The 68,182-nt window shown below is 50.6% G+C and overlaps 5 protein-coding genes across 17 annotated transcripts in view; 2 read left to right on the top strand and 3 right to left on the bottom strand.

The window, feature by feature from the left end:
* Positions 1-13,447: 13,447 nt before the first annotated feature.
* Mxra7 (matrix remodeling associated 7) lies at positions 13,448-39,699 on the bottom strand. The gene is made up of 4 exons (XM_050140089.1): positions 39,383-39,699; positions 28,607-28,670; positions 24,412-24,505; positions 13,448-15,182 (listed from the first exon to the last, which is right to left on the bottom strand). Exons 1-4 carry the CDS (start codon positions 39,650-39,652, stop codon positions 15,068-15,070), a joined length of 543 nt encoding a protein of 180 aa, XP_049996046.1. The 5' UTR covers positions 39,653-39,699; the 3' UTR covers positions 13,448-15,067.
* An 8,081-nt stretch (positions 39,700-47,780) lies between these two features.
* Positions 47,781-54,670, bottom strand: Jmjd6 (jumonji domain containing 6, arginine demethylase and lysine hydroxylase). Of its 3 annotated transcripts, none has more exons than XR_007591308.1 (7): positions 54,403-54,670; positions 53,639-54,027; positions 51,772-52,058; positions 51,059-51,194; positions 50,531-50,624; positions 49,669-49,807; positions 47,781-48,153 (listed from the first exon to the last, which is right to left on the bottom strand). XR_007591308.1 is itself a non-coding variant. In XM_050140082.1 (7 exons), exons 1-7 carry the CDS (start codon positions 54,529-54,531, stop codon positions 48,022-48,024), a joined length of 1,263 nt encoding a protein of 420 aa, XP_049996039.1. In that variant the 5' UTR covers positions 54,532-54,670; the 3' UTR covers positions 47,781-48,021. The 3 variants fall into 3 exon arrangements, 2 of the variants coding, with proteins under 2 accessions (XP_049996039.1, XP_049996038.1); XM_050140082.1 differs by having other exon boundaries at positions 50,531-50,619; positions 51,097-51,194; XM_050140081.1 differs by lacking the exon at positions 50,531-50,624.
* Positions 54,634-62,003, top strand: Mettl23 (methyltransferase 23, arginine). Of its 2 annotated transcripts, XM_050140083.1 has the most exons (6): positions 54,634-55,162; positions 55,525-55,621; positions 59,649-59,753; positions 60,438-60,675; positions 60,754-60,838; positions 60,935-62,003. In XM_050140083.1, exons 2-6 carry the CDS (start codon positions 55,592-55,594, stop codon positions 61,098-61,100), a joined length of 624 nt encoding a protein of 207 aa, XP_049996040.1. In that variant the 5' UTR covers positions 54,634-55,162; positions 55,525-55,591; the 3' UTR covers positions 61,101-62,003. The 2 variants fall into 2 exon arrangements, with proteins under 2 accessions (XP_049996040.1, XP_049996041.1); XM_050140084.1 differs by lacking the exon at positions 55,525-55,621 and having other exon boundaries at positions 54,850-55,162.
* On the bottom strand, positions 61,480-64,570 carry Srsf2 (serine and arginine rich splicing factor 2). 8 transcript variants are annotated; one of them, XR_007591311.1, is made up of 4 exons: positions 64,064-64,570; positions 63,494-63,804; positions 63,124-63,227; positions 61,480-62,499 (listed from the first exon to the last, which is right to left on the bottom strand). XR_007591311.1 is itself a non-coding variant. In XM_050140088.1 (3 exons), exons 1-2 carry the CDS (start codon positions 64,423-64,425, stop codon positions 63,501-63,503), a joined length of 666 nt encoding a protein of 221 aa, XP_049996045.1. In that variant the 5' UTR covers positions 64,426-64,570; the 3' UTR covers positions 61,480-63,227; positions 63,494-63,500. The 8 variants fall into 8 exon arrangements, 3 of the variants coding, with proteins under 3 accessions (XP_049996045.1, XP_049996043.1, XP_049996042.1); XR_007591313.1 differs by having other exon boundaries at positions 61,480-61,898; positions 62,395-62,499; positions 63,124-63,804; XR_007591312.1 differs by lacking the exon at positions 63,124-63,227 and having other exon boundaries at positions 61,480-61,898; positions 62,395-62,499; positions 64,064-64,569.
* A 525-nt stretch (positions 64,571-65,095) lies between these two features.
* The window catches only part of Mfsd11 (major facilitator superfamily domain containing 11), a 20,968-nt gene continuing 17,881 nt past the window's right edge, over positions 65,096-68,182 (top strand). Inside the window, exons 1-3 of one of the 3 annotated variants that reach the window (XM_050140074.1) lie at positions 65,096-65,233; positions 65,476-65,653; positions 66,074-66,129. In XM_050140074.1, the coding sequence (XP_049996031.1) occupies positions 65,558-65,653; positions 66,074-66,129 (152 nt within the window). In that variant the 5' untranslated portion in view covers positions 65,096-65,233; positions 65,476-65,557. The other 2 variants (XM_050140073.1, XM_050140072.1) reach the window with 2 other exon arrangements.

Genomic DNA, 68,182 nt, shown 5'->3' on the forward strand with positions numbered 1-68,182 from the left:
AGTATACAATGCTATAATTGGTGGGTAAATACACAACAGGAAATGTACAGGTTCTCTCGAGGGGTGTCTAATAAGCTCCGCCCAAGTACAGAACGATATTCCAGCCCCGTGTTCCCATCATGGCAACAAGGCCTGTGCCATAACATGGAACGTCCACAGCAGGCAGAGGATGAGGGTCAGTCAGGACTCAGTCCTGGCTACATCTGGCCCAGATCTCCGCCATCCCGGAGGGTGGTGGAAGAGAAGAGACAATGTTCAGTAATGACTACTGCTTCGCCGGAGGCACCTTCGTGCTGAGAGCTGGCTAGAGAGAAAATTAATTCCCCATCAGCAGGTCCCAAGGGTGCTGCCAGCACCCTATTTGGTCCTTCCTGATCAAGATTACTTCCTGGCTGGAAAAGTGAATCAGCCATACAGTGTAGCAGAAAAGTAGCAAAGCCCTTCTTGAATCTGGCGTCAACTCCAAAGCCCTAGGACTAATTTTAGGCTCACAGAAACCCGGAGGAAACCTGCATCTGATCAGCGATTGTTTTCTGGAATCCACAGAGCTCTCCTTCTAAAGGAGCTGGACGACCTTTGCATGACGTAGGTCACAAGACCATCCTGGCACAGCTGGAGCGTCTTGCATTATTGAGTACGGCAAACAGTGCCCGAGAAGCACCGATGTTGCAGAGGTGTGAAGTTTGCACTTCACAAAACACACAGGCGAGATCAGGGACCTTGCTTGGAGGAACTCGTTTTGCTTTAAAAACAACTTTTGTGGCCAGGCAGTGGTGGCACACATCTTTAATCCCAGCACACTTGGGTGGGGAGTAGAGGCAGGCGGATCTCTGTGAGTTCTGGGCCAGCCTGGTCTACAGAGAGAGTTCCAGGACAGCCAAAGCAATACAGAGAAACCCTGTCTCAAAAAAAAAAAAAAAAAAATCAACAACAATGACAAAAAATAACAAAAACTTTTGTATAACAATCAATAAATATGATTTTTCGCAGCTATCTGTGGTTCAGTCCATCGGAGACTGTTCCATCCCGCTGCTGAGCAACAGCAATACATCCTACAACGTCTCTCTTTCTGCAGTTGTCCCACGTGACTCAGAACACCAACAATAAAGACAGTGCTTTGTGCTTAGAAGCAAATGCAGAGCCAGGTGAGAGCTGCGGTTGAGAACGAGGCCAGGTCGAGGAGGAAGCGACATTAGGTGGAAGCAAGATGAAGTATAATATAAGGAAGGAGTCAGGAATGCCAGGTCCTGAGTCAAGAGCATGCTTCCTGTTTCGGAGATTAACACGAAGTCAGTGTGTCTGTGTCTGAAGCAGACAAGGATGGTGGTGGGTGGCTGGAGCACTGGTGACTCCAGATCTCCTCCTGACCGGGAAAATCTCCCCACAGAGGAGGAGGAGAATGAGCGGTTTGCTTGGTGAACAAGCGTATGCCCTCTGAGAGATGGCAAAGGCGGAAGGAAACCTTGCCCTTCCAGACAGCCAGGAAGGTCCAGCCCATCTCTGGCATGCTCTCGCTGTGGGCAGCCGGTCCCTTTCCTCAGCAGCATGGTCTCTGGAGCAGATAAGATGGGGTCTGGTGTGTTGGCCTTTGCCTGTAATCCCAGGACTCAGGAGACAGAGTGACGGACCAGCCTGGTTTAAGACCAGTCTCAAGATGAAAAGCTGTCTTGTTGACCTGGATTGAGGTGGGTGGTCCTCGGACTTCCCACAGGTCAGGGAACCCTGATTGCTCTTTGGGCTGATGAGGAGGGGGAGTAGAAAGGGGGGGGGGGGAGGGAAATGGAGGCAGTGGCGGGGAGGAGGCAGAAATCTTTAATAAATAAATAAATAAATTTAATAAATAAAAAAAAGAAAAGCTGTCTTATTACAAGGTCAAAATAAATTCATTCCTGTTTCCTGTAAAACTTGCATTTGACCTCACCTTGACCCATTTTCTGGAATCTGATACGTTCCACACTCTATACCCTAACTTCTACCCTGATAAGATGTTCAGTCAAATCATTTTGAAATATTCTGCCAAGTTCCTACATAACAAAAACCTCTTGGAAATCCCCTAGCCTTGGCATTTGGGAGGGACTATATAAGCCCCATTTTTTCCTATGTTCAACACCATTTTCTCAGACCCCACTCTAGGGAGCTAGCCTTGTCTAATGTAAGATAAAGCTTACTTAATTTGACCAAAGAATTTTGGGTATTAGTCTTTACTCTAGTTAAATCTAGGTAGATTTAAAAAGAGACAAGAGATAGTCAAAAGAGCAGGGGTCTAGAGGGTTAGCTGAGCAGGGGTCTATAGAGGGTTAGCTGAGCAGGGGTCTAGAGGGTTAGCTGAGCTGGCGAGAGCACTTGCCGCTCTCAGGAAGGACCTGAGCTCACAGCCATTGGCAACTCCAGTGTCAGGGGCTCCTACAACCTCTTCTAAATTCTGTGGCACCAGCAAGCACAGGACACAAACATGCAGACAGGAAAAAATAACTCATACACAAAATTGTCTAAATTTTTATTTTTTATTTCAAAGGCAGACTGGTCTACACAGCAAGTAGACTCCGTCAGCCAGGGCTGCATAGCAAGACTGTCTCCAAAAAATAGTCATGATTGGGAAGGATTCTGAGAACGACAGAGTTGTAAAGCCAAGGAGTATGGAGGTCTTCTGGGCTCTTGCCATGCATGGGCCAAGGCAAGCAGAGGGCAGAAGGGTCCGAGGAAACGCTGAAGGAGACCCCAGACTCAAACAGTATGTAAGAGCCAAGAGTGTCTACTATCCCAGCATATGCATATTTTTAAACACACTGTAACCCTTTTAGAGGCTTCTTTCCTCTGGATCTGTCTTTACTGAGCATCTGTATTGTCCTTCAGTTGCACGAGACAAATCTTTGTGGGGTTGATTTTGGTTTTCTGAGACAAGGTTTCTCTATATAACAGTCCTGGGTATCCCGGAACTTACTTTGTAGACCAGGCTAGCCTCCGATTCACAGAGTGCCTGTCTCTGCCTCCCAAGTGCTGGGATTAAAAGTGTGTGCTGCCACCACCGCCCGGCATGAGATGAATCTTAAATTGCTGTGTTAGCCTCCAGCATTGGTGGCTGGCTCCTCTCTCCTTGGTTCCCTGAGAGCCTAGCTTCAAGGCAGAGGTATCAGCAGGAGCCATGTTTTCCACTTCAGCTCTGGGAAGTTAATGGGCCCACACTGCCACCCATTGTTCATAAACCGCATTTAAGTGTTGGGTAGCAGGGCCTCTTAAAAGAGCCACACTCGTGTTAGCCACTAGCACCAAGCCAGGAAGCCACCTCTTAAAGGAGCTGAGTCTCTGTTCACTGCTAGCATCGAGAAAAAATAGTTATCAAGAAGATGCATTTGACACTGTTTTTATGTGTTTGGAACCTCTTTTTTTTTTTTCAAAGCTTTCTTGGGTCTTATGTGAATCTAAGACCCAAGATGTTGCCTGATGGCGGGTACCATATGTAGGCAGACTTTTCTGTCCCACCAGACAGTTCCCAAATAACCACACAGAGACTTATTAATTATAAATGCTTGGTCGACAGCTTAGTTTGTCACTAACTAGCTCATAATTAACCCATATCTCTTATCTACGCTCTGCCACGTCTCGGTACCTTTTCCCAGTACAACAAGTTCATCTCCTCTCCGTGTCTCCTCACGATTCTGAGCTCCTCCTTCTCTCCTTCTTCCTTTTTTCTCTCTTTTTGTCTGCCTGTCCCGCCTAACCTCTACCTGTCCAGCTATTGGCCAGTCAGCTTCTTTATTAACCCAATCACAGTGGCATATACTCACACAGTGTAAAGGAATATTCCACAGAGCAGAGGGGAAACAAATGCATGCTTTCTTGTGATAAGTCCACAGCCCTCTGCCTAGAGAATGGTGCTGCCCGCAGTGGCCTAGGCAATGGTGCTGCCCACAGTGGCCTAGGAAATGGTGCTGCCCGCACTGGCCTAGGGAATGGTGCTGCCCGCAGTGGCCTAGGAAATGGTGCTGCCCGCAGTGGCCTAGGCAATGGTGCTGCCCACAGTGGGTGGGTATCCCCCATTTTAATCAAGGCAATCCAGACAACCCACCACAGAAACACCCTTGGGCTAACTGTTGCAGACAATCCCTCACTGAGTCTCTCATCCCAGGCTGTCTGGGTTGTGTCAAGTTGTCAGTTAGCATACTCTTTCTTTTCTGCCACTGTAGAAGGCTCCATTCTGGTAAACAGGTCTAGAAAAGAAGAATAAAGTGAGCACACAGTTCCTTTTAGACTTATTATCTGGAACTATAAATGGTTGTGGCACGGACAGCAGTTGTTACAGATGGAGCTGCCGAGGAAAATGGGCTCAAAAATTGTGGGAATCCGGCAAGGAGTGGCCGCTGCTCTCGCCAGTCTTCCATGGACCTGGGGCGGGGAAGGGGTGAGTCTGAAAATCTTCTGGGATCGCATAGGAAGAAGTAAAGGAAGAGCAGGACCCCCGCCCCCATAGCCAGATGACTCTGGACCCTAGTGGCAGGGTCTTTCCTCTGGAGATTGGAAGGGGACTGTTAATGGGATTGGGGAGGACAAGGTTGTCCTGTCTGAGGAGATTTCACAACAAGCGGACGCCATCTACCTTGGGCAGTGGCTGTCCTACAGCCAGGAAACTTAAAAGATTGACTGGGCCCTTCCTCAAGTTCCAGAAGGAGGGAGCAATGGCTGGGAAGATGAGAGTGTGGTATAGATGTCATACTCATGCTCGCTCACGTGAGTTACCCTTCACCCGCACCCCTGGACTAACCACTCACCCACACCCCTGGAGTAACAACTCCCCCAAACTCCTTTACGTAACCCCCGTCCATTCACTGATCTGCCAAACTCCCTGAGGAGTGATTACTTCTTAGGTCTGTCACTAGTGAACGTGTTTGCTCTCATCTCTCCCGGCAAAGCTGCGTAACTGAGACCAACAGCAACAGCTAGAGCTTAACCCAGAGCTTAACCTTAGAGCTTAACCCAGTCCTATCCGCGCCCTCCACCGGGGACCTGTCCCTTCTCACCATATCTACCGTTTCCATTCCCCAGTGCCCAGCTCAGCGAGGAGGTGGCCGTGCCAAGAGCGAAGCTCCTTAGCCCTAGACCATGCCAGCCCAGCCCTCCCCTTTACTCGGCAGCCAGGGTGAGTGCCAGTTTGAGCAGCGGCAGGAGTAAAGATGGCTCAGATACGGTAGTGGGTCTGAAACCGGGTGGATCTGACATTTCCCAGCCTAGAGTTAGGAGTTTGCCTAAGACATTGTCAAGGGGCTGAGGGAATTGCTGTTGAGTGATGTCAGTCCCAGACTAGGGAATAGAAGCTGGCTTTGCATTAATCTCCCACTTGAGAGAGGGGGCGGGGCTAGGAGTCGACACCATGCACACCCAGACACCGGGTTGTAGAGGAGAAGTTAATAGAATCATGGTGTCTAGGGAAAACATTAGAAGGAAGAAGCTGGTTTTCACCGTTATTTAAGGAGAACTTCAGAGTGACAATTGTTTTCTAGAAGAAACCACTGAGAAACAGCGGTAGCTGTGTTATCCGTAGAGCTGTTCTGAAGCGGCTGCATGGCCTTTGCACGGCTTTGGTCGCAGGACCATCCAGGCACAGCTGGAGGTCTTGGATTACTGGGCACTGCAAACAGTGCACAGTAAGGACTAACGTGGCAGGGGCTTGATGCTCCCCTTCAGAAGGATTAGCTCAGGGCCTTTGGCATCGGGAATTGTTTTACCCAAAAAACACCTTTTGTGTAGCCATCAATAAACGCACCTTTGCATGCTGTTTGGGGTTCAGTTCAGCAGTTCAGAGAAACTGTTCCTCCCTGCTTCCAGGGAGCCTAAAATTCATCTGGGAGTGACCTTGTGTCTTCGATCCACTCCTGAAACACAGAACATCCCATACCAAGTTCTCAGCACAAAGGAGGTTTATTACAAGCATTGGGGGCCTCCAGATCGGACAAAGACAGACGGCGGGTCTTTTTTGCAGGAGTGGGCTTTTAAGGAGAGAAAAGGGGAAGGCTGTGTTAGGATGAGCCAAGAAGTCCTGAGTGGACCTGGGAGCCAGCACAGTCAATGTATGAATTTTGATTGCTGGACCTTGGTGTATTGATAGTAATTTTAGTAAGGTATAACGAAGTGGGCAAATAAGGGGATAGACTTTAGGAGCTAGCTTTGGGAATGTAATCGAATGGTTTAGCAAGGGGAAGGGGAGGGGAAAGGGTAAAACCTGCTGGTGCCATGTTAGCCATGCTGTGCCTGTTAGAGAACCCTTGCTCAGTGAGCTGAGCCAGCTCAGCACAAAACACTGGAGGGCTGGGGAGATTGTCTCATTGGGTAAAGACACCTGCCAGGCTTGAAGACTTGAATCTGATTCCCAGGACCTTCATGGTAGGAGGAAGAGAACCAACTCCTACAAGTTTTTATACACACACCACAAATAAATAAATAATAAAATTAACAAAAACAACAGCAGCAGCAGCACCAAAAGAACTCACAATCAATAACACAAAATCATCAGAAAAAAAAAATCAAAGCACGTAGCTTCTTTTTCGACTCAATTCCATTGCTTTCCGTCATTACCCCCAGTCATCTTCCTCTCTGACACTGGCTTTACTCTGTCACCTCGGCCTCAGGCAGCCCTGCAGTGAACCTCACTGTCTGGGAAACTTAGGTGCTGGGCCGAGGATGCAGCTCAGGCAGCAGAGTGCTTGCCTAGCATGCTTTTGTGGTCTGTTCCCTTGCACCATGCAACTCTAGCATGGTGGCACGTGCCTGCATTCTAGCACTTGGGAGGTAGAACAGGAGGATCAGAAGTTCAAAATCGTCATCAGCTACATAGTGAGTTCAAGGTTATCCTGGCCCTGATGAAACCCTGTCTTTTTCCAGACTCAAAAACAGCTGGGGGGAGGTGGTGCAGACCTTTGATCCCAACACTCGGGGAGCAGAGGCAGGTGGATCTCTGTGTTTTCAAGGCCAGCCTGGTGTACAGAGCGAGTTTCAGGATAGCCAGAGCTACACAGAGAAACCCTGGCTTGAAAAAACAAATTTATCTCAGTACTTGGGAGGCAGAAGCAGGTGGATTTCTGTGAGTTTAAGGATAACGTGGTCTATGCGTTCCAAGCCAGCCAGGTTACACAGTCAAACTGTTTCAAAACAAAACAAACAAAAAGAATTCTGGCCAAAAGCACATTTGGGTAAATCCAGTCTTTTTTAATAAGTGTGCAGAAAATACAGAGCAAAGAAGAGAAAGAAAGAAAGAAAAGATGTCACCAGCCAGAACTAGTTTCTTGACTCAGCAGTTAAATGCGCTGGCAGTTCTTACTGAGGCCCCGGGCTGATTCCCAGTAACCCCTAGAATAACTCACAACTGCCTGAAACTTCAGCTTCAGGACATCCCACAGCCTCTTCTGCCCTCTGAGGACACTAACCTGGGCTCTGAGTTTAGCACAGATTCCAAACTTTCGGACCCTTGATTCAGCTTGCCCAAAAGGTCCAAACCCAGTCTCGTGGTTCTGCGCTCCACCACCTCGCACAGTGTGTAAGCAGACCGTTTCAATTAGCGTCTGAAAGTGCGATTTGCACTCCTGAGTATTCAAAGTTGATCCCACACCCACCCCCCACCCCCGCCCAGCCCGCTTCGGTTTCTCTCCTCGCCTCTTTTCTTCCTAGAACAATTTCCTTAATTTTGCCCCCTTGCCAGCTGCTTCCTCTCTCGGGGCGGAGCTGAGAGAGAGCCAGGCGCCGCCTTGCAGGTGAATACCATCAATTGCTAAAGGGGCTAGACGTCTGACTGCTTGTCTCCACGCGGTACGGTTTTGGAGCGCTCGACACAAAGGGATGAAAGAACTTAAAAGGGGCGAGAAAAAGACTTTTCAAAACTCCTTGATTGCAGACGCGTTTCAGCATAATTCAGTGAACCTGGCCTGAAGGATATGGTTTGGAAAGTACCCAAGCTGCCACCTGATTCCAGATTCCGGTCTGCTCTGGGAGAGTGGCACCGGCCCCCAGGGCTCCCAGGGCTGCTGGTGAGTACAGGGATGGAAACTGGCCCTGGAGGCTCAATGGGTGATTTGATTTGACACTTAGTGCTGCTTTGATAAAGCAGGGCTGAAGAAACCAGGGCATAGCGCCGAAGGGCGGGCGCAGGGGCGGATGAAATGTGCCGCATTCATCTGACCCAGCACCCCGTGAGGACGTGGCTGTGCGCAGGACGAGCTGGATTTCACAGACTGGGGGTTGGATTAGGCTGAGGTCTGTGCCCCAAACTCTAGTCTGCTTAGGGGAGAATGCAGATGAGAGGCTGGGCAGAGAAAGGCCCCAATACTACTGGCGTTGGGATGCTTTGAGGCAGTAAAGTTCGATGAGTTTAGGAACTAGCCTTGCAGCCACTCTTTGCGGGGCGCAGGACCTGGCCCCATTCACCCCAGAGCCACTGGGAGTCCCCGCAACAACCTTCAGTGCTACGGCCTCCTGTGGAAGGATGGGTCAGGCCTTGCCCCTCTTTGGGGATATGATCAATCACTGCAGACACTAGACCTTGAGTGTGGTGCATCGGGGACTCCACTCTCCCTGCCAGAAGGGGATGGAGAGAGATGGAGGGGTAGAAGGTTGGATGCCATGCTTTTTGGTGGTGGTGGGATACTATGTTGCTCTGGCTAGCCTGGAACTAGCTATCTATGTAGACCAGGCTGGCCTAGAACTCACAGAGACCCACCATCTTCTGCCTCTTGGTGCTAGGATCACAGGTATGTGTTAAAATAATATTTTAAAAAATACTTGTTTTGTTTGTTTTTTGATTTTTTTTTTTCTACACAGGGTTTCTCTGTAGCTTTGGAGCCAGTCCTGGAACTCACTCTGTAGATCAGACTGGCTCAAACTCACCAGAGATCCAACTGCCTCTGCCTCCGGAGGGCAGCAATTAAAGGCGTGTGCCACCACTACCCGGCTAAAAAATACTTTTAACCTTCATTAATTTAGTATGTGAAGGTCAGAGGTCAACTTGCAGGCAGTCAGTTCTCTGCCTTCACTAAGTGGGTGGTGGGGATCGAACTCCATCCAGCAGGCGTGGTAGCAAACACCTTTACCCGTTGAGCCTTGTCAGGGGCCTGGGGTGAGATAATCTTAAACGTGTGCCCTTTGATAAACTAAAGCTACTTCGAGTACGTGGTTAACAGAAAGCAGGAGGGGAGCTGAGTACAGGGCACCACCTGTTACAGTGTTCGCATTGGGGCGGGGGCGGAGGCGGGTGGTTAAAAATACAGTTTACAAAGAGAGAGAAAGGACTCAGAATGGGCCAGCTAGCGAGCCTAGGGGAAAGTGTGCTAGGAGCAGTATGCTGGGGCTAGAGAGAGAAGGCTCAGCCGCTCACAGCTTGGGCTGTTCTTCCAGAGGACCCGAGTTTGGTTCCCAGCACCCACAGTGCAGCTCATGACTATCTGTAACTGTAACTCCAGTTCCAGGGCTCTGATGCCCCCGTCTGGCCTCTGTGGGTACACATGGCACACACGCGTACATGCAGGCAAAGCACATATACACAGGAAAATTCAAGCAAAAACTTTTTTTTTCTTTTCAAAAGATCACACTGAGGTGCTCGAGAGGTGTCTTTGCAGTTAGGATCTCTGCCTGCTCTTTCAGAGGACCCAAGTGTCCTCAACATCACACTGGCTGTCACACGGTTGCCTGTGACTTCAACTCCGGGGCATCTGAAGCCTTCTGGAGCCTTCTGGCCTCCATGGCCATCGGCACTCACATGCACACACATAATTAAAATTAATAAATCATATTTATGATCACATGTGGGAATAAAAACCAAAGTAATCCATCCTTTAAAAAAAATTATGAGGCCATCGCTGGGCAGTGGTGGCGCACGCCTTCAATCCCAGCACTCAGGAGGCAGAGGCAGGTGGATCTCTGTGAGTTTGAGGCCAGTCTGGTCTATATAGTGAGCTCCAGAACAGCCAAAGCTACACAGAGAAACCCTGTCTCAAAAGCAAAACAAAACAAAACATTATGAGGCCACGTGTGGTGCATACATTTAGTCTGAGCACTCTGGAGGCAGAGGCAGGTGGATCTCTGTGAGCTGGAGACCAGCCTGTAAGTTCCAGGACAGCCAGCACCACCTAATAGAGAGACCTTGTTTCTTCAGTACGGCCCCCTGAAAACAGCAATTACTTTCAGTGCAGGAAGCCTGGCACCAGCTAGTTCTGTACAGAGACGAAGGTACAATGACGACTTTACGGAAAAAAGATCCTGAAACTGATCTAGCAAACAAGGGCTTGCTAACTAGATACGAACGTCTCAGACGTGAGTTTGAACCTGTACGAGTGTGTCATGAGCCGAGACTGTCTGTGTAGTAAAGGCTGCCTGGTGGGGGCAGCAGAGCAGTGTGCTGGACCACTGCAGTGGGAGACGCTGAAGGCCTGGAGGCTGGTTCCCGGTGGACAGAAGCTCAGAATCCCGGCAGTATCTTTCTTCAATTGTGTAGCTCTGGACCCAGGAGCTAGAATTCTGATAAATGTTCTATTGTGGCCTGCCACATGTGTGTTCTCTCTGCTCTTCCATCCTGTCCTGAGTTTCTTTTTCTTCTTACCTTTTAAAATATTTATTTATTTTGTAAGGGCCCGAGGAAACGCTGAAGGAGACCCCAGACTCAAACAGTATGGGCCATTTACCTGTACAAAATAGCCACATTGGGGCAGGGCCATTTACCTGTACAAAATGGCCACGGCCCCAAGAGGAGCGTGCAGGTTCCTATTAGGCACAGCTAAGGGGAGTTTTAGGGACAGTTAGATCATCTCAAAATGACTGGTTCAAGCAGCAGTTACGCTAGTATACTTTGATTGACGGAGGTTTAGCCTTATAATGATATAAGGTTTAGCCTTATAATGATATAACTGGACACACTTGCACAAGCTTGGGCAAGCTTGGACTCAGAAGGGGTTGCTGGATTTGTTCTGAGCCATCCCGAGGCTGGCTCAGGCCTCCACCCTGTATGCAAGGGCATTGTGGATAAATGGCCCTTTGTGGGAGAGACACCTGCTTTGTCCTTCTCAGAGAACTGAAACCTAAACTCAGCTGAGAGACTGGGAGAGTTTAACCCCTTCGGTTTGTGTGAGCCGGTGCTGGAGGGGACGACAGAAGGCGTCAGACCCCACGGACATGGAGTTACAGGCAGCTTGAGCCATCCAGCATGGGTACTGGCAAGCCAGTGTGGGTCCTCTGCACAAGCAGTACATGCTCTTAACTGTTAAGTCACCCTTCCTGTGCCATTTTTTAAAAATTGCCTTTACATTTCTTTTTAATGGTGTGTGTGTGTGTGTGTGTGTGTGTGTGTGCACGTGCGGAGGGCACACTCAGCCGTCATGGGGGAGGGATCCGAGGACCTAATGGGAATCGGTTCTTTTCCATCCAGTGGACCACACGTACTGAACTCAGCTCATTGGGCTTGATGGCAGCATCTTTACTGCTGGGCCACCTCTCCTCTCCCCTTTTCTTATTTCTTCTTCTTCTTATTACACAGGGTCTTTGTAGTCCTGGAACTCACTATGTAAACCACTCTGGCCTCAGACTCAGAGATCTTCCACTATTGCCTCCTACTTGCTGAGACTAAAGATGTATGCCACCGTGAACAATCCCTCCCTCCCTCTCTCTCTCTCCCTCTCTCTCTCTCTCTCTCTCTCTCTCTCTCTCTCTCTCTCTCTCTCTCTCTCGATTATTTTAACTGGATGATGGTGGCGCACACCTTAAATCCAGCACTCAGGAGGCAGAGGCAGGTGGATCTCTGTGAGTTCAGGGCCACCCTGGTAAAGAGTGAGTTTCAGAACAGTCAGGGCTACACAGTGAAACCCTGTCTCAAACAAAAACCCAAAATATTATTTTCTGTGTTTTTCTCTGTGTGTGCACATTCAAGTGCATGCATGAGCGTGTCTACTCATGCCTACATGTGCACACAGAGTGTCCACTACCATTTTCCCTTACTCCTTTCAAAAAATATTTTTTATTGGTTTTTCGAGACAGGGTTTCTCCCGTACTCCTCCGAGGCAGGGTCTCTTTCTGAACCAAGAGCTTGCACCTTCTCAGCTAAGGGGGAAGACAGCAAGCCCCAGCAATGCTCCTGTCTCCACCCCCCTCAGCACTGGGTGACAGGTGTTTGTGGGGGCACCCAGCTTTGTGATAAACTTCCATCCTCGTGATTGTGGAGCAAGTTGCTCGGTCTCCCTCTCAACACCCTGCGTCTCACCGCTGTGACCGGGCAGATTAAGAGAGGAAGGGTTTACTCTGCCCGGTTTGGGGATACAGTCGACTACAGTGAGGGAGTCACGGCAGTAGGAGTGGGGTGCAGCTGGCCACCCTGTGTCCACTAAGGAAGCAGGGCAGGATGAACGCCTGTGTTCAGCCCACTTTCCCTTCGTTATTTAGGAGCCCAGAACACAGAACCCTGCCGCCCACAGTCAGCTTCCCCCAGTTAAACCTCTCCGAAAACACCCTCCCAGACATGACTAGGTGTATCTCCTATGTTTTACCAATCGACAACCAGTGTTAAATGCTGTAGTTTAGCTGCAGGTAAGAATGGATCACAATATCCAACAACCCACGTGAGAGTTTATTGATGGGGGAGGAGGGCTAAAAGAAAAAGTCGTGTCTGCTGACCAGGAAAGGAAAGAGGCAGAGGAGAAGGCACGGGTGGTGCTCGCTTTTAAAGGGGCCTTGGCGCATGTGTACAGAACCCTACAGCACCCATGCAGACCTAGGCCTCTGCCTGAATGCTGACAGGTGCGTCTTGCCAGGTGACGGGGGCGGGCCAGCACGTGCCTGAATGCTAACATTCCCACCTTTTGCTTATTATAAAAAGGTGGGGAAATTAAACGGGATACCAGGTGGGACAGGGATAATGGCGCCAAGTTCTCAAGACTGCTTCTGGCTGACTTAGAGGGCGTCGACCATCTTTGGGGGACCTAAGAAAGCTGGGGTGCTGGCGACGTCCTGGGGTAGTTGGTCATTTCACACCAGCCTTATGCTTCTCAGCGGCTCTAACGGTATTGCTTTTTCTTGTCTTGACGTTTGTGAGGTAATAGGATTTTCCTCTTGGTTTCAGGTAACAGGGGGAATGAACGTTTTGTGTTGTCTTAGCAATGGCACCAGGAATGTTTAAAAACGGCTCCTGAGTCTGCGGACACTTTTACTTTAGTGTGTGTGTGTATGTGTGTACATGCCCCATATGAGTGCAGTGCTCATGGAGACAAGAAGATGAGGTTCGTACCCTTGTAGCTGGAGTTACAGGAGGTTGAGAGCAGCCGGCTGGACATGGGCTGTTGGAACTGAAGTCCTCTGGAAGAGCAGCAATTACTCTCCAGGAGTCTGTACTCACACTCACAACACACACACACACACACATGAGCATGTAAATGCACTCACACACATGTACACGTGCACACACACACACACAAAAATAAAATCTTGGTTGGGTGTGGTAGCGCACACCTTTAATCCCAGCACTCAGGAAGCCAACAGAAGTGGGTGGATCTCTGTGAGTTCCAGGACAGCGAGGGTTACATAGAGAGGCCATGGCAAAACAAAACAAAACCCATTAAACTTGCCAGGTAGTGAACTTGGAAGGCTAGGGCAGGTGGATTTCTACAAAATGAGTTTCATGACAGCTGGAGCTGTTTCACAAAGAAATCCTGTCTTGAAAAACAAAAACAAAAACAAAACAAAGCCAGGCAGTGGTGGCATATGCCTTTAATCCTAGCACCCAAAAAGGAGAAGCAGGCAGATCTCTGAGTTTGAGGCCAGCCTGGTCCACAAGAACTAGTTCTAGGACAGGCTTCAAAGCCACAGAGAAACCCTGTCTCAAAAAAGAAAACAAACAAAAAAACCAATAACAAAATAAGATCTTTTCTGTATTGTTTTGTTTTTTTGAGACAGGGTTTCTCTGTGTAGCCCTGGCTGTCCCGGAATTTGCTCTGTAGACCAGGCTGGCCTTGAACTCAGAGGTTTGCCTGCTTCTGCCTCCCGAGACTGGGATGAAAAGTGTTGTACCACCATAACTGGCTAAAATAAAATAAATCTTTAAAATATTAATTCTGTTCCCCATAGTTTGAGCTATATCTTTATATTGATTTAGCTTTATTTTAGCAAATAAAAGTCGGTCTTAAGATCTTTCCCACTTTCTGTCCTCAGCATACCCTTGATTCGGTTTGCTCAGGCTATGAACTTTCCGGCTAAGTGGGGTGACAAGAAGTAGGACTGGTGGGCATGATGGGGCTACTGTGGCTCACTCATTCCCATCATCACGGAGCAGTCTACTCTGCGATGCAGGCATTATTCTGGGGACGCTGGAGCATTTCCCTGGATGCTGTCTGGTTCTTTCTCATTTTCTAAAGGGCTTGTAGTCTCACCAAAGGTACGGATCACACTGTCATCCTGGGGTGGTAGGTGGGGGGAGGAGGGGGTGGAACTCAGGGGCCTTGAACTTGCTAACCACGTGTTCTACCCCAGGTCCTGTTGTGTGTTTTATTTTTTGTGCCTACAGTGTCCAGCTTGTGCCAAACTCGCTCAAGGCATGGCTGTCCTGGAGGTGAGCGTCGGCAGTGGCAGCTACTGCTGACCCCACTGTTCCGTCCCAGGGGAACAGCTGAGCCTTTCAATCAGACTATCTGCTGCCACCCCAGATACCTCCAGAAATACCCCTAGGGCAGAATGAAGAGTATAGGGTTACTAGGTACACCCATCACCCCCATAGCACCCCATATTCTGTCTACACAGTGTGCTCAGGGTCCAAGCACCAAGCCCTCGTCAGCTTCCCGGGACCACCTGCCCTAGGTCTGTAGAAGATGACACAGCTGGAGCCTCACCAGCGACTGAAGCCAGAGGAGTCAGGGGTTTCCTTCTCTGAAGAAAACAATGCCGATTCCTCAAACAGGACATCAAAATTTCAGGGGCCGGGCGAATCCTTATACAACACACCACGCTATCTGTGTTTTCGAGACAGTCCTTTGAAAGTCTGGGGATCACAACCTCCTGGACCAAGTCCCTCAGGGTTGTCAGGATGTCCTGGGTCACGTCTTGCTGGGCCACAGGCCTACATGTCATAGAGCCGGAGCTGCTCCTGCATGTCACCATCAGACATCTCGCCAAACGTCTCCTTGTTGTCTTTCATGAGCTTGAAGATGGCAGCCAGCTGTTCTTTCTGCACTCTGTTGAGAAGAGAGGATGAGAGGAAAGACACTCCTGATGGAGGACGGGGGTGGGGTGGGGTGTGAGGGTGGCGTGGGACCTGTGCCAGGTGGAGACTCTCCTTTTGCTTTTCAGTGGAAGACCCACTTAAAATGCAGGAGGCGGTTTGCGTTAACACTCAGCCCTGAAATCCTGGGTCTCAGGTTCACTGTGCCTCAGTTTCCTCATGGGGCCTACAGTTGATTTGCATCTCACAGTGAGGCAAGGATGAACAGACCCCTGTTTTATTAAATGGCTTGAGGTGCTGAGGAAAACGGGTTAGGAGCAGGCTCAGTTTAGACAGATGAGCGAGAAGCGAGGGAAATGGGGGCATACAGATGTGGCCATACAGATGTGTAGGCAAGCATTCTGGGCCATGGAGAGGGTAGGTTAAAATTAACCCTCTGGGGTTCTGCTGCCTAGAGAAAGAGGCACTTTTCCTATGTACACAAAGTGGGTGTGGATGCAGATGGACCTCAGTGTTGACCACGTGGTTCTGTGGCCACCTTGTGGTTTATGACATTCACCACCCCACCTGACGAGCGCAGAATGACTCCCATGGCAAATATCAAAGATGGGCTGAGCAGCTGAAGACAGGAAGTGTGTGGTCCAGTTTGTTCCACTGCATGGCCCGCCCTGGGCTCACCAGCGTGACTGGCCACTGCATCCCGGCTCCATTTTGCTATCCTGATTTCTTGAGTCCTGGACACTTGATTGCTTTGGGGCCTGAAGAAAACTTGAGCCACACTTGCAAGCTAAGATCTCAGCCTTTCCCAGGGCCATGTGTGCTGTAGCTATGCTGTGGATCAATCATAACCGAGCAGGCTTCAACAAAGCTCTCAGCCACTGGACTGCCCGGAGAGGCACTCCTGATGTGTTAGGACTTAGGGTTTTCCTCTTTTCTTTTGTCTTTGATACAGTCCCCACTTTGTAATTCTGGCTGGTCTGGAACTCACTCTGTAGACCAGGCTGGCCTCAAACTCAGAGATCCCTCCTGCCTCTGCCTCCAGAGTACTGGGATTGAAGATGTGTGCCAGTTTGACAGGCTAGGCCTTGTGCTTTTAATGGAATTCCTTCTACTGTAAGTTCTAACTCTCCCACCCTATCAAGTTCCTCCACTCAACAATCTATTTTCTGTCTCCCCCGGCATCTAGAAGTTGGAGTCCTGATGTCCCAATTCCTACCCTCCCTTGTCTGCACAAGCTAGGTCTATAGTCACTTCCACTGTAAGAGGAAGAGGGGACATGTAGGGTGGATTTTGTACCCCACTGTGTGAAGGTATGGTAAGCAGAGGGAGTTACTGAGAACCGTGGATAAAATCACTGTCAGATTCAGAGAGTACTGTGATGTGGGATTCCCCTCTGTATGCTGTGAATACCATTGGTTAATAAAGAAACTGTCTTAGGCCTGCACAGGGAATAGAGGTAGGTGGGAGGAACTAAACTGAATGCTGGGAGGAAGAAGGAAGAGTTAGAGAGAAGCCACCACTGGAGACAGTGTGCTGAAACTTTGCTGGTAGGCTGCAACCTTGTAGTGATGCAGAGATTAGTGGAGATGGGTTAAATTAAGATGTAAGAGTTAGCAAATAAGAAGCTAGAGCGAATGGGCCAAGCAGTGATTTAAATAGTACAGTTTCTGTGTGATTATTTCGGGGCTGAGCAGCCAGGAACAAACAAGCGGCCTTCCTTCACACAACAAATTGGCAGAGATGTGGTTGACTAAAATCCACTTAAAACCTGAGAGGGCTTGTAAGGGAATTCTAGTCACAAAAATACAGAGTTTAACACACAGCCTCTTTCTATTTGCTGGCGGTGTGCCACAGCTCCTTTAAGAGAGGTTTTCCTGATTCAGTGGTAGCAGAAAAAAAAAGCCACGGTTTTGAAATGCAGGCTTTCTGGGCCATGCTGCCAGCATGACCTCTGATTTTTTCAGGAGATCGAGCATTTGAATGGGGTTTGTGAGCAACATGCTACAGCTTGCTTGGTGGCAACATGGACTGGCTTTGTGCCTAGAGAAGGGGCATTGTGCATGGCTCTCCAGGCAGCAAGCAGCTCCACCATGCTGGTCTGGGCGGGGCAAGCAGGCAGTGGGCAAGCAGGCAATGGCATCACTTAAGTTCATAAGAAGGGCTTAGCCTTTTAAGAAGCGCTCCTGAACAGTAAAGAATTACAGATATACAATAAAGACAAGTTCGGGTGGGAAAAAACCTATAAATGGTTCACAGTGTTGGATTAATGTATATAGGCTTAGAAGAGAGAAGAAAAGAGTGTAAGCAGTTATAAAATGAAGTAAATGGTTTTTAAAAAAAAGATAAAGCCTTTAAAGAGACAGAGTACAAAGTTATAGATTAAAAGGAATAAAGAAAAATAAGCCATATAAAAATAGAAAATTCACAGAGAGTCTGGATTATGTATATTATTGTCTTTTCTTTGAATTTTTGACTGCAGAGAGACATCTGATTCTGGGGATTGCTAAGCTAAACCAACATATATACTTTAAAGGTGTCTTGATTTCAAAATATGGATCTAAGGATATGGTGCTTTGGAAAAGACGTTCTTGTGTTTCCACAGAGAATGAGAACCTATGGATTCATTCCAGGCTAATGTGGTTTGACGCACCAGGACCCCCTGAAAGGTTGCTGTGAACACCCCCCAAAAATTATTTTGCCCAACTGCTGACTGAGATGAACCTAGCACACAGGATACACCATGAAAGACCTGATTAACAGTGTCCCCAATCAGCAGGAAGTAGTCTATAGAACTATGCCCAAGTTCCCAAATATTGTTTATAAATATTTATATTTAAAGGGGGATATGCCATAGAGATTTGCATTGGTATGGATCTTGGTTTATTAATACAAATTTAAGGCCAATTTTGTTATACTGTGTATATGTATTTCTGCTCTTGCTTAAGGTATTGCGTTTGTCCAGCTCATTAAAAAATATAATGTATAATTAAGAAATACAAGTTAATAGATAGTCATCTTTAATAGTCAAGCTTCTAGTCATGTTAGGTTTTCTAGATATATAGAAGTATATTTCAGTTAGACAGGTATTCTTCAAACCTTTCAAAGACCTTTAGAATATGGCATTTAAAATGTTTTAAGAACTTAGGGGGCTGGAGAGATGGCTCAGTGGGTAAGAGCACTGGCTGCTCTTCCAAAGGTCCTGAGTTCAATTCCCAGCAACCACATGGTGGCTCCCAACCATCTGTAATGAGATTTGGCTCCCTCCTCTGGCTTGTGGGCATACATGGAGGCAGAATGTTGTATACATAATAAATAATGAATAAAATCTTTAAAAAATAAATAAATAAATAAATAAGAACTTAGGACTTTTCATGACAGTGAGACACATCTGCTCCTGGCAGCACCAATCTACTTCAAGAGGATGATGGGCATCCAAGAGGCTCCTATGGAGTCTATTAGCCATTTGGGCAAGAAACTGCTCTTGCCTGGACTGCTTTATGAACTGGACATGCAGGACACACAGAGAAATGACTGCTGAACTTGCCTAAAGATGAGACCATCCTTCAGGGTTCCTGCTTCATGAAACATTCTGCCAGACCTTGTGGTGATGCACAGATTAGTGGAGATGGGTTAAGATGTAAGAGTTAGTAAGTAAGCTAGAGCTAATGGGCCAAGCAGTGATTTAAATAATACAGTTTCTGTGTGATTATTTCGGGGCTGAGCAGCTGGGAACAAACAAGCGGCCTTCCTTATTACAGTACTGTCTCTTAATGAACTGTCCATAATGTTTTGGTGGTCATGATAATTGTGTATTTATCATAATTATCATTATAATTATTAATACTGTTATTATTTTTGGATTCTGGGGAGGGGTGTTGAGATGGTCTCACTGTGTAGTCTTTGCTAGCCTGGAATTCACTATGTAAACTGCACCTCCAGGTACTGGGATCACTGTTGTACACCACCACCACCCCTTACCCACAGGGCTGTGGTATTTACTTATTTGTCTTTGTTTTCATTTGTTCAGGAGTTTCATCTACATGTATGTATGTATGTATGTATGTGTGTGTACAACATGTTTGCCTGATGCCCTCAGAGGTCAGAGAGGGAACTGGATTCCCTGGAACTAGAGTTACGTACGGATGGTTGTGAACCATCATCAGGGTACTGGGAAGAAAATCATACCCTCTGCAAGAGCCAATGTTCTTAGCCCAACACCCATGTCTCCAGCCTGGGCTGTGTATGTGGAATCAGGCATGCGTACAGCCTTGTGCGCTGCTGGAGCATCAAAGGCATCAAAAGAGAGGTTTAAAGTTTGTTTCTAAAGAGGTCTTTCTTCCTTTTTAAACAAAGCAAACTGAAGAAACACACGGTAACCAAGGTCCTCTGCTTAACGTTTTATTGCCAGAACACGGGTTGTACACAGCGAGCCCAGCCGCCAGGAGTTGGGGGTGGGGAGAGGCTGTGGCCCACAAGCTGTGTTCAGGTTTCCACGCGAGCCTAACTAACAGTATCCAGAGGTCACTCCTCTGTGCGGAGGAGATCCCGCCTAGACAGGGACTTCACTATTGCTATTTAGGAACGAGTGTCACCTTTGGTCACGTGGCTCTGTGTCAAAGGCATGGAGCTGTGTCTGCTGCTTTGTTGCCTGCTCAACCCTAAGCTCCGAACCCAAGTGATCAGACACGGGAGAAGGCTGCCAGGAACACACGGCTTAGGAGTCGATGCTGGACATGTTTCCAGTTTTCTCTTAAATAAATGGAAAGTCTTCTAAAAACTCAGTGCTTTAGAAAAAGAAATGTTTTCGTCAACAAGTCTAAGACTTCAGAGTTGTCTGATATATAGTATAAATACTGTCAAATATAAAATTCTGAAAAACTAATCTGGGACCGCTGGTTGATTATCTGGTGAGGTTCAAAGTCATCCAGGAATAACCTAGAAAACGCGCAACCCAGAAGTCTACTCGAAGCTAAGCCGGCTATTGCAAGCAAAGTGGAGACTAAGCTGAGCTGGTAAGAACACTAGTGAAAAGGCCTTAGTACCAGAGGGTTAGACCCGAGACTCCCGGGAGGAGAGTGGGGGCAAAAAGGGAGGCCACCTTAAAGCCAGTACCTGGCGTGAAGCATTCCTGCCAGAGAGAAAGAGGAAAGCCCCCGCCCCGCCCCAGGGGTGTGTAACCATCTCTAACAGCAAATGAGCACCTGTGGGGCTTCTCCTCCCTTGCCTGTCACTTCTCAACTCTGGGGGTTTGGTTTCGGTGAGAACAGAAGCACAGGTTTGTGAGCGGGGTGTGGGGAGCAAACGTGGCTGGTAAGAAAAGCCCAAGACCCGGGCCCATTCTTGGCAAGTTGTCCCCCCCACTCCATAAACACCTCTGAGCAGGGCAGAGACACAAGGGCTCCCAAAGATCTTGCTAGCCCAAGGGAGCCCAAGAGGGGTGGGGGTATCAGCATGTCAGCAGATTTGCAGACAAACTCTCCCCCACCCCAAGCCTGCACGGACTCCTCCCTGGGGTTCTTTTTTTTTTTTTTTTTTTTTTTTTTAATCAAGCTTTTAAGATGTTAAAAAAAAAAAAGGCAAGAAAGCCTTCAGGAGGAGGCTAAGGACACCTTCGTTATTCTTCAGTTCTGTAAAGAGAAATAGGGAGAAAAAGATCATGTATCTTGCTCGGTTTACTTCAGGAGCACAGGACAGGAAGAGTGGGCACAGGGGCTGGAGGGGGATGGTTGGAATCGCAGAGGCCATGTCAGTCCAGCAGTTTGCTCCACACACTTTGCAGTGACAGGGGCTCCATCTGTCCCTCTCCCCACCCCTCACCGCCCCCGCCCCCCAAGCCAGGCAGCCACCAGCCACTTCAGCTTCTGGGTATAGAGTAGCTGGGCAGTGAGCTTGCTGATCCTTTGCTATGTGGCTGGTTACACTAAAGACATTCCTACTGCCCTGGGTAATTTTTGCTTCCTGCTGCCTGGGTCTTTGTCTCCCGTGAGGTTGCCCAGGAGGATCAAAAGCCTGGATACCTTGCTGAAGGCAAGTGATCTTAATTTTGTGCCTTTGGCGCCCTCTCCTGGAAGCTAAAGTCAACGCATACTTTCAGCCATTAGTTTGATTCAGGAAGAGCCAGAGTGAGTTCCCACCTGCCCAATATGCAGTTCTAAACCCTCCTCTGAGGTCCTGTCAATACGGCGTGACAGTCCTTCAGACTGCCAGCCTCAGCAGTGTGCGACCTGGCCTGGCCTGCCAACACAGCCTAGCGTACAAGCTGGGTTCCACTTTCCCTCTGGAACTGCCAGGTGGGATATCCTGCCAAGCTGTGGAGTGAGAAGGCCTCATCCCTAGGGGAAGCTGTCTAAAGCCTGAGAGCCAACGGTCCCAGTCACACAGAGGGAGGTGGCGCCCCCAAGAGAAGCTTAGGGGGAAGGCAGGGATAGAGCCAATGTGGGGAGCAGGGAAAGGGTGTGCATGTCCGTTGCGAGGGAACTGGACAAAGGTTAGCGTGCACAGCAGCCAGGACTACAGCACTTGCTGCCTGACCACTTCCGGGCGCTGGACAGGAGTTTTGTCTGGAGCAGATCCGAGGGCAGGAATTCTCAGCTGAGATCAGAGAACACTCTGGGACCTCTAGCTTCCTAACTGCCACTCCCCAAGGACCCGTGAGCAAGCCTGGGGAGAACAGAGCCGCGAGTCGCTGCGGAGCTGGGTTCTAAGTGCAGCTAGGGTGGTGATCTGGCTGATCGTTCAAGGCGAGGAGGCAGTGCAGCGTTCACCTGTTAACCAGGCGCTCCCTGCTGCAGCCTCAGAGCAAACAGAGGCTGTCTGGTAGGGACAGAGTTGGCGGGCACCCTGCCAGCTTGAGGATGGCTTCATTCGTTTGATGGTAACATGAATGGGTTATTATTATTATTACATCTTTACTTGTTTTGCGTGGATGTGTGAGTGTGTATGCTGTGGAGGCCAGGGACAAGTCACGGGAGTCACTTCTCTCCTTTCTTCATGTTAGTCCCAGGGATTGAACTCAGGATGTCAGGCTTGGCAGCAGACACCTTTACTCCCTGAGCCACCTCGCCAGTTCTACAGTTGTGCTATTTCAGGGGTCCCTCGTAGGGCTGTTCCCCAAACTCAGCTGGGTCCAGGTCTGTGTTGTAACTACCATCTCTCCAGAACGCAGAGACAGAAAGTCGAAGCCAAACTGAACAGCCTCTGCAACCCCAAGCATCAGGAGGCAGAGGTGTGGTCGGGGGTGTTCCCCCGCCCCCCCCCGACCCTGGGCAGCTTCAGCTGGGGCCACATGCAGGGGTCAGCGGGAAGCAAGCAAATGTCAGATGGGGCAGGCGGGTGAGAGCCACAGGAAGCGAAGCATGCTGGGTAGGGAGTGGAATGAACGTGAGCTCGGGCCCTGCCGGGACCTCCACCAGTCCCTCCTGCACACAGTGAGGACTTCCCTGTGCAGAGGAGGAGGAGTCGGGGACTCCTTCCTCACCCCAAGAACAGCTCCTTGGCACAGTCTCTAGCCCACAGAAGAGCCAGACATCAGTGGGTGGTCTGGAGTCCCCTAGAAACTTGGAGGCAAAGGCCCTCAGGCAGTGGGGAATCTGCTGTCTTTGAAGTGACACAGGAGTGGCTTTGCCTTTTCATTTCCTGGCCTCAGCTCTGAACACAGGGGCGGTGGCAGACTCCAAACTGAGGCCTAGCTGCCACCCAGTAACTGTGAACACAAGGAACGGTGGTAGATCTCAAACTTGAGGCCTAACTGCTCTGCTACCCGGAGAGCCCCTCAGGGCCCACAGTGCAACGACCTGAAGACAGGATGAGGCTACAGTGTTGCCAAAGCCCCATCCTCAGAAATGCCTGGGATGGCAGGGTGGGGTTCAGGCCCTCTCTCGCCTCTCCACACAGATAGAATATTGTATACATAACAAATAAATAAATATTTTTTTAAAAAAAGTATACTAGCACCCAAACTAGCTGGACCCCTTAGGTCCACCAGGGACTTGAACTGGTCCCCGGGAAAGGCTCTTTTTGTGTCTGGGATTCCTCGTGCACGGAAGAACAAGGCAGGTCCAGATGGGACAAAATGCATTAACTGGTTATGGAGACGGTGGGGGAGGAAGAGGAGGAGGAGGGTTTAGACCACGTCAGTGGCGTTGGGGACACATTAGCAGACAACGTGAGAGGAAACACGGCTAGTCTACGAAACCAACCTCCTTACCACAAGGGTTTGCAAGGACATTTGTGGCCCAGGACTAAAGGACTCGCTACAGGGAGGTGAGGTCAGAGGTCAGCTCAATCCTGAAATACAAAGGTAGCAAACTGGGTCACAACAAGAGGCAGCGTCCTCATCCAAGGAGTTAGGGACTCGCATGGTAAGGGCTTCTTCCTGCCTGTGCCTACCCTGACATCCCTCTGCACCCGGGGTGAGGAGGCTCCTGCGAAGTCAGCAACTTGGCAGAGAGACAGGATCTTGCAAGCAGTGTGGTTGGGACACCAGAGGAAAGCTGGGAGCCCAGGAGCAGCCCAGAGAGGGTGGGTAAGCCGTGCATCTCACTTCGGCCTTCTACTCCTTGCTTGCGCTCATGAGTCAGGGCTAGTCCCCCACCAGCGCCTCTGGGTGCCCGGACTGGGAAATGGTGCTGCTCTCAGTGAGACTTGACTGTAGCACAGCGGCTCCGCTCACACCTCTGGCGGCGGGACAGCAGGTGCACATGGGAGGGGGCTGGGCTAGTGCAAACCCTGCTCCTCCTGTGGCCGCCTTGGCCACCCTATTGCTTCACAGCCCCCCTCAGCCACCCATGCAGTCCAGATAAAACGCTGTGGGGAGCCCGATGGACACACTGAGGGCTCTGGTGGGTGAGGGGAGAGTGGCCTGATTCCAGAACCCAGAAGTCACACAGCTGCCTTGAGCCGTGCAGAGCGGAGCTGTGTGAAGCGGAACAGATAGAGAACGACACCGCAGGTGGGGGCCAGGAGGAGGGAGGATGCCAGATGGATGAGCACCAAGAATCCCGCTCTGTCCTCAAGTGACAAATTGGATTTGTCAGGGGCTCCACGCATAAGTGACCAGTGAGGCTGCTCCAGGCCCTTCCCTGGCATCTCATGCCCGCCCCTCTGAGCTGCCTGCTCCAGGGGAACATCGTCCCTTGACTGAGGCTGGCTGAAGATTACCAGGACAAGAAAAGATGCAAGAGGGCATGGTGGGCTGGCTCACCCTGCTCGGCCCCTCCACCCGTGTTCCAGAAGCCGCCTACCTCTGCTCCTCCTCCAGCTCTTCTTTGGTCATCATCCTCTTGTACTGGCTTCCCCTCAGCTGCCCAGGGCTGTACTTAAAGGAGAAGGCCGCTCCTGTGAGGACAGCGGGCAAGTTTAGTGCCAACTCTAAGAGATAGGCTGTCCCGATCAGTATTCAGTAGCATCCCCTTCCACGGTTAGTTTTAGCTGACTCTCCCTCACTCTCACTCTCCCTGTGTGTGTGCGCGCGCGTGTGTGTGCATGCATGTGCGCGCGCACGCATGTGCATGTGTGTGTAGCTGGGGATTAAACTCAGGGCCTTGCACATGCTAGGCCAGGCAAGCATTCCTCCCTGAACTACATCCCTGGCTCTCCCTTTGTTCCTTTTCAAAGAAACAGCCCAGCAACATAGCTCAGTGGGTGGATGAAAACAAAACAAAAAACAAACAAAACAAAAAACTAGGTGGTGGCTCTTAATCCCAGCAATCAAGAGCCGGAGGCAGGTGGATCTCTGAGTTCAAGACCAGCCTGGTCTACAGAGCAAGTTCCAGGACAGTCAGGGCTACACAGAGAAAACCTATTGTCAGAGAGGCCAACAAGCCACACACACAGCCCTTGTGGCAGCCTGAGTGCAGCCCCAGCTTCAGACCACACACTCAGTGACATCATCTTCACCCCAGCACCTGACCCCAGGCTCATCCTATACTTTTTATGAATTCCTATAGCTCCCTACACCTTGCTCTTTTTTTTTGGGGGGGGGGGTTTCGAGACAGGGTTTCTTTGTGTAACAGTCCTCTGCAGGCCAGAAGAGGGCGCCAGATCTCATTACAGATGGTTGTGAGCCACTGTGTGGTTGCTGGGAATTGAACTCAGGTCTTCTGGAAGATCAACCAGAACTCTTAACCTCTGAGCCATCTCTCCAGGCCCCCCCCCCACCTTGGTCTTTAGTGGGGTCAGAGGGAACTGAAAGGGGCAAACAGAAACCATCCCTTGTGCCGCTCCATCCTCCAAATGCCATTCCCTCCTCAGTCCGGTTTAAGCCAGCCCAGAGCTATCTTCCTGCCTCTGAGCCTACACTTCAGCTGTTTGCTGCGAGGCTCCCCACCCCCACCCCAACTCCCGCCACACTGGCCTCCCTCAACCCCAGTTTATGCTGATACTACCTAGAGCAAATGCCATTCACTTCCCAGGGAGCACATGGGTCCCCACACTGGGCCCCAGGGACTCAGACCTTCCTTTTCTTCTCCTAAGCTTGGGACAGCCAGGCCCAGTCTCTCTGTCCCCCCCCCCCCCCCGAGTTATCAGCAATTGAAGGCGTACATCAGGCCCAAGATGGGATGCAGAAATGAACAGGCTTGGCGGACTGCCAGCGTCTGACAGCAGCCTCCAGTGCCTGCAGACTGTTAGAAAGGGCGGATCTGTAGGTTTGAAGTGGGGGGGGGGGGCAAGGCATTAGACACAGCGCCAGCACAGATGCTGGGGTACCCCAGCAGAGGGAGGCAAGGACTGCAGGTTAGCATGGGAAAGTGGAGTGTCCCGATGAGAAAGTCTGCTTGGAAGCAATGCCCTCAGCATCTCTTAATCCAGCCAGTGTCTGGGAGACTGAGACTGACGGGCTGGCTTCTACCTAATGCCTAGGAGGGTAGAAAAGGTCGGGGACGGCGACAGCCCGTGACAATGCTAGCTTCTCTTCCAGCCGCTATTCTAGAACTTCCTAGTGTCTCTGAGACACCTCCACATCCTCTCAGAGCAGGTCAGGCTCCCCACTCACGTCGTGAGACACACGGATGCTACCTGGAAGAAAAGGCCTCTGGGACAGCATCCTCTCCTGAGGAAGAAGGGTCTGGAAATGATCTCAGAGCCCAAACATCCTGCAGGGGCCATGTTGTCCCCCACATCAATCCTCACTTAGGAGGATTGGGGTACTCACTATCTAGCTGCCCAGGGCCAGAGGCTTCCTCAGGAAGCAATCTCTACCTTTCACAAGGCCTGATTTGCTCCTCAAATCATTCCACAAGCATTTAGAGAGCGCAATTCCAGGTGCTGGTGATTCCGCAGAAACAAGAGACAAACGCACACAAAGAAGCCTCAAATCAACAACAGCTGGCTCTAGGCAAGTGTGGCTGAGGTGGGAGGGGTGGGTGTGGTGGCATACATTTTTACTCCCAGCACTTGGGAGGCAGAACGCTGTGAGTTCTAGGCCAGCCTGGTCCACATTAAGCTTTGGGCCAACTCTACAGAGGGTACAGGACAAGGTGACTGTGGGTGAGTCAACGGGGGTTGGTGGGGTTGCCTGGGCTCCTGCTGGGTGAGGTGGTGGCTCTGGGAGTCTGAGGCAGAGCTGAACCGTCCTTCTCAGAAAGCCTCCCTCTCCTCTGCAACCTCCCCCTCCATCTCCCACCACCTCAGCGCCTAGGCATGCTATAAGCTCTGCCTAGCTAGGTTAATAAGGAAACTCCACTCCATCTGGGTCATCGGAACCAAGAGCTTTTCAAGCCAGTCCAAGATGTGGACAGATGAGGCCGAAGATCAGGAAGCTTCCCTGAGCAACTCCAATCTGCAGCCGAGAGCTGCAGCATTCAGTCCCAGGAGCGAAGGGGCGGTGTCTTCATCTATCCCAAAGCCCTGAATATCCTGCATGCCAAAGAGGCAGCTGTAGCCCGAGTGTGCAGACAACCCCCAGGATGGACCCAAAGAAGTGACAAAACCAAGGAGAACCTTGGCTTTCGGGTGCCGCGGTGCCGCTTTAGGAAAATAAACATCAAAAGTTCTGCCAGCTGGGTGCACGGCTGGGCTCTGGTTTATGGGGCAAGTCTTATTAGCTTGAGGCTCTTCCAGCCCACCAGGACGGCCCACTGACGCAGGCTTTAACTTAATCATACGCGGTGGGCCGAATCCAATTTCATTAGAGCAGGAGGGCTGGGTGTGAGAGCCCCCGGGGAGCGCGTATGAGTGGGGGCTTCCTCTTCCAGGCCTCATCAATCTATGAGTCACTTGGGGAAGTCATTTTAGCGACACTAATCAATTAGCCTGGGAGGCTGAGCTGCTTACTGCAGAGGGGCGCATGGGGGACGGTGTGCTGGGGGGGTCTGAGGGGGCCCAGCCTTGCTTCCTTTGACAGCTGAGCCCACTGGCCTTTCTCCCTCTGCCTGGTTATAGCAGCAGGCCATTAGGATGGGGGCTGTCCAGGACAGCAGCTCAGATGAAAAGCAAAGAACTCAGCAGCAGGCAGGGGGCTGGGTACAGGGATTGTGGATGGTGGACGTCAGCAGAGTTAAGAATGGCAGCCGGTGGGGTCTCTCTGTTTGCACCCAGGGGCCTCCAGACTCGTTTCAACCTCCCTTTCGCATGCTCAAGTCACTAACAGGACCTTAGAACCTGTGCCAGCAGGGACAAACTCTTGGGCTACAGTTACTGTTAGCTCGATGACCTAGGAGGGCAGAGCATAGGCCTGGCTGGCCAGAGGTTGGAATCCTCACCTACCACGGCCTGTGCCTGGGCACCCTCGGAGGCTGTGCCAACAGAAACCCACAGCTCTGCTCCCTCTCTGAGCCTCATTGCCACTGACACCCACAGGAGCCTCAGTTACAACATTCCTGAACCCCTGCTCCCCGCCATTCCCATTAAAGCTGCTTTTAAAAAAAAATGCAATTATCTCTGTGTGCTCACTGTACTGGTCTGATAAAATTAACTGTTTTGCTTTGTTTTTCTCCAGCTTCTTTGTGAAGGAAATAAAATGTGACAGATCAGCCAGTCTGTCTGTCTGTCTGTCTAGGACACACGGGGGCCTCTGGGTTTCATATATTCCTGTGGCTCTCTCTCCCATCTGAGCCACCCAGAGCTCAGGAGAAACAGCCCCTGGGGGACCTCCCAACAAAATACACCAGAGAGAACCAACATAAAGACAGGCATAGGTGGGAGAGGGGAGAAGAGACCTGGCAGCGAGGGAAAGCCAGAGCTTCTGCCTCTAAGGGAAGGCCTCCTGCACTAAATGACTTGTTTACAGACAGAACAGCCTGGACCAAAAGTGCAAAGGAGGTATACGCAGGAAGGCGAGGGATGAGTGGGGGCCTTGATCGGATCATCCTGTAGCCCCTCTCCCTCCATCCACCCTCAAGTCCCTGTGGTCCCCAGTTCTCCCATCCCACCGCCCCCAGAGTGGTCCAGGGAGAGCCAAAGACTGCAGCCTCATGGGAGTAGGTGCCACTTGCTCACCATCCTCTTCCTCAGGTTCTTCAGTGGGTGGCCCCGTCTCACTGTCTGAGTCCTGCTCTTCATCCTGCAAGACAATGGCGGGGGTCAGTGCTGCTTACCTAGCTGAACCCTGTTCTCTCTCAGGAGAGGGTGAGATGTGGGCTGGGGGAGGTGGCTCCCTAAATTGGGGAAGATGAATGGGGAGGGAGTGGGGAAGGCATCTCCAAGGTCCTTGTGAGTGCGTCCAGCGGCTGTGGTGGAACCTGTGGTGTCAGGGCAGAGTCAAGGATAGGAGGAGGAGATAGAGGACCCTGGGGATCACAAGCCCTCAACTTAGGCCATTCCCAGGTAGTGTTTGTCCGGGCATTGTGGTAAGTGGCCTGGAACTCCCACCCTCACCTTAATAAGTAAAGAGAGACGCCAAAAAATCTGGCTGCACTACCTAAAGCCAAAGCCAGCTCAACAGCCCAGCTATTCCAAGAGAGAGGCCTTCTGGCTCCTTCCAGTGTCATTTTCTGTCTCTACTCAGTGCAGTAACCATTTACCCCAAACTGGAACTCCACCCCCTTAGCCTGGTCTCTCCCACACATGGACTCAATAAACAGATGGCCGGAGAGGCATCCCATCCCGTCCTGGGATGGCCTTGGTGGAAGGCAGGAGTGACTTCAACTTCAGGAATGTTTGAGGATGAGAGAGCCATGTGACCGGAGAACTATGTGGAGCTGGAGGGTGTGGGGAGGGCATCAGAGGCCCGAGGAACTGTGGCTTGGAAGCCTGGCAGGCCAGGGTGGAAACTTCAGGTTTGAGGGGGAGGGCGCGGGTAGAAGGGAGCTGCCTGCAGTGGAGACAAACACTGATGTAGGTCTGGGGTGCCCCAGATACCCCAAGAAGCAGTCAGCCTCCATAGGAAGAGGCTCCCCAACAGAAGAGCAAGTTGAGCCTGGAAACAAAGCTTTCACAAGGCCCATGGCGGGAGGTCACAAGAGGCAAACTCTTGGGCCTTGAGTTCCTCAGGATCTCGGGCCAGTGTCTACCACTGAGCAGAGCTCGTAGACTTGGTGCTGGTTATGTGGAAGCCATTCTGCCCTAGCACATGCAAGGCTGTGTGCTGGTGGATCAGACACCTCAGTTTTGCAAAGCAAAGTATCTTTGTAGCTAAGGGAGGTAGGCAGGTTGGGAAAGGAAACACCCCTTTTGATGCAGGGATCACTGCGAAGGATCTGTTGTCTAGACTAGAAATCTTTATCTAGGACTTTTCTACAGCAGTGCTTAGCTAAACACACTTGGCTAACATGATCTCCAAAATGTCAACCAGCCCAAAGTCACCAGGCGTGTATACCACACAGGGCACACAGAGGAGGTGTCTGCACACCCTGGCTATGAGGAAGGGTCAAAAGAATTTATGAGGGGGCGCGAGGAGGTGGGCAGAGTGCACACGTCTGAGGAACTGAGTTTGGATCTGCAGCAACCATGAAAAAGGAGCGCAGGGTTGTGCGTGTCTGTAACTCTAGCACTGGGATGTGTGGGGGAGAAGGGCAGATCTTCAGCGCTTACCAGGGAGACAGCCTGTGCAACTGGTGAACTCTGGAGCCAGCGGGAGACCCTGTCTCAAAAGATAAAGTGGAGCTGGTGTCACACACTTTTAATCTCCACTCGGGAGGCCTCTGTGAGTTCTTGGCCAGTCTGATCTACATGGTGAGTTCCAGGCCAGCCAAAGCTACATAGCAAGACTCTGTCTCAAAGAATAAATAAGGCCTTTGGAATAGGGTCATGCACACACATACACACTTGTGTGCATGTGTGTTTGTGTGCACGTGTGTGTGTCAGAGAAGGATGCCAGGTGGCCTGCTCTAACATTCTGTCTGTTCCCTTCAGACAGGATCTCTCACTGAACCTGCAGCTAGGCTGGCAGTCATGACACCCCAATGATCCTCCTGTCTCTGACCCCTCAGTGCTGGAGTTACATGTGTATAAACACATGTTTTTACATGGATGCTCAGGATTTGAACTCAGGTCCTCGTATATGTGCAGCAAGTGCCACCTCCCCAGTCCCTTGGATGGGTCTTCATCCAAGGTTCTCTATCCTTATCAGAGAGAATCCAGACATAAGTGGAGAACCCGCACACACAGAAGATCACGTGCATGCCAAGGAGGAAAGCTCCAGAAGAAATGCATCCTGTCAACCCCCTGGCTTTGGGCTTCTGACCTCAGAGAAAAAGTAAACTGCTGTTGTGTAAGCCCCCAGCCCATGGCATTTCACTGCGGTGGCCCTGGCAAGCCCACAGAGCAGGCTTCCAGGGACCGTAAGCCAACCTCAAGAAAACTGGAGGCTGTGACACCGGCTGATGTCATCCCCCAGCAGGCCTGGCTGAGGCTCCAAGCCAATCGCCTCACAGATAGCTGCTCTTCTGTTGCTGCCCTGCCTGCTGCTCTCTGCAGAGTGCTGAATACACCTGCCTACTTTCAAAACAAAACAAAGCAGAAGCCAATCACCCCACTGATTGTGGGCCCAGTATAACTGTGTGGATAACTCTGTTTCAACTGTTCTGAGTTAATTTTCCACTTCAGCTTTGTCCAGAGGTGGCAAGAGACGGAAGGTCTCCATCCAGCATCTCCAAGAAGCCACTACAGAGGAAGGGTCAGGCAGGCTTCTGAATGATTAGGGCAAGGCAAATGTGTGCATGCGTGCCCATCTACTGTCCCAGGAGTTGCCTTTGCCCTGCATCCTACCGACAGGATCAGCAGGAACCCCGTGGCTAGCCACCAAAGCTAACCCAGGGTGTGACGGCCTGTCTAAACCTGACGCTCATCTGGATTGATTGACTTTAGACCGCGGCAGCTCGGCTGGGCAGGTGGAGCTCAGTCAGTTCCAGCTCTTTAGGGGGGAATCTCCTGAAGAAAAGGTAAAGCAGGTGGGGTGGAGGAGACTGCCTGCGGGTGTCTCCCCCTTGCGGAAGGCATGGCGGGTGGAGGTGGCAGTATGGCTGGAAAGCAGGGCTGGCTAGTGCCAGCCAGTTCAAACCCAGAGCCCTTCTCTCCAGAGGACTGGCGTTATAAACAGTTGTGAGCTGCCAGAAAGATGCTGTGAATCAAACCCAGGTCCTCTGGAAGAGCAGTCAGTGCTCTTAACCATCTCTCCAGACCCCCCACAATCTCCTTTGTTTGTTTTTGAGACACAGTCTCATGTAGCCAGGCGGGCCTCGAACTTGCTTTGTAGCTGAGAATGACAGTGAACTCCCAGTGCCTCTACCTCCCACGTGGCACCGGCTAAGTGTACCAGTCTTTAGGGCCTGCGATCTGCCCTCTGTCATTCACTCATGGGTTCCTTGACTCCCTCTGCCTGGCCAGAGGTCTCGCAGATTACAGGGCCTGGACAGCTCAGAGCTGTTTGGCTGCCTGGATCTGCAGAAAGGTAAGAGGGGCCGAGGTTTCCCTACGTGGGACAGCTCTCTTTGTCTCAGTGCTCTGGGCTCCATGTCAGGCCCAAAAGGGAGGAGAGTTCTTAGTATTTCAGCCGACACCAGAACCCAGTGTAGAACATGCGTCAGTCCCCCCTTGCACTGGGGAGCTCACTCCCTTACAGGGCAGTCTACCCCTTGGGAGCATCAGACAGGGCTTGGGAGTAAGTTCTGCAGCAGGGGATGCTAGGTAGGCTGTAAGCAGGGAGGGTCTGAGAGACAAGGAAACTGAACCTGCCTTTGGCAACGAGCCAGCAGCACGTTTTTGTTGGATGTTTGTGGGTTTTGCATGCTCTTTATTGAAAAAGACCTCACGGGTGCCTGCTGTCCAGTGGACCTGTGGTAGGAGTGGGGAAGGGGTGGGGAACGTGGTGAGCAGGGGCCTGGTCTCGTTCTTGTGTGCAGACATTCCTCTGCACAGACAATGTGCTCAAAAATAAAAGATGACCTCATGCTGGTTAAGTGCTCCGAGGAGAGCCAAATAGGATGATGCATGGGAGAGAGAGAGAGAGAGCCGGGAGGAGGGTGATTGGTATCTGCTAACGTGGTCAAGGGCACGGAGACAGGATATGCACAGGGCTTGTATAAAGATGCAGGCTGGTCGTACCAGGCAGTCGGTCAGCACGAGTGTCCAGACATGGGCCTGAGCACGAGGAAGACGCCAGAGGCCTCGGTGGGGCAGTGAAGCCTTGTGACCAAGGTCTATCAGCCTCGGAGGCTAAAGTTACCCTGCTGCAGCAGAAGCTGCGGAGGGCTTCAAGTAAGGAAGCTGGGATGCGGCTTCTGGGTTAATGAAAATCCAACTCGGAGCTGGTGGAGCTGGGCAGCCTAGGGCACAGGGACAGGAGCCTGGGAAAAGGCTATCAGACAGCCTGCAAGAACACAGCACGGAATAGAACACAGCAAGACTACAGGGAGCTGCTCCCTTGTGAGGAGGCTCTGGGAGACAGGCAAGAGGGCAGAGAAAAAGAGGAGGGCAAGACAGGCCTGGGCTTCGGGTCTAGGCAGTGTGGGCAGCATGGGGAGAGGAAAGATTTGGGGAAGAGGGCAGACAGTGACAGACACCTGAGGGGAAGGGGTGTCCGTCCGCGGAAGATGGAAAAGGGCTTCATGCGTTTGGACGTCCTTCACTGCCATCAGGGCAATGGTGGCTGGGGTGTTCTAGAGGACAACAATGGTGGAGCAGGTTCAGAGGACTGATGTGGGAGTGTCATATATCAATCTGTTGATTTCATTGGTTAAGTTATAATAAACCAACTGCTTGGCCTCAGCTTAGAACATAGATGGGAGGAGTAAACAGAATAGAATTCTGGGCGGAAGAGGAAGTGAGGTCAGACTCTGCTCTGCTCCCAGAGAGACCCGACAGTTCTGCTGGAGCAGAGACGCCATGCTCAGCTCTCCCGGGTAGACGCGATAGCTCTGCTCTCTGAGGCACACGCGATGAAGATGGATGTAGGCTAGAATCTTCCCGGTAAGCGCACCTTGGGGTGCTTACACACATCATTAGAAATGGGCTAGTCCAGGTGCGAGAATTAGCCTGTAAGGGCTAGAGTTCAGGGGCCAAGCAGTTCTTAAATGAATACAGTTTGTGTGTTGTTATTTCGGGCATGAGCTAGCCAAGCGGCCGGGGTGTTGGGGACGCAGCCCCGCCGCTCCTATTTCAACAGAGGACCTTCGGTTGATAGTGTGCACCAGAACCTTTCCAATAGGGCGAGGGGAACGTAGAAAACCCAATTACACACATGGGGTAAGGGGTTAGCTTACAGTGCAGGAGAGGTGGGGAATGGGGTCGGGGAAAGGAGTGGGGGGGACACAAACTGAGATAGAGATGGACCAGCTCACTGTTCCGTTAGCTAGCACTTCCATCCCGACCTTATCCTGTTCAGACATCCAGTCCAAAAACACCATCCCGGCTCAGCACTGCCCAGTCAAGCACACATTTGCCAGCCTTAAGCAAACTCACTCAAATGAGCAGGCGCGGCAGACTCAGTCCCCATCAGATTAACAGCTGGGGCAGTGCTCCCATGAGCAGGTTTAAAGGACACCAAGCATTTTATAAAACCAGAACGAGACAAACGCACAAAAGCCCCATGGGCAGCAGTCTGCACTGTACTCAACCCCAGGGCAAACATTGGGCTGAAGCCCCTCCCCCACATTTCAAAAATAGAAGAAAATCCGCGAAGGGATTGATGACGTCAGAACAGAGAGGGCTGGGGAGGGCAGTCATTCATTCGGGAAAGCCAGGCGGGAGGACTGGTAAACGGAAAATAACGCAAGGTCGGGCTGGGCCGTCACTCAGTAGCTTCGAGCACTTGCAGGTTGCGTCCCGGTTCCATCACCAGCAGGCTCATGCCTACACACAGACACACGTACGCACACACACAGATACACACAGGGTAAGTAGGCAGCTTTTAAAATCTCTTTAAGGCTTTTAGCCAGAAGAGAAGCCAGTTTTGGATTCCCTAGGCGTGGGAGTCGTGGGTGGTTTGGCCCAGAGAGACTTGCAGACTAGCAGCCCAGCCCATACTGCCGGCGGAGGAGGTGCTTTCAGGTCTTGAAATTTACCTCCAGCCTCTGAGTCCTCAAAAATAAGAATCTACCCAAGAGAAAGGCTATTCCAGGAACTCCCCTTTTCCAAGGTTGGGGTTCTGCAGTCTCTGCTCTGTGTGTGTGTGCTTGTGTGTGCAATTAAGAAAATTTTAGGGGATGGAGAGGTGGCTCAGAAGTTAAGGGCACTGGCTGCTTTTTCAGAGGACCACGGTTCAGTTTTCTGCATCTACACGGTGGTTCATAGACTATCCTTAACTCCAGTTCTAAGGATCCAGTGTCCACCTCTGACCTCTGAGGACACTAGGTACACACATGGAGCACAAGCATACATTCAGGCAAAACACTCATGCATCCAAAATAAAAAATTTTAAATGTAAAAAAAATTAATTATTATTATTGGGGGGAACCAAGAGTTCAAGGTCTCTGGGTAGTGGTGGCACATGCATTTAACCCCAGCACTTGGGAGTCAGAGGCTAGTGGATCTCTGTGAGTTCGAGGCCAGCCTGCTCTACAAGCAAGGCCACCTTTGTCTTCTCAGTGGGTTCAAGACACCCTGAAGCTATATAAAATCCTGTCTCAGTACAACAGACCTGGCACGTGACTGGGTGAGATGAGTCTGGAACACAGATGAGATTAGAGCCCTCATAAAAATACTACAAGACACCACGGCAGTCCCTTTCTCTGCCATGTAAGGTCACACGGACAGGAGGTCTCCCCAGAGTCCAGCCTGCTGCTCCGAGACCTGAGCATTCCAGTGTCTAGGAATCCAGGAGTCAAAGGTGCAAGGAAAGCCACCTGTCAACAGTGTCTTATCATATCAGCTAAGGTGATTAAGACAGGACTGGCCCCATAGGACAGGAACTATTACGCATCTATCTGGCCCTCTCCTACCTGTTTTGGTAAGAGGACAAAATGGGACCAACTTGGGACTGCTAAGTCAGATGAGTTGACAGGGAAGGGCTCAACTGTCCCTCGATCACTGTGGGAGGGCTGGGTCTGTGAGCTTCCAATGTCAACAGGGTTGGGGATGGCGGGGTCACAAGGTGGAGCTCGAGTTAAAAGCTGAAGGAGCAATACAGTGAAACCCACATGCTTCTCACCTAGACCCACCCTTCTGCCATCTTTATATTTTCTCTCTGTGTGTCACACTGTGTAACTAATTAAATCCAGACAGAGAATTCCGGCCTGCAGGCTGCTGGACGGCTCCGTCGTTAAAGCACTTGCTGCCAAGCCTGACGACCTGAGTTTGATCCTCACAGGTCATCCTCTGACCTCCATATGTGCACCATGGCCCTGGAATGAGCACACACGTGAAATAAATAAGAGTATTAATAATATAGAGAACTTTAGCGTGTATCTTGCTAACAATAGGTCTCTCCTTTTTAAGTGCTAGGAATCTAACCCACAACCTCATTTAAACTAGACAAGGGCTTTACCACTGGGCAACATCCCTAGCCTTCTAGGACCTTTTCCATATAAACCTAATGTCAGTACTGCACGCAAAAAAAATCCAGCACTGAAATCACCCAAGCCTTGGGTTCCACTCCAAGCGCCACATACACAAAAGTCCCTACTCTGAACTGGAGAGATGGCTCAGCAGTTAGTTAAGAGCACTTGATGCTCTTGCAGAGGACCTGGGCTGTGTTCTTAGAACCCACGTGGTGGCTCACAACCATCCCTAACTCCTGTTCCAGGGGACCAGACGCCCTCTTCTGGTCTTCGCATGTAGTGCACACACATGCATGCAGGCAAATAGTCATACGCATAAAATAAAAATGGATCTTTTTTAATAAGCCCCTACTGTGTGTTTATTTTTTGTTTGTTTTGAAAGTGTCTTGCCACGCTGCCTCAGCTGATCTCTGACCCCTGGACTCAAGTGAGACTCCCATCTCAGACTCCCAAGTGGAACCAGAACCCACATGCCAGGAGGCCTGACTGGGGCACAGACTAAATGTCTAACCTCAGAGTCATTGGACCGAACTTTGTGCCATGGCTTCTCGGGGACTCCTCCCATACAAACATGACCCTGCCGGGATGCTGACTTCACGCAGGAGACCTGGCCATCCTAAAACCCCAGCATACACATCAGCATCAAGAAAGCTCTGCTCCCCAGCTCTAAGCAGGACCAGCTTCTGTCCGGACACAGCTGCTTCATAGTTCTCGGTGGGAACTAGGTGTGCCCACCCACCATGCTTCCTGCACTGCCCGCCCCAAGTAATCCCCACGAGAGAGATGAAACACATTCTAATAATATGATCCTACCTCTCTGAGTCCCTGCCCAGGACTGTAAACTGCTGGAGGGTGGGGGAGGCAGGCCGGCCTCGCAGGACGGGACCTCAGCTTGGCTGGCCTCACGCCTACCCACCCCCAACCCTGCTCCCTGAGTCCCCACTTGGGCCTCAGTCTATAACTGTTCCCTCCCACCACCTGGTCCCTGGCCTAGAGGGCACCCAGCCTGCAAGGGGGCCGCTACCCAAGTCATCTATGCAGCAGCTGAAGGCTGCCTCCCGGACTCCAGATCCTTCTCAGTAATCAGCTTTGCGAGGCAGAGCCTGCAGCTGCCACAGACAGCCAGGCCTCACTGGGAAAGGAGCAGACTGGATTAGGGGAAAGTAGTTAACATAGAAAGAAGAGAATGAGGTGGGGGAGAGGCGCGTTAAGCCTCTGGGGGCAGTGGCTCCCGCCCAACAGAAGTGGGGTGGGCCCTGATCCACCTAGGGAACGCGAAGGGAGCCTCCATGTAAGGCATCATCCAGCCACAGCCTCTCATCCCAACCCGGGGTTTTCTTCCTTAGGGCTATCCCTGCCCTCCCCCCCCCCACACACACACAATGTGAGCATCAGAAGAAAGAAAGAGCTGGAAATGCCTGAGTCCATTTTAAGACAACTTCTAACACCGACGCCCACGACTGGAAGGCGTGGAAGGAACACACAAAGGAGCCTCTGTCTCCCAGGTCCTCACCTGGGACTCTGCCCACTTGACACTTCTGGCAGGAGTCAGAGACCAGGCTCACAGGTGATGGGCCTGACCTCCAAACGAGAAAACTACCTTACTGTTGGGTGGACTCCCTCAGGACAACTCAGCTGCCACCTTGAACTCCCTGCATGGTACCTCATCCTCCAAAGTATCCACTAGCCTGGGTGTGGCGGCCATGCCTGTAATCCTAGGGTTTGGTTTTGTTTTTCTTTTGGAATGGGGGAGTCTCGTTATGCAGACCAGGCTTGATTTGAACTCACAGAGATCTGTCCTCCTGCGACTCCTGAGTGCTTAGAATAAAGGTGTGAGTCATAGGCTTCAGGAAGCCGAGGCAGGAGGATTTTGAGTTTGAGGTCAGCCTTGAGTACACAGTGGGGCTCTGGGCCAGTCCAGGATACATGTCAAGAATCTGCCTCACCAACCAACCAACACCAGAAAATAATCCAAAATGCCCACTTGTGTTAATTATACGAAGGCCCCTGTTTCAATACTGGGACTGACCCTGTTACAGGGTGAGTGTCTAGAAAAACCTTGTAGAAAGTTTCTTAAGAAACTGCTCTACTCCACAGGACCAAGACAGGACTGCATCCCAACAGACACCTTGGTCTAGCTGGAATCTAGAGGAACAGTTTAAAACGGAGCTGGTGGAGGGAGCCCGTAATGTCCTGAGAGGAACCCCCAAACCCCACTTGCCATTCACCCCGGGTCTGCGAGCCTCCAGCGGCATCCTGTTCTCCCTGGGTTGAACACAATAGCGTCTCCTCACAGCCGGCTCTGGGCAAGTTAGAAGCCACACTAATGACACAATTAGTCACCCACTTGTCAAGCAAAGAGCCTGATAGTAGGGGGTCTGGCAGACTCAGCAAAGAGAAAGGCCTGGGCCCAGTCTCACTGCCGCCTCCTCTGTCCCAAGGGCTTCACTCCCGTGTAAACCGTTATATCCAGCGAGGGACAGGAAGCACCGGCAGATATGCTGACCATACCCACGCCAGCGCAGCAAGCCCGCGGCTTCTACGAGCCATCCTGCCTTCAGGATGAAGAATAAAGTGTTAAAATCTGACCGGAGACCAGAGTGGGTGGCCTGGCCTGGAGCTTCCCAGTAACCTCAGGCAAGCCAGGATCCAATCTACAGCGCATAAGAGAATGGGCAAGGGGAGTGCGGTGGGTGCCCTGAAGAAGGCCTAGTCAGCGGAGGGCCGGCTCCTGGGAGGTGGGGACGGGGATGGGGCTGGGGGGTGGGAGTGGAGAAGGGGGGCTAGGGCTTCTACTCGTACCTTTTGTTCCACACCAGGTGGACTCATCTGCAACCAGGGGGCGGGGATTGAGGGTGTCAAAGCCTACAAGCAGTTTGAAAACGACAATAACATGGTCCCAGTAAGTGCTCTTCTTTCAGTCCAGTCCACCCGGCCTCACACAACGCCCACATTGCCTCTGGAATCAGGATTTCAAGTTGACACAGGCAACTTCCCTTCTCGCACACCCCATCCCAAAGTAGTGAGCTGTCAAGAGTAAGCCAACTCCAGTGCAGATCTTGAAGAAGGGCACGTGTCCGTAGGTTTGGGCACGCGTGGGCAAAGACCGGGAGAGAGGAGGGTGCAGAGCAGAGTGTCAACGTCCGTGGGAGGCCCGGGAACGCCAGAGCGGGGAGGAAGGGAGGGAGAGAGGCCAGCTCCACTTTGGGGGAGGATGGAGCGTACCGGCTGCAGGAACCCTCCTTTCCTGCCAGCCACTGGCTCGGCCCTTCCTGCGGAGGTTCAGCCGGCAGGCTCGTGGGTGTCCTACCGGGGACCCCACGGCGAACCCGGTGCGTACCTGCCTCCCCTCGTCCGCCGGCTCCTCCGCCACGGGCTCTCTCGGCTCCGCCATGCGCTCGGGCTGGTGCGGCCCCGCGGGTGCGGGCTCCGAGGCGCTGGGCTCGGGAGGCTCAGGCGGTGCCGGAGCCCCGGGGGCCTCGGTCGGGGACGAGCGTTCCGGGGCCGGGGCCGGGGCCGCCCCACGCCGCAGCAGCAGCCAAGCGAGCAGCAGTGCCAACGCTGTGGCCAGCGCGGGCAGCGCGGCCAGCAATTCGGCCGGCGCCTCCATCGCGCCGCGGCCGCCGAGTGCCCGCCCGCCGGGACCCCGAGGGAGCCCGCCGCGCCCCGCCACAAGGCCACGCCCCGAGGCGGAGTCCCCCCCAACCACGCCCCCTGGCGCTCTCAGGGTGCCTTGGAGTCCGGACCTTGGGAGGCTGCAGTCCACCTCTCGCTGGTTGATGCTCTGGGGCACCGGCTCTGCTCATGCTTGCTGAATGGGGTGAAAGGCTCATTGTTCATCGTCTTTAGATTTGGCTTCATTTCTGCCGTGTGCAAGAAGTACATCTTAGAGGTGGTGGTGCAGACAAGTGATCTGCGGCACTCGAAGTGGGTTGGGTGCAGGAGTTCAAGGTCTTCCTCAGGTACAGAGTTCTGGGCCATACAAGATCTCATCTCATAACAACACCCACTACACACAAAAATACTCATCTTGGGGTACTGGTGATCTGGGCCCTACGGGGGAACTTGTGGGGGCAAGTCCAAGAAGGCTAATGAAAACTGAACACTAATTCCCTCAAAAGGAAAACAAATCAAAGCGGGACGTGGTGACTCTCGCCCTTGATCCCACAGCCCAGTACTCCAGAGTCGGAGGCAGACGGTTCTCTGCGATTCAAATGCAGTCTGATCTACATAGCAAGTTCCAAGTCAGCCAGGGTTGCATATGAGACCCTGTCTCAAAGGGACAAGGGAAATCTCTCATGACTCCTGGCAGCCATGGCCCACAGCTGTGGCATTCATGAGTTCTTGCTGAGGGCTTCTCACCCTGGCTTTGGCAGGGCGGAATGAGGTGGAAAGAAGGGTGTTTTTGTTTTTCCGTGCCTTTCCTAGGGCTCTATTGATGAAAGTGTAAAACGCACTGTAACCAACTGTGTGTTTCCCTAACACTCCCCACCCACCTTTTCATTACTTTGAATAAATACAGGATAGACGAAGTGTGTCAGGAAAAAAGGACTAATGGAAAACAAGCAAACCCAACTGGGCTTGTTAACGCAAGCCTGTGATCCCAGCATTCAGTAGAGGCAGGAGGATCCGTTCAGAGCCAGCCTAGGTTATGCCACGAGTTTTGGTCCAGCCTGAGCTACTTGAGACCCTGTCTCTAAAGAACAGAAAGGAAGTGGGCTCCCCAACCTGGATAGTGGTTCACACCTATAATCCCCGCTATTTGGAAAGCCGAGGAGGTCTTGAGGCCAGTTCAAGGCGATCTGAGCAGTCTCCCGGCTCACGCAACAAAATGGGGTTCCAACTTCGGCTAGATGCTAGACTGGGAAGGAATCTCAAGCACACTTGTGTGAGAGCAAGTGCGCTCCCACTGAGTTACTTCCTCCAGGCCAGAGTGTTATTTTACCTGGAAGAAACAGTTTGGTCACCACTTGTGAGCTCCAGCTGTGACAGGAAGATCTCTCAGCAACAGGGAGAACTCGATTCTATAGCAAGTCACTGGTGGGTTTTGTTTTGTTTTGTTTTGTTGAAACAGGGTTTCTCCATGTAACAATCCTGGCTATTCTGGAACTTGCTCTGTGGACCAGGCTGGCCTCCAATTCACAGAGATCTGCCTGCCTGCCTCAGCCTCCTGAGTGCTGGGATTAAAGGCGTGCGCCACCGCCCGGCACAGCACTGGTTTTAAGAAGCATGTGTCTCCTCTTAGTTGATGGGATAAGCCCAACCATATAATGCAGAAGGGTTGGTGTCTAGGCTCCCGGCTTTTCACTCCTACAGGATGTGCAGCTGAAGTATACCAGCCTTATTTTACTCTAAGACACCCCCCACCCTGCGCCCCCCACCCTGCATGCGCACACATGCGCGCATGCACACACACACACACATGCACACGCACACACCGGCGTCCATCACTCCACCACATCCTCTTCAGTTTTTAGTAACAAGGTTTCACTCAACAGCCCAGGATGGCTTTGAACTTGTATTGATCCCTTCCAGAGCTGGGACTACAGATGTAAACTACTACACCCTGCTTCCAAACACAGGTTTGTTTCTTTTATTTTATGAGTGTTTTGTTTTCATGTATGTGTGTGCACCACATGCAATCCTGGTGCCCACGAAGGCCAGGAGAGGGTGCTGGATCTCCTGGAACTGGAGTTAAGGATGGCTGGCAGCAACCATGTGGGTTCTGGGAACCAAAGCCTGGGCCTCTGCAAGAGCAGCAGCTGCTCTTAACTAATGAGGCATCATCTCTCTAGTTCCCTAGGCTCGTTTATTTTTAGTCCAATATAATTCTAGCATCCAGGAGACGAAGGTCCAAAGTTGAAGGCCAGCTGTCTCAAAAAACAAAGAAACAAAATATATAAACTGTATCTTAAAAAGTTTTCCCAAGACATGGCTGAAGTGATATTTTATTTGTATTTTAATAAAGCTTGCCTGAAGATTAGAGTAAAACATCTGCATTTTTCATTCTTAACAGACCAGACAGTGGTGACACACCTTTAATTCCATTAGCCACACTAGTTTGTCATAGAAACCGGATGGTAGTGGTGCACGCCTTTAATCCCAGCCCTAGAGAGGAGTGTAAAACGGGAGAATGCTCTCACACAGTCTCATTCTGAGATTCCTGGAGGCAGGATTGGCAATCTGAACTGACGTAGATCTAAGGGCCAGTGGCTGCCTGTTTTGCTTTTCTGACCTTCAGGTTGAATCCTAATTTCTGTCTCAGGGTTTTTATTAATCTTGTTACACATGGCTGTCCACTATGCCTGGCTATAAAATGTATTTTAATGAGGTACTGGAGCCGGGCATGGCGTCAGACATCCTTAATCCCAGCACTTGGGAGGCAGAGACGGGCGGATCTCTGAGTTAGAGGCCAGCCTGGTCTAGATAGCAGGTTTCAAGACAGCCAGGGTTACACAGCGAGAACTTGTCTCAAGAAACAACAGAAAGTCTGTTCTGCTAACAGAGTATATTCTAGTGACCTTGACTGGAGAGTCAGAAAGGAGGATAAAACACTGCAAAAGACACAATCCCAAATCCACTTGCTCTATTTGAAGTGATGATCAAGGTTTATACCTTGCAGAGCCACAAGCATTTGGCGGTAGAGCCCGGAGTGGAAGAGCCAGATTGTTTGGTACTCTGATAACTAACTGTAAGAGACTAGGGTGCTCAGGGCAGCCTGGTTCCTCTGAGGCATCCAGTTACCGTGGAGACAGCAGGTTTGGGCAGGTTCCCCCTGGGGAGATTCCTGGGGGGTAAGTGTTTCAAGTTCTTGAACTAAACAATGAGACACAATTGAGCGCTACAAGGAAGGGACCCCACTTTTGGGATGGAGACAGTATATACTGAAATCCGTGTATCATCTTGACAAGGACCTGGGGTGTTACGAGGAGCCAGAGCCCAGGTTGAACTCATCAGAATTCATTTCTGTGGGAATGCCACGCACAGCTAAGGGACCCACAGTGGCATCCTCACACCTGCCTCCTACACAGCACCCTGACATCTGCTGCATTCCCATCCCAACCCCTTGCCTAAAGCTCAAGGTCTCCAGCTGTGCACAGCTTTGGCACAGCACAAGCGACTGCCCCCATCTTTAGCTCAAGCCTTTCAGCGGCTCTCCAGATGTGCACAAGCACACCGCTAGGGTGGTTCGCGTCCTTCGGTCTAATGTCTACCTCTGGTGAGAGCTGACTGTGGCAAGGCACCCCTTCAAGCCTCCCACCTCACCAGCTTCCTGTGAACATCAGCCGCTGCCCACTGAGCCCCACGCAGGCAGGGGCCCAGGCCTGTCCCTGATGTATCTGCAGGCACTAGAAATTCTGCTCAAGGCCTGAACAACTAGGACCTGGGGATCTGCAATCAAGCAAGACTGGGATGGTGCTTCTGCTGAGGTGGCTTTCTCCTCCAGGATGGGACCCTAGGCCCATAGGGCTAGGACCACAGAGGGACAACTGTATAGTGTGGGATTCACCAGGCTGATGGTGAATGTTCTGGAAGATTCCACGTGGCGTCTTTTGTTCTGCTCTTATCAAGCCAGCTCTTTGGTTTAATAAGACCAGCTGTGGCTCAGCAGACAGTCTAGTGTTGCTGAATTCTCTATTCTGTTACCGTTCTTGTGCATGTCAAGAGAGGGAGCAGGTGGGAGGCGCAGGCTCCTTATCCCGAGCACTGGGCCACAACTCTACTCAGTCCCTCTGTTTTGCTTTTGCTCTGCTTCCACAGGGAGCATATCTGATGGTGTGTCCAGAGGGACAGTAAGCAGAGGCGGGTGCGGAACCGCTGGCCTGGCTAGAATAAACCACACACTTCTTTGCAGGGTGGTCAGGCACCCCGTTTCTGATGATGTTGAGTGACTGGGAGGCACCTCTGGCATCCGGGTGGGGAGGGGAGAACTAGGAGAGCTGCTTTTTCCATTTGAGATTTCTATACCTCCCAGGCTACTGGCTTTGTGCCTCATCCCGCCCCTGGTGGCAAAGAGACCTCTTCTTTGGTTGCTTGTTTTGTTACAATTTTTTTTTAAGATTTTATTTATTATATATACAATACAGTATTGTGCCTCCATGTCAGAAGAGGGCACCATATCTCATTATATGATGGTTGTGAGCCACCATGTGGTTGCTGGGAATTGAACTCAAGACCTCTGGAAGAGCAGTCAGTGTCCTTAACCTCTGAGCCATCTCTCCAGCCCTTGTTACAATTTTTAACTTGTTTTGAAATAGGATCTCATTCAGCCCAGGTTGGGCCTGAACTTGCTCTGCAGCCCGGAGGCTGGCCTTGAACTCCAGATCCACTTGCCTAACCTCCCTTGTTCTGTGGTCCAGGCTAATCTTGAAATCCAGAGCTCAGCTAATCCTCCCACTTTAGCTTGCCCGTGGCTGCTGTATTACTGGCATACAATACTCGGCATCTTGTTTTACTAGATTTTTTTAAAAAATAGTATTGATTATTAGTTTTCAGAAAAGCTCTGCTATGTTCCATGAAAGACTAGGAACTCAGAGATCCACCTGCCTCTGTCTTCCAAGTGCTGAGATTAAAGGCATATGCCACTATGCCAGCTCTTTTAGAAAAATATTTTATTATGTATAGTATTCTGTCTGCAGGCCAGAAGAGGGCGCCAGATCTCATTGCAGATGGTTGTGAGCCACCATGTGGTTGCTGGGAATTGAACTCAGGACCTCTGGAAGAGCAGCCAGTGCTCTTAACCTCTAAGCCATCTCTCCAGCCCCCAGCTATTTTATTTTTAAGAATTATTTTTATTTTTGAATATTCGAGACAGGGTTTCTCTGTAGCTTTTTTGGTTCCTGTCCTGGAACTAGCTCTTGTAGACCAGGCTGGCCTCAAACTCACAAGAGATCCTCCTGCCTCTGCCTCCCAAGTGCTGGGATTAAAGGCGTGCACCACCACCGCCCGGCAAGATTTATTTTTATATGTATGTACCATGTGTGTGCATGGTGCCTGCAGAGGTAAGAGGAGGAATCTCCTGGAACTAGAGCACCATGTGGAAGCTAGGAATCAAACCCTGATCCTCTGTGAGAGCAGCAAGTGCTCTTAACAGCAGAGCCATCTCTCCTGTCCTCACCCCACCCCCCTTTTTGGTTTTCTAAGACAGGGTTTCTCTGTGTAGTCCTGGCTGTCCTGGAACTCACTCCATAAACCAGGCTGGCCTCGAACTCAGAGATCTGCCTGTCTCTGCCTCCCCAGTACTGGGATTGAAGGTGTGTGCCACCACCTCCCAGCCTCTCCTGTCCCATTTGTGTGTGTGTGTGTGTGTGTGTGTGTGTATGTCCGAAGACAACCTAAGGGAGTCGGTTCTCTCACTCTACCATGTTGGTTCTGGGGTAGAACTAAGGTTTTGTCTTGGTGACCCCGCTCTTTCCTGCCCTCTCCCTGCCCTCCTTTTTAAACAGGCTAGGACAGGAACAGTGGTAAAGGGTAAGAGACATCCAGGAGCAACGCAGGGGAAAGGCTGTCTGAAGGTGGGAGAGTGCTTTTCAAACAGAAACACTGCCAGGTAGCACTTGGCAGAGACCCTGAAGTCCCCTTGAGACCCACGTCTTGGGGTATTCTACAAGCAGCATCACAGGTCCAGAGCATCAAAACGTTCCCTCCATCACAGGCAGTCTGGCCTGGGACAAGACCTTGACAAACCTCCTCTCTGACTACTTTCCTGGGCTATAGGGACAGGTGAAGGCAAGCAGGTGAGTCTAGGCGGCAAGCAAGGTGCTTGCTGGTCAATTCCACCAGAGCTCTTCAGAAGAACCCGACACCCTGAAAACTGCCAGCTCCATGCGAGGATTTCTTTCCTGCATATACAAGCCACCCTTGATGCACGTGGATCGGAAGTATGAAGACACCAATCATGATGTCCCCTGTAGACACGGCATTCCTTACTGATTCATCGTGTGTGGGAACTGGCCTCTTTACAACTCAAGTTCTGAGACAAAAACCCCAGCACCACCTCCCCGGAGGCCCAGTCATGTCCTCTACTGTTCCCCCAAAATATACCACACTGAGACTTCAGACTCCCTTGTGCAAAATAACCCTAATATGGTATATGGTACCAAGTGGTGGGCAAAGGTGCAGGTCATGAAGCCGGGTCACTCTGAACCACAATGAGGTCCAGAAGACGGCACACACTCGGGTACTTCTTACACAGATCAAGGCCTCACCACTCTCGGCTCTGCCTGGATACACAGCTGCGCCTTACCAACAGCGGAAGGTGACACACAGTGAAACAATGACCAGGTTCTCATAGTCACAGGGCCGACCAGAACACTCAAACATGACAGCACAGAGATTTCTTAACCATCAAATCGGTGCCAGTGTGGCACTGTGCCGGCCGAGCATGCACACTCCTGGAAACTCTACAGCATCTGCCCAAAGACGAAAGATGCACAGTCAGAGACAGAGTGCCCTGACAGAGGTAGGGCAGAAGATGAGAACTCAGACAGTGGCAACGAACAGTTTATACAGGAACCCAGGATTCTGTGTGCTCAACGATGAGCACAGCGCCCCACAAGGGTCCCTAATCCTGCCACGGAGAGCATGTCCTGCCTGTAACTGTCATGTAGACAGCACAGCTGGGCCAAGGCTGGACGGTAACACTAAAACAGAACACCACAACGTGGCGGTGTATGTATGGTGGCGCATGCCTTCACTCCCAGCATTTGAGGCAGAGATCTATGTGAGTTCGAGGCCAGCCTGGTCGTCTACGAACGGAGTTCCAGGACAGCCGGGGCTACTCAGAAAAACCCTGTCTAGAGAAACAAAATAACAATGACAAAAAACAAAACAAAACAAAACCCAAGGGTGAGCATACTTGCCTGGTGGTGCATGATTCTAGCACTTAGGATGTTGAGGCAGGAGGCTCCTGACTTCAAAGCCTGCATGACTATGCAGTCAGATACTGTCTCAACTGTCCCTACCCAAAATGGGGAAATCTCAGACCTCACGTGACAGCTGTCACCTCCCAAGCACAGACGGGAGAGTAGGATGTGCAGAGGGCACATCTGAGCCTGGCCGTGGAAGGGACAAACGGGGGGAAATGCACACGAGTACCATAGATTCAACTGGGAAGACAATCCAATTCTTCTCACTAAATTCCAGTCAAACCAAAGAGACAGCACAACAGAATCAAACAGCTAGGATCCTGGACTTTTATTATGCAGTTAATACTCAAGGACTCAGAGACAAAGGCAACAGGACTTCCCTCACCTGCAGCGGTCAAGCACTTCAGAATGTCACTGTCTCCTACACCACCAATCAGTGCACCTCACAGGTCCAAACAGGGCCACCTTTCACTGAGGGCCTGTCACTCTCCATACAGGACAGGTGCCAGCAGACTCTTGGTTCTGAAGTTTACTTACTTAAATCCAGTTTGTCCATCCATCCGCCCACCCACGGTAGCCTGGGCAGTCCTAGAACACCATCTGTAGACCAGGCTGGCCTTGAACTTGAGCTCTGCCTGCCTCTGCCTCCTGAGTGCTGGGATTAAAGCAAACGTCACCCACACCTGGCTTAGATCCAATCTTGTTTTTCTGTTTCTCACTCTTTTTAAACAAGTTGGGAGGGATGGTTAAGATGTTATACAAGAAGCCAACAGCTGTTCTAGGTGCAGCCCAGCACACACACACATACACTCACCACAGGAAAGGCGCACAGAGAGACTCTAGTATGCCCAAGGAAAGCTGTCCAAGATATAAAATGGATTATTTTTATTAAATAGATAAAGGGCTTCCTTGGCACCATCCACACACCTTTGCCCTTAGGATAAGACATGACCATGTCACTGTACCAAATGCTACAAATTCCCACTCTGAGCGTCCTCATTCTCCGGTGTCAGCTCCCTGGTTCTGCGGATTCCAGTGGGCTGCCCTCCCGAGGCTTGGGCCTTGCCCGTGGCAGCCGGCACATCCTTGCATAGACAGCAGCCACATGTGGTCACCTGGAGGAGCTGCGTTCTTTGCTCACACAGTCATCCTGTGAGGTAGTGTCCCCATTTCCCACCATGCTGCACGTCCTCCTCTTCTTCCTGCGGTGTGTGGTCCCATCACCTTCAGATCCAGACTCACACTGGACAAAGGGAAGGAAAAAACAATTTAAGGCTGGGGGGTGGTTCTGTGGGCAAAGGTTCTTGATGCTGAACTTCATCCCTGGGGCTCACATGGAAGGAGAGAATCAACTACAAGTCATTTTCTGCCCTCCACATCTGTACTACGGCAAACACTTCCATGCAGAGGCACACCCATAATAAATCAATAATATTAGAAGCTAGAGAGACAGCTCAGTGGCCAAGAGCACTGCCTGCTCTTCTAAAGGACAAAATTCACTGTGAAATTTGTATACAGAGAAGCAATGTTCAGATAGCAAATATATCTCTGTAGAAAGATATTTCAAACCATGTTTATTTTATTTATTTATTTATTTTGGTTTTTTGAGACAGGGTTTCTCTGTGGCTTTTTTGGTTCCTGTCCTGGAACTAGCTCTTGTAGACCAGGCTGGCCTCGAACTCACAAAGATCCGGCTGCCTCTGCCACCACTGCCCAGCCAAACCATAATGTTTAAATACAAAAGCAGGCGTGCGCCACCACTGCCCAGCCAAACCATAAGGTTTAAATAAAAAAAGCAGGGTGTGGAGGGCTGGAAAGATGGCTCAGTGGTTAAGAGCATTGCCTGCTCTTCCAAAGGTCCTGAGTTCAATTCCTGGCAATCACATGGTGGCTCATAACCATCTGGAATGAGGTCTGGTGCCCTCTTCTGGCCTGCAGACATACATACATACAGAATATTGTATACATAATAAATATTTAAAAAAAAAAAAGCAGAGTGTGGTGATGCATCTTTAATCCAATCACTCAGGAAGCTGGAGCAGGTGGATCTCTGTGGGTTCAAAACTAGCCTGGTTTACAGAGCGAGTTCTAGGACAACCACAGCCAGAATGAGACTGTCTCAAAAATAGAAACAAAACAAAACAAATTCTAAAAACAAATCCAGCTCTCAGGAAGCAGACAGGTGGATGTCTGTGATTTTGAGGCCATTTGGTCTGCATAGTGAATTCTAAGAAAGCAGGGGGCTGCATAGAAAGACCCTGTCTCTCAAAAAACCAAAAAAGCTGGGTGTGGTGTTGCATGCCTTTAATCCCAGCACTTGAGAGACAGTGCAGATGTTTGATGACTGTCAGGACAGTCAGAGCTACACAGAGAACCCTGTTCCTAAAAACAAAAAAATCAAAACACACCTGGATAAAAATCCCTCTTTTCCCTGAATTACTAGGCATTGAAGATAGAACCTTCCTAGGCTAGGCAAGTATCAGTGATGGGGACGGTGACAATCTGTTAGGGCGTAGCACCAGTGTTAAGTTTGCCTGTTTCTGGGCTTCGGTTTTACCATCCATAGGGTCTAATGAAGGCTTTGTGGTCAGAACAAAGCTGGAAGCCCCGCTGTGTGCAACCCCCCAGCACTCCCAGCACCTCTGCACAGATGGAGTTCACAGGCCTGTGATGCTGGGAAAGGGTGCAGTTGCAGGAATGGCTGTGTGAGAATCCTGTGCCCCCCCCCACCCCTACCCCTGGCAGCCAAGGGCCTCACCTCTGAGTCCGTGTCGGAGGAGCTGGAACTGGAAGAGCTGGAGGAGTCGCTGGAGCTGTCAGAAGCAATGCCTGTGGACTCTTGGAGGTCAACAGCATCGGCCAGGACTGCCAGCTCAGGGTGCTCCTGCTTCAAGATCCTGAAGGGCAAGAGGTAGTTCTCAGGGCTGTGATAGTTGGTGGCAACACCCACTCAAAACGACAGACTCAAAGTGGAGGACTCCATTGCTTGCAGCACCTGGAAACCCCTAGTGCATCAGCGGGAGTGGCTCCCGGAGACACAACTGGGCTAGAACAGACCACGTGGGCTGCCCACATTCGCTGAAGGAAAACTACATTCTAGTGCTACATGCCTGAAGGAGCACCAGCCACACACACACACCTCTGGAGGCCGAGTTTCCTGGGAGAGGGGGAGCTCCTTAGAGAACTCCCTGGAGAGAAACAGCTCCTTTCCTACTTTTCTCCCTAAGTCTTTTCTAGCTGATCTGTTTTCTTTCTTTTAAAGTCTTTCCTTCCCACAGCACGGTGCTAGTGAAGGGGGTGGGGCTGGTTATATTATACTAGAGAGAGCAAGAATAATTAGGTTTATAAGAAATAAGACATCACACAAGAGAGCCCACCCCCGTCACTTGGAAGAGAGACTGAGCTGACGCTAAGAGCAGCAGCCCTCCCCAGCAGCAACCTAATCTGACATCCATTGTGACCAGCAACAAAGGACCTGCGTATGCAGAGGCCTTGGAGTGGCCTGCAGGGCAGAGCGAGAGGGCCTCATGCCCCAGAGTCCAGGGGAATAGAAGCCACCACCCTTGCTGGCCTCTCAGCAGGGAGGCAGAGCACTGAGCAAGCCAGAATCCCTCTCTTACCCCGAGAGCTGGTCCCTCCAGGTCAGGGTTGGGACACAGTGGCACGGGGTGGCTGGGGGTGGCTTGCACTGCCGCTGCCCGTGCTGTATCTGTTCTGTGGATAAACAGAGGAGCTAAGTCTCCAGGGCAGTTGCCTCAAAAGAACTGAAGGTAGTAAGTTCAAATGAATATGTTTCTGGGGGAAAATAAAGAAAACCTCAACAAAGACTTTTTTTGGTGCTAATGCTAGTTTTTATTTTTAAAAAATAACAAACCAAAAAAAAAAAAAAAGAATAAGAAAAAGGAAGAAGACAGAGTGAAAACAAAAGAGAAACAATCCCAACTGTGACTATGACCAAACATGCAGAGCTGCTCCCTGCCACCTGGAGGCTACAGACACCCTGACAGCTGGCCCTGACCTTGGGCCCTCTCTACCACAGGTTCCAAGGCCCAGCTACTCCCAAGCATGGTACTGCAGCAGACAACGCTCCCCTTTCCATCTCTGGGGAAGGAACTGGAACAAAGCAGAAGAAAGGAAAGGTTTCTCACCTGTACCACTTCCTTGACAACTTTGGCCTCCCTCTTACCGTCTTGTGCCACACAACAGGGAAGTTGGTACTGCTGGCGAAGTTCTGGGTGATGGCAATGGTGGTGTCAAGATTGAGAACAACATGCCACCAGCCCCCTGGAAATCCAACAAATAAATAATTCAGTAAGGATCAGCCCCGCTGCTCCTGACCTGGTGTCTGACTCCGCACAGCCATGCCCTCACTTTCTCTATTGTGTATGGCTGCTTTCCTGTTAGAAGGCACAGCTGGGTGCTGGTGGCAGACTGTCTGCCTCACATGTGTTGACTCCTGGTCACCGAAAGCTGCGACTAACACTGTAAAGGCAGAAGTTTTAGGAGAACCTGTAGCCTCTAAATATTTTCACTTCTGGAAACTTCATCTATCGCAATGTAGCTCTGGCTGGCTGGGATTTTCCAACTCAGCCCAGCCAATTCTGCACTCTAGCAAAAGCCACAAAATGCAGGCAGAGCCTGGGACTCAACTTAGGGAGAGCAGGTAACAGGGTCTCGGCCCATGGAATGTGGAGACAGATGCACTTCCTTTGACTTAGAATCCTAACCCTATCATCACAGCAGGCGTATATGACAGGAAAGGACTTCTGTCTCATTCTATAATTTTATCCCAAAATAACTCAGTGCAATTACAGAATACAGTCAGAGCTGTGAAGAACAGCTTCTTCTGGCTCATCTGTACCTGGTACAAAGACAGTCTCTCCTGGTTTCTGTAATATCTCCAGGGGTTTGAATTCTGGCGGCCAGGTTGGAAGCTGTGTCCGTGGATAAATAACATTAAACCAGGTAATGGCTTCATCTTGTTGGTTCCCCCCTTCTTCGCGGGTCACCTTGATGAGTTCTCGGGGAGTGCTTGTTGGGAACAGGCACCAACGCTTGTGGCCCTGCACTAAGGCATTCCAGGCACTGGTTCCCAGAGGGTCAATGTGAATCCCAGTTCCAGAACGTGGTGGCCCCATCACAAACCACCTACAGGATGGAAACATGGAGAAGACATGAAGGGAACCTGAAAAGTACTTGGCATGAAAGTAAAGTCTCTATGGTACTCCATCACACATTATGCTGTATTTACTTCAGAGACTACAAATTCTGGCGCGCAGCATTAAATAAATTGTATACAGACTGATGTCTAACAGGAAAAAGAAAAATCGCTGATAGAAATTTTTGCTGGACATTTTTAAAAAGACAGGTTATTACCAGTAAGCATAGACTCTTAAAAAAAAAAAAAAAAAAGACAGGTTATCTATCAGCTGACTGTGGTAGCCCAAGCTTTTAACCCCAACACTCTGGAGAAGCAGGTGGATCTGTCAATTTAAGGCCTGCTAGGGCTACAGAGCGAGACCGCCTCCAAAACCTCAAACCTAGCTGGGCCTAGTGGCTTTTGTTTTGTTTTCCAAGACAGGGTTTCTCTGTATAGCCCTGGCTGTTCTGGAACTTGCTCTCGTAGATCAGGCTGGCCTCCAACTCAGAAATCTGCCTGACTCTGCCTCCCCAGTGCTGGGATTAAAAGGCGTGTGCCACTACTGCCTAGCTTGGGCCTATCGTCTTTAATCCCAACACTCCAGAGGCAGAGGCAGGTGATCTGAGTTGGAGGCAAGCCTGGTCTACATAATGAGTTCCAGAACAACCAGAGCTACATAGTGAAACTATGTCTCAAAGAAAACAAACAAAAAAATCTCTGGAACCCGCATTACAGTAGGAGAGAACAGGCTCCTGTGAACGCTACGTGCGTGCTGTGGCACATGTACCCCTCAATTAATAATAAAACAGAGCTGGGTGTGGTGTTGAACATATTCAATCCCAGCACTAGGGAGACAGAGGCAGGCAGGATCTTTGTGAGTTTAAGGTCAGCCTGGTCTACATAGGAAATTCCAGGATAGGCAGGAATATACAGTGAGACCCCCCAAAAAAAACAAAAACAATAAATTACAGTAAATCACACTTGCAAAAATATAAGTAAAATTTTTTATTAAGCAATTGTAATTGTCTCAGCCGGGTGGTGGCGGCGCATGCCTGTGATCCCAGCGCTGAGGCAGAAGCAGGCGGAACTCTGTGCGTTCAAGGTCTGCCTGGTCTACAGAGTTCCAGGACAGTCAGAGATACACAGGGAAACCCTGTCTTGAAAAACCAAAAACATAAGTAAAAAAAAAAAATAAAATAAAAAGACGGTCGTCACAATTGAATTCTACATTTAAATGCCCTGGGGCTGGACTGGAAAGATGGCTCAGGCTAGGAGCGCTGACTCCTAGGTTTAATTTAATTCTCTCAGCACCCACTCGGTGCAGCATGGTGGTGGCTGACAGTCATCCACCAACCCAGCCCCAGACGAACTGCCACCCTCTGGTCTCCTCAGCACTGGTGCGCAGAATTGCACATAGGGGGAAAGCGCTAGATGACTGGAGACTTAAAGGACTGCAGCCAGGTGTCTGGGTGGCCCCCAGAGCAATGGAATTAGTCCTCCGAGCAGACCATAAAGGAGCCACGCACTGCTTTCACAGGTTAGAACGGGCTCTGCTACCCACCCTGCCTCGGGCTTTGGCACACTTTACCTGTACGGGGGCCTGCGCTTCTCGCCCGCATACTGGAAAAGATCATCCGTGAAAAACTTGGGCACCTTGTAGTCTTCCAGAAGTTTCCTTCTCTTGGGGTGTTCGCCGTAGCTGCTGTCAAAGATGTAAAGGGGGCTGTCGTCACGGGTGCTCTCCATGTACTCGATGTAGTATTTCATCTTCATCTTCACCGAGTAACCGTCGTTATCCTCGCCGCACTTGAACTTCTGGTTCCGGTATTTCCTTTTGAGGCGCTCCAGAGTCCATTTCTCCTGCGCGGACCAGCCCTCCTGGGCATTCAGCAGAACCACGGGCTTGTAAGGCCTCTCGTAGCGCTCGACAAATTCCTCCACCGACAGCTGCACAGCATCAGCCCGCTCCACGTTATCCTGGGGGAAACAACAAAAGACCTGTCCCGTTAAAACACAGAACAAGTCCGGTGGCGGGGAAAGGTGTCCCACGGGGCCAATTAGCAACGACACACATCGGCAACGACAGGCATTAGCGATGACCGCGCCTCTGGCTCCTCCAGGGGGAGGGAGGCCCACGTGCGTGAGAGTGAGCACGTCGCACCCAGGGCCACCCCTTCGAGGGAGGGAAAGAGGGAGGGAGGAGGGGCAGGCTCGAAGCTCCCATTAATGAGCGAGCTGTGACAGCCCGGCTGCGGGAAGGGTCTGGGGACGAGCGGCCTTCGGGGAGCGGACAGCCGCTGCCCGGGAGGCCCCGCCCGGAGCCGCACACCGGCCGCCCCGCGCCCCGCTCACCGGCACGGCCGCCGGGCTCAGCGGGAAGCTCTCGTAGTAGTTGTGCCGGGTCCAGTCGAGCGAGTCCTTGAGCTCGGGTCGCGCACTCCGCTTGGCCTCGCGGATGCGCTTCTTGCTCTTGTGGTTCATCCTGAGGAGGTCACCGTCTGGTTCCGCCACGACCGCGACGCGGCTCGCTTCCTGCCACCAAAAAGCGCCCTCTCCGGCCGGCGCGGCACCGAAACGCCCTTCGCTCCGGGCAAGGCGCTTTAAAGTCGCCTTCCAGAAAATTCACTCCCCAGCCTCCGACGGAGCTCCCGGTTGGGCGAGCAGCGGCCGTCCTCCCCGCCCCACCGCCTCCGGGGGATGGCCATTGGCCTCCGCGCCCTGCGAGATCCGCCTTCACGCGCGCCGATTGGGCGCCATGTTGGGAAGGTCGCCTTGCTGACGTCCTGCCCCGCCCCGCTGCGGCCTGCGCTCCACTTCCGGCTGCGCGTCGCTTCCCCGCCGTCCGCTTCCGGTCGGGCTCCCTGCCGCCGCAGCCGTCTGGGTTTTGCTTGGAGAGCGTCCAGCAGGCTCGGCTCGTCTCGCGGCCACGTGGCACGGCCCCACCGGCCCGGCGTTCCCGCGCGCCGAGCGCCCTCCACCGCCCCCTGACCTGGGGTCCTCCGATTCCCCTCCGTGCGAGCGCGGCCTCATGGCCGGGGCTCAGCGCTTTCGGTTCCGGGAGGAGTCAGGCCCTGGAGCCCACGGGACCGTGCTGGAGGTCCGCGTCCCGCAGGTGCGTGCAGCGGCACCCACGTGGAAGCGCTCCCTGATGGCGGTGTAGGGAGTGAGGGATTTAGCAGCAGGTCTGGTATGGAGCTCGGTGAGGGATTAAAACGTGCTCCAGTGAGACATTGATGGACCGTGCCAGGACGGAGGCACCGAGTGTTTCTTCCGGGAAAGTGGCTTTCTTAGCCTGCGATGCTGGCTTTGAGCTTTTTTGAAAAGCATTTACTACTATATCTTAACCCCACCACCCCACGCCTCTGAGTACTCTTGATTGAATCCAGCCGCTACCAGTTAGGCAAGTGCTCCATCACCCTTTTTATTTTTGAGTTCAGGCGGACTTGACATTGAACCCCTGTTCCTCCTCCCCAGGATTGCAGGTGTGCGCCACCATACTCTGTTTTGTTCTGTTCTGGCTGTCAAACCCAAGACCTCATACATGCTAGGCGAAAGTTGTGCTTCTGAGCTCGTAAGTTATGGGTCCAGGGGTTCCTGTCTCCAAACCCCAATAAAATTCTGCATCTGCCGTGACTTGTTCCTCCGAGCTTGTAGCTACCCTAGCTCCGAATAGTGACTTTCCCCTGATAGTCGGGTTGACAAAGGCTTTCAGGCTGTCATGTGAGCAGCTATCCCGGTAGGCGTAGGCGTTCCCGGCAGCAGTGCCAGCACTGCCACCCTATGCTGTCACCTGGAGCAGCCTGCATTCTTGGCAGACGCTTCTGCCCAAGTGAAGTAAAGATTCTTTTGTTTTTGGTTTGTTGAGACAGAGTTTCTATGTGTCGCCCTGGCTGTGTAGAGCAGGCTGCCTGTTGAGACTAAAGGCAGGATGAAAGCTTAGGGGGCCGCCTTCACCACCACCTATCGAAGCAGGTGTGCTTGACTGTACTACAGAAAAACATTTCAAGGCAAATCAGTATGAAGCAGAGTGGGCGGCTGTTAACAGTATAACCTGGATTTAAGTTTGGGGGTATATAGACGTTTAGGAAAAGGACACAATGCATAGGTACAGGCTTTGCAAGTGCAGAAAGCTGCACTTAACTGTCTTAATAGCCATATGCACAATTTTTTTTTTTTTTTTCTAGACAGGGTTTCGCTGTAGCTATCAAGCCTTTCCTGAAACTAGCTTTTGTAGACCAGGCTGGCCTCAAACTCACAGAGATCTGCCTGCCTTTGCCTCCGGAGTGCAGTGCTGGGATTACCGCCCAGCCATTTGCACCATTTTGTAGCTTCTGAAGCTAAATTGAAGGGATTTCTAAGAAATTTTTCTTTTAGTAAATAAGATCACAGGATGGGGGTTGGAGAGACAGAGGTCCAGAGTTCAGTTCCCAGCAACCACATGGTGGCTCCCAACCATCCCTTGTAGGATTTGATGCCCTCTCTGGCATAAAGGTGTAGATGCAGATGGAGCACTCATACATAAATAAATAAACCTTTTTTTTTTTAAAAAAAAAAGTCCCAGGGTGAAATTAATGAGGTGCATTGGACAGGAAGGATTACAGTGATGTCAAACCCTTGTGCTACAAGAGTCAAAGGAATCTTTAATTATACTAGGTCCAAGGGTGTTGACACGTTTACAACCTTGTTCGTGAAACTCAGAAAGTTGCTGATTACAGCTGGAGAAGCTGTGAGGTTATATTTAAAAGACAGACTTAGCTGGGCAGTGGCAGTGCACACCTTTAATCCCAGCACTCGGGAGGCAGAAGCAGGCGGATCTCTGAGTTCAGGGCTAGCCTGGTCTACAGAGTGAGTTCCAGGACAGGCTCCAAAAGCTATAGCGGAAACCTGTCTCGAAAAACAAAACAAAAAAGACAGATTTATTTTCACTCCAAGGAGTTCCTCTATTTTAATTTTTTCTGGCTGTGGCTGTCCTGGAACTGACCAGGCTGGTATTGAACGCACAGAGATCTGCCTGCCTCTAATTCCTGAGGTGCTAGGATTAAAGGTGTGTGCCGCCACCACACCCTGCTGGTTCTTGTTTGCTGTTTTAACATTTAGGTTTGAAATATCTCTATAAAGAACATTGTTCCTCTGAAACTTCACAGTGAATTTTGTTAGTTGTACTGATATTTGACCCTTACTCGATGAGACAGACTTCAGCCAGACTCTGAGATGAGATCTTTACTTTCCCATGTCTTCTTGATTTTCCCAGTCTGTCCGGCCTCAGTAGTTCAGCATAAGAGGCAAACCAAGACAGAACTTGATTCCTGTGGCCTCCTAGTGACTGAGTCAGGGTTTTACGCTTCTCTTCAGCGCTGATATTTTTTTTTGTAGCTCACTGTGCACCTCTGGCTGGCCTGGAACTACCAGCGACCTGCCCACTCATGCCTTTCAAGTGGATTAAAGCCATGTGCCACCATACCCTGCTTCATTTTTTAAAAAAAGATTCAGCTTTTGCTGGACATAGTAGCCCATGCCCTTAATCCCTCCTTTAATCCCAGCATTCAAGAGGCAGAGGCAAGAGGATCACTGGGAGTTTGAGGCCAGTGTAGTCTGCATAGCCAATTCCAGGACATCCAGGGCTACATACCATTATGTCTCAGAAAATGAAGAGCAGGAGAATCGCATTCCGAACTGCTGAATCATTTATCTACCCCTATTTTTTAACCCTGTAACTTCATTTATGTATATGTATGTGCATATACATATTTTTTATGTGCATTGGTGTCTGACCTTGGAGTTGCAGACAGTTGTGAGCTACCATGTGGGTGCTGGGAACTGAACCCTGGTTTTCTGGAAAAGCAAAGCTATCTTCCCAACCCCTATTTATTATTGTTGTTATTTTGAAATCGGGTCTTGATATTTTGGCCTTCCTGTCTAGTGCTGGAGTGAACACTGTCCCATCACAACCATCCATGCACTGTTCCTGAATGGACCTCCGATTCCTGTCCAGCTTTGATAGTTTTTGTCATTCTCTGTCACCCTAGCAGGGCACCCGTCTCTAGAAGACAGGCAGGCCAGCTTTGGTTTCTGTTGCTAATATGCAGTGCTTTGTGTGTGGCATTGAAAATCATTACTCTATGGTGATCATATGTGCAGTTGAGACAGAAACCCTGACAAGTAGGTCATGTAAAATCATATAGCTGGATCTGGAGTTTGAGCCTGGGGTGGGGTGTTTGGGGATGGTGGTGGGGGAGGCTCAATTCAGAGGCCTTTTCCCTTTTTGATAAATGTTCCCCAGATTCTAGTTTGCTTGATTGCTTTAGGAGTTTGATTTTTTTCCCAAAGTCTAGAAGTCTAGCCCTGATGGCTTTTGATTTGCTATGTAGATAAGGTTGGCCTTGAACTTAAAATAATGTTCCTTCTTCCTCCTGTGTGATAGAATTACAGCTGGGAACCACATCCTGAATGATTCTAGTTCTTTCCAAAGACTATCTTTCCGTCTTTCAGCTCCACATATACCTCCTTTTGTGAAACATCTTCCTAAGGGCTTGTCATTAGTGTCCAAGTCATCCTTTACTTGAAAATCTCCCAAAAAATAGGGATGAAGGATAGGGCTTGTACATCATCTTCTTGTACTTAGAATTTGTAAATTTCTGTGGCCAGGAGATGCACAGGTCAGTAAACCTCCAACCTCCCCCTCAGAGCTGTGCCTAGGTCAGACCAGAGGCTCTTTTCTGGGCAACCCCTGTCTCCATGTGTTACACCCTTACTTCACCTTGCTTTATTATTGTAGCATTTATTTATTCATTCATTTAATACTTATTGGTTTTTCAGACAGGATTTTTTTTAAATATTTATTTATTATGTATACAATATTCTTTCTGTGTGTATGCCTGAAGGCCAGAAGAGGGCACCAGACCTCATTACAGATGGTTGTGAGCCACCATGTGGTTGCTGGGAATTGAATTCAGGACCTTTGGAAGAGCGGGCAATGCTCTTAACCGCTGAGCCATCTCTCCAGCCCCCCAGGATTTCTCAGTAGCTATGGAGCCTATCTTGGAACTTGCTCTGTAGACCAGGCTGGCCTACAACTCAGAGATCCACCTGCCTGTGCTAGGATTAAAGGCGTGCACTACCACCACCCGGCTGTAGTAGCATTTATTACCAACCCAAATTTACCTATTCTTTGCCCATCATTGTACAGTGTACACTCTAGCCCTTAACTGTCCCTGAAGTCTCAGTTTAAATGCTTGTGGAGGGGCTGAACAGATGACTCAGGTAGAGTACTTGCTGTTCTTACAGAGGACCTAGCTTTAGTTCCCAGCACCCACATGGAAGCTTAGCCATGTTTAACTCTAGTTCCAGGGGCTCCAACACCCTCTTCTGGTTTTAGAGGCACTAGGCGGCATGCAAGTGGTGGTATGCAAAACACTCATGCACATAGAACGCTTGAGGAGCTATCACTATTGTCCACAAAGCCCTTGGTTACTCAGGATTGAGGCCAGCCTAGAATAGTTTCAGAACTGTAGGTTGTGTACTAGAAAACAGAACCATCATGTGTGTGTGTGTCAGGACTGACCGTGTATAAAGTATTCACATGGAAATTTTCTTTATAGGTCCTGCATGTCCAATATGGGATGTATGTTTGGCCCTGTGCTGTAGTCCTGGCCCAATATTTGTGGTTTCACAGAAGATCTCTGCCAGGCAAAGCTGTCTTAGAGGTAACAGGACCCAGTAAGTTTCCACATGAGCTATTAGTATTTATTATTTATATCAGGTAGTTTGGCTGGCTTTGAAATTCCAAATTAGTAAAATCTTCACATTTCCAATTAAAAACAAGTATCGAGTTGGAGAGGTGGCTCAGCCATTAAAGAGCATTGGCTTCAATTAAAGAGGTTCTGGGTTCAATTCCCAGCAACCACATGGTGGCTCATAACCATCTAAGGGATGTGGTGTCCTGACTTGTAGGCAGAACACTGTACATTCTCTGGCAGTGTGGCACACACCTTTAATCCCAACACTTGGAAAGCAGAGATAGAGAAATCCTTTCTCCAAAAAAAAAAAAAAAAAAATCTGGATACTGACTTAGCTATAAAGGCAATAGCAGTTAGCGGCACAACTGGCTATTCAATCCACCTGTCCGTTGTTCCAGATCCCATTTCCAAGACAGGACAAACCTGTACTGCAATTATTTTTGCAATATAGAAGCAACGTCCTTTGATTTAAGCAGGTATATGTGCCACTTTTCAGCAAATCAACCTTTTAAGTTCAGAGTGCTGCTTGTTGCCATTGGCAGTGTTACCAGCCTTTAGTCCCAGCCCTGGGAGCAGGCGGGCCAGAGTTCAAAGCCAGCCAGGGAGCACAGACTCTCATTTTGAGTCCCAAATCTTATTTCCATTATTTAGATTGGAGCTGGAGTGAGTCTTCCAGGGATTCTGGCTGCTAAGTGTGGTGCTGAAGTCATACTATCTGACAGCTCAGAGCTACCCCACTGTCTGGAGATCTGCCGACAAAGCTGTCAACTCAATGACCTGTCACACATTCAGGTTGTAGGGCTGACATGGGGCCACATAACCAAGGACCTGTTGTCTTTGCCACCACAAGACATCATCCTTGCATCTGATGTGTTCTTTGAACCAGAAGGTAAGCTTAATCTGAAGAAAAAAAAAGACCTAGCACGCACATGACGCATAAAACTCACTACTGTTCCCCCCACCCCAGATTTTGAAAGCATTTTAGCCACAGTGTACTTTCTGATGCAGAGGAACCCCAAAGCTCAATTTTGGTCTACCTATCAGGTCAGGAGGTGAGTATGGACAGCTTCAATTGGTAATTTTCTTAATGATAATCAATGCATTAAACAGAAAAAGCATGAATCATTAAAAAATTTATTTCCTTTCAGTGCTGACTGGTCACTTGAAGACTTGCTCTACAAGTGGGATATGAAATGTGTCCATGTTCCTCTGGAGTCTTTTGATGCAGACAAGGAAGATCTAGCAGAGTCTGCCCTCCCAGGAAGGCATACTGTTGAAATGCTGGTGGTCTCCTTAAGGAAGAACAGCTTCTGAGTTGTACCTCTAGCTGTTCGGGGACAGTGTCAAGACTCAGTACACCTGGCATTAAGATGATCCATCTGCCTGAGATGTCATGTACAAGATACACTCACGGGCAACAACTTTTTAACAAATTAAAACACTTGAAAAGGACTTAGATTACTCTCAATCATTAACCAGGACACACTCTAGGTCGAGACACCATTTTAAGACCTCAAGATGCTACTGAAAGTGTTGGGTTTAGGTTCATCTAGCATTCTCCTAGTGAGGGAAATGGTATTCCCTCAACATTTTACCTTTACATACACTGTAAGGCCATTAACAAAGTAATGCATTGCATAGGTCTTTAGATTAAACCGAGGAAAAAAAGACCAAGACATATTCTCAAAAAAGCTAACACCAGAAAACACTTTAATCAAACTACAGAAACAATGGTTATAGTACAGAATATTCATAAGCAAAAGATACACCATGTTTTTAAGTACTTACAAAGTTACAAACCATTTGCTTCCTTAATATTTTCTGATTAAGTTCATACACGAGGATCAGATTTACCATTTTTTGAGGGAGGGGGTGTATTTATCATCAGCTAGATGTGCTCACTGTATGCTCCATTATTTATATGCAAGGCCCGGGTGACTGGAAGTGCAGTTGTCAGGCATTTTAATAAACTGGACAGCCATTTGTTTCTGCACGACAAGGCATCTTTACACAGGAGCAACCAGGAGAAAACAGGAAACAGCCAAGCACTCTGCACTGCAACACGCCACCTTAACAGCTAACCAGCATTACTCAACTGCTACACAACTGCGCCTAGTGCACAAAAATACATAAGAGAAGAGATTAGAATTGTATTTGGTAAACAATCCTTCAAAAAAAAAATAAGTCTTTTCACCTGAAAAGTCTTTATACAAATTTGGGTTCAGATTATCATTTAGACCTGAAGGTAAATAACATATATAAACAATGACACCAACTTTCATGGGTTTTAATTCTAAGGAGTGAAGGCAATGCTGAGTCAATCTGCTGACAGCTTTAGGCTGTGTGTAATGGCTGCAAACGTTTCCTTATTAAGTCAGGAGGCCACAAATTAGGTTACCAATCTGTTTAATTTCAAACAAAAAAAGTCAGCACTATAAACAAAAATGAAATTTTACCTCAAATATCCAATCCAATAATGAAATCTGAAGTCGCTCACCTCACTAAATTACAAGAAATTTGAATAACAGCAACACAATGGCACATAAAATGATGTTTGCCACCTGAGGCAGATTAAAAGTAAAAAGTTAGACAAATGTTACAAAATAACCTTTTCAATAGCCAGTTGCTTGTTCCAAGGACTCTTCCACTGAACGTCGGACTGAGTTTCTGGTCCTTTCCCCAAAGTCCTCTGTTAAGCTGCTTGCCGATCCATCTAGGTTTGAAAAGAGAGAGGTTCAGCTTACCGTCTACTACCACACACACAGGTGCCCAGTGCACATGGTTTCATTTTAGACACGTACTTACTAAGGCTCTGGTGAAACAAGGAGGTTACACAAGGTTCCACCAGGCCACTGTCAGTTTTTTAAAGGCCCAAATGAGAATTCTCCCAAAGGCTACCACCAGCACAAGTCTGAATGTGATTCTTGGTCAGATAACCAAGGCAAAAAAATGGCAAGGGGAGGAAGAAAAAAAAGAAAAAGCGGGAGGGCGGGGTGGGGCTGTATCCAAATAAAACTTGCTATCAGAAATTAGTCTACCCTTTAAAATGTTTGAAAATGAAACGTTTGGCAGTTGAGGATGTTCTTATCAGCTACTTAGGGCCCTTTCCTTTAAAAAATAATAGGACCAAACAATTTGAGAGTTAAAGACACACTATCCTTTCCCCACCCAGTGCAATACCTGTAACTTTCTTTTGGGATTCCAAAAGTTCATTGCTTCTTAATCGCAATTCATTTGCCACATCCATTAGAGTAAGAAGTCCCAGTCAGCACAACAACAGTTGAACTGATTGTTTTGCTCTATGAGGATAGTGCATCTTTAACGTGTAAAGACAAACCTGCTCCAATACACGCCCACAGAAACTGGTCCCTGGAGGATCAGCCAAATCAGTTAAAATCTGCAATACTGGCCAATATTCTTTTATCAAACAGGAGACCGCAGCTTTAAAGGGGGAAAATGCAGACGTTGGATAAAAACAGCAAGAAATAGTCATTTTCATTAATAGGTCTCAAACAGTATGAAACAGCCATTATTACTTAAGCTTTACACAATCCTCTCTGAAGACCCCTCTTCAGCATTACTCCCAAAGCCGAGTAACTTCAGACAGTACTCTGTCACATCAGGAGTCACTCACGCTAGCATGGCTCAAAAAACCTACTTCAACCCCACGGGACTCAGGCTGCGGCTCGAATTCCTGCAGACATTACCGTTTTCTTAAGAGGACACTGCTCCTTCTTCCTCTGGAGACTTGGGGGGGCTCTTGGAACGCGACCTAGACTTGGACTCCCTCTTGGACACGGGCGGAGGACTTCTGGATCTCGACCTGGACCTGGACCGCGAGCGGGATCTGGAGACCGAGGACGACTTGGACTTGGATCTTCGCGCAGACCTGGACTTGGAAGTGGAGCGCGAGCGGGACCGGGTGCGGGACCGAGACTTGGAGCGGCTGTAGCGAGAGCGGCTGCGGGACCTGGAACGGCTCCGGCTTCGAGACCGGCTGCGGCGACGGCGCCTCGGGCTGCGGGCGGGACGCGAGGGAGAGACAGCGTGAGCGAGCTGCAGGCCGCCGGCCCAGCCCCGCCCGATCCTCCCGCCCCGCCGCCATTATCTGGCTGCCAGGCGCCATTTCCCTCGCAGCGAGGCGGGGTCTCGCACGGTGCGGCCGGGCCCGCCGCCGCCCAGGCCGCGAGGGAGGGGCCCGCTCCACGTGCTCCGCGCACCTTTGTGCGCCCGCCGGCCTCCCGTCCCGCCCCCGGCCGGGCCCTCGCCCCGCTCACCTGCGGCTCCGCCGTCCGTAGCCGCCGCCGCCATACCTCCGCGGTGGCGGGCCCCGGCGGCTGTGGTGCGAGTCGGGCGGGCGGCCGTAGCGCGCCATCTGCACGCGCAGCTCGCGGCCGTCCAGCACCGCCCCATCCATGGCATCCATGGCGTCTTCGGCGTCGCGCTTGTCGTGGAAGCGGACGAAGGCGAAGCCGCGGGACTCCTTGGTGTAGCGGTCCCGCGGGATGTACACGTCGCCGACGCGGCCGTACTTCTCGAAGACGCGCCTCAGCGTGTCGGGCGAGGTGCGGTAAGTCAGGTTGTCCACCTTGAGGGAGGTCATGCCCTCCACATCGGGAGGCGGGCGGCCGTAGCTCATGGCTGCGAAGCGGCGAGCGGGCCCTCGCCCTCAGCAAGATCCGCGGCCTCCTCTGGCCGTGGCGGCGGCGGCGGGCCGCGCCTCTCTCGGCAGTGAGTCCGCGTGGGAAAGCTGCGACGCGTACGCAGAGCAAACCCACCCAACACGCTCCCAGCAGCAACTGAACGGGTGGGCCGGCGCCGGGCCGCCTTTATAGCCGCTCTCACAAAATGGCGCCTGCGCCACCCGGAAATGAATCTCCTGATTGGCTCGTCCCGTCCCGTTCCGTAACGTCACGACCGCGCGCTCCGCCCCCGCCCGCGCGCGCCTGCGCAGAGCGCGGCGGGAGGGCAGAAAGCGCGCAGTCACTGCGGCGGGGAGGGGGAGCGGCTCGCGCAGGCAGTTAGAAAGCCCGCCAAAGGCTCCTTCCGCCGGCGAGGCCCCGGGGGGAGGGGGAGGGGGGGAAGCACTGAGTTCCCCCAACACACACACGCACCCCCGAGGCAGGAAGAAGCGCTGCACGGCGGACCCCGCCTTCCTCCCCACGCCAATGCCCGAGCTCCACGCGCCTTTCTGCCCAGCCCTCCGCCCCTCCTCGGTCACAGGGGTGCTCCTGTTCCCATTTGCCTCTGTGTCCCCGGCCACCTCAGATTCCCCCCACTTCCCGCCATTCCTGTCTTTAGCTCGGGGCACTCGGGCCCACTCCCCTCCACGGGCCGAGACACGCGCTCGCCGCCGTGCGCAGGCGTATTCCCCGCCACCAGGGACTACATTTCCCGGCGGGCGCTGCTCCTACCCTGCGGTCAGCTGACCGGTCTCGTGATCTTCTGTGAGTCAGGCCGGGAGGGCGGGCCCCAGCGACTTGCGCTGCCCGTCCTTGCCCCTGATCCCCCTCGTTGGAACTTGGAGTTGCAGCCTTGCAGGCCCCGGGTCTCCTCTCCACTCGGTCACGGCCCTGGAGTGTCCTGACCGTGCGGGTGGGGAGAGCGTTCTCTAAGCCCGCGATTCCCTCCCGAGGACTGGAAATCGGCAATCTGGCTTGCCTGGCTCTCATCTCGTTTCTTCCCTCAGGACTGTCAGGGGGTTCGGCTGGAGGAAGAGAGGTGACTGACTGCCCTGGGTCGCTGCTGATCCCCGACCAAGCGGAGCCAAAATGTCCCCGGAATCTAAAAAGCTTTTCAACATCGTTATTTTAGGAGTTGCCTTTATGTTTATGTTCACCGCCTTTCAAACTTGTGGAAATGTAGCGGTGAGTTGGAACTTGTCCTCTCTCCTTTGAAATGCCTATATCAGAATGCCCTCCGGTTGGTGACAATAAACGTTGATGTCCGCTACCACGCCAAGATTGCTCCTCCTGTTTTTCAACCTACCCTTCCTTGTTCTCTATGATTTGGTTTGGTTTCATGTTAAACACTGGCGTTTATGACTCAGACGCGGCGTGGAGTTTGAATACTGGCCATAATTACTTTAATTCTTATCCGCGTTAAACGCTGAGTTTAGTGCTTGGGTGGTTGGGGCACCAAAACCCAGTGCAGGTACATCTATGTGGTTGCCGTTTCCCCGTCGGGGAGAGCGCACTGGGGATCCTAACATGTTCTGAGAAGTTAGGCTTTGCAAGGGGGAGGGAGGTGGCAAGGCGTCTTCGCTGATTATTTTATCTTCCACACAGCAAACTGTCATCAGGAGCTTAAATAGCACAGATTTTCATGGCAGTGGATATACCAGGTATTGTACCGTGTGCATGATTTGACTGTGCATGTAGTAGTTCCGTCCATCTCTTCAGGAAAGCCAGCAATGAAATGCTCTAACATCTGATTTTATTCAAATCTCAGAGAAGCAGTGGTTGTGTCAAATCTGGCTCTTTTCTGACCTGAGGGCCAGCCCGATAGGGCCACCCTTGCCTCCAAGGCTGTTCAAATTAATCCCCAGAATCTACTTGGTGGAAGGAGAGAACCAACGCTTGGAGGTTGTCACGTGACTTCCACACAGGCATACACCCTTACACATAAAATTTAAAATGTGACAGTGAAAAATGATAGACCAGGGATGGTGGTCATGCCTCGATTCCCAAAATGTGATGGTAGATTTTTTTTTTTAATGAGTCCAGTTTCTTTGCTAAGATGATGGAAATGAAGACACCGCAGTGCTCCCTGTTCAATAAGCATGCAAGCCTGTCAGTCATTCTGATCCTAAACAGTACGGTAGTTGTTGAAACATTGGGTCCTCAGGGCTTTGTAATTTCATTTTTAATGTGGAACTCTTTTTGTTGTTGTTGGTTTTTCAAGATAGGATTTCTCTCTAGCCCTGGCTGTCCTAACACTTTCCCTGGAGACCAACCAGGCTGGCCCCGAACTCAGGAGATCGGCCTCCTGAGAGCTGGGGTTAAAGGCTTGCGACACCACCACCTGACCTCAGCTTGCAGTTTCTTCTTAAGCGTTTGGATGTTTATGCTGTCGAGGCCCAATTTCATAGGCAGAAAGAATGAAAACCTCCCAAGTCTGTAGTCCTCTGGGTTTGTAGCTGGAGATGGGCATGCAATTCTCTTCCTCTTCTCAGGTAGCCTTAGCTGCTGCCTGGTCTTGTGCTCACAGAGTAACGCAGGATCACCTTGAACTTCTGATCCTCTTGCTAATGATGCGATTAGAAGCCTGTAGCACCCGGCCCTGCTTCAGCGTGTTCCCCTCCCCAATAACCTACATCTAAGAATTCAGCATCTTTCAGCCCTGGGCTAGGAGAGCCTCTCTGGCTCTCACCCCGTATAGGTAGGAAGGTGACACTGGGCCTCTGTGACCCTGGCTTTACCCACTGCTGAGATACTAGACAAATTGGACACTGGCAGGTGCCTTGTGGTTTGCTGGGTCAGAGGCCGAGCAAGGCTGGCAGCTTCAGCATTGTCTGTCTGTCCTCTAAGAATGTTCTAAGTTTGTCCTGCTGGCTCTTTCCGTCTTGTGTATAAGTAGGGCGTGCTTCTTTTTCTTTGCATTTTCAGAGAGACATTCTCACTATGTAACTCTGGCTGGCCTTATTTATTTATGTATTAATCTATCTGTTTAATTTTTTTGAGGCAAAGATTTTGTATGTAGCCCTGGCTGGCCTTGAACTTGTTCTGTAGACCAGGTTGGACTCAAAATGACTGCTCTTAAAGTTACAGAGATCCTCTTCTGCTTCCTGAGTCCTAGGATTAACCAAATGAACCACCTCATTTAGCTCAGGGTTCTCTTTAAAACAAAACAAAACTTTATTTTTTTGCTGGGGGTGGGGGTAGGGGCTTTTTGAGATAGTGTTTCTCTGGGTTGCCTGGACCGTCCTGGAACTCACTCTGTAGACCAGGCTGGCCTCAAACTCATCGAGATCCACCTGCCTCTGCCTCTTGAGTGCTGGGATCAAAGGTGTGCCACCACCATCCAGCAAAAACAAAACTTTCATTTGACAAGAATCGTGCTTGTTTATCTCTTGTATATATACACTGCAGAATTGTGAAATTGAGCTATACACACACACTCTTTACATTTGATTGATTTATAAACTTTAGAAAGAGAAATAAGGTCTTACCCTGTAGCCCAAGCTGGCCTAGAGCCTACTCACGTGCTGCCTCCTAAGTACTGGAACTGCAGGCAGACATTGCTATGTCTGTGTCTGGCTGGCTGCTTTTTGTAATTTCTCTGTGCTTATAGGTTTGCTATTACCCTGTCCCCCAGTTCCAAAACTGTTTTTTTGTTTGTTTGTTTGTTTGTTTGTTTTTTTGAGATAGGGTTTTTCTGTGGCTTTGGAGCCTGTC

This window comes from Alexandromys fortis, unplaced genomic scaffold, assembly GCF_014885135.2.
Source record: "Alexandromys fortis isolate MF-2015 unplaced genomic scaffold, M_Fortis_MF-2015_v1.1 scaffold_39, whole genome shotgun sequence".
In the NCBI taxonomy this organism is placed as follows: domain Eukaryota; kingdom Metazoa; phylum Chordata; class Mammalia; order Rodentia; family Cricetidae; genus Alexandromys; species Alexandromys fortis.

Excerpts from the sequence above, each read along its gene's own strand:
- Srsf2 (XM_050140088.1), bottom strand. The coding sequence starts at position 64,425 with ATGAGCTACGGCCGCCCGCCTCCCGATGTGGAGGGCATGACCTCCCTC. Across the intron at positions 63,805-64,063 it reads TACGGACGGCGGAGCCGCAG|CCCGAGGCGCCGTCGCCGCA; the intron begins GTGAGCGGGGCG and ends TCCCGCCCGCAG.
- Jmjd6 (XM_050140082.1), bottom strand. The coding sequence starts at position 54,531 with ATGAACCACAAGAGCAAGAAGCGCATCCGCGAGGCCAAGCGGAGTGCG. Across the intron at positions 51,195-51,771 it reads AGAGACTGTCTTTGTACCAG|GGGGCTGGTGGCATGTTGTT; the intron begins GTACAGATGAGC and ends TTGGATTTCCAG. Across the intron at positions 49,808-50,530 it reads TGGAGGGACCAGCTCTCGGG|GATCTTGAAGCAGGAGCACC; the intron begins GTAAGAGAGGGA and ends CTTGCCCTTCAG.
- Mxra7 (XM_050140089.1), bottom strand. The coding sequence starts at position 39,652 with ATGGAGGCGCCGGCCGAATTGCTGGCCGCGCTGCCCGCGCTGGCCACA. Across the intron at positions 28,671-39,382 it reads CGGCGGACGAGGGGAGGCAG|GATGAAGAGCAGGACTCAGA; the intron begins GTACGCACCGGG and ends ATTGTCTTGCAG. Across the intron at positions 24,506-28,606 it reads AGAACCTGAGGAAGAGGATG|GAGCGGCCTTCTCCTTTAAG; the intron begins GTGAGCAAGTGG and ends CTGTCCTCACAG.
- Mettl23 (XM_050140084.1), top strand. The coding sequence starts at position 55,079 with ATGGCCGGGGCTCAGCGCTTTCGGTTCCGGGAGGAGTCAGGCCCTGGA. Across the intron at positions 60,676-60,753 it reads TGTGTTCTTTGAACCAGAAG|ATTTTGAAAGCATTTTAGCC; the intron begins GTAAGCTTAATC and ends CCCCCACCCCAG. Across the intron at positions 60,839-60,934 it reads TCTACCTATCAGGTCAGGAG|TGCTGACTGGTCACTTGAAG; the intron begins GTGAGTATGGAC and ends ATTTCCTTTCAG.